The sequence below is a fragment of the Lontra canadensis genome, unplaced genomic scaffold, assembly GCF_010015895.1.
Source record: "Lontra canadensis isolate GAN:19392208 unplaced genomic scaffold, GSC_riverotter_1.0 scaffold125, whole genome shotgun sequence".
Classification (NCBI taxonomy): Eukaryota; Metazoa; Chordata; class Mammalia; order Carnivora; family Mustelidae; genus Lontra; species Lontra canadensis.
The window spans coordinates 1,717,770-1,785,831 of NW_022631119.1; the positions used below are offsets into that span (position 1 = coordinate 1,717,770).

General features: G+C 52.7%; 5 protein-coding genes across 8 annotated transcripts; 4 read left to right on the forward strand and 1 right to left on the reverse strand.

The window, feature by feature from the left end:
- The first annotated feature begins 4,348 nt into the window (after nt 1-4,348).
- On the forward strand, nt 4,349-10,210 carry FXYD3 (FXYD domain containing ion transport regulator 3). Its single transcript, XM_032841864.1, is given in 8 exon segments — nt 4,349-4,479; nt 7,335-7,391; nt 8,499-8,531; nt 8,634-8,657; nt 9,411-9,516; nt 9,518-9,607; nt 9,908-9,945; nt 10,086-10,210. Coding segments are annotated over 7 exon segments (354 nt in total). The 5' UTR covers nt 4,349-4,479; nt 7,335-7,348; the 3' UTR covers nt 10,106-10,210.
- A 978-nt stretch (nt 10,211-11,188) lies between these two features.
- On the reverse strand, nt 11,189-18,711 carry LGI4 (leucine rich repeat LGI family member 4). Its single transcript, XM_032841863.1, has 9 exons — nt 18,237-18,711; nt 17,724-17,795; nt 17,419-17,490; nt 16,472-16,543; nt 16,272-16,343; nt 15,879-16,048; nt 13,680-13,844; nt 13,069-13,574; nt 11,189-12,238 (listed from the first exon to the last, which is right to left on the reverse strand). The coding sequence occupies exons 1-9, from the start codon at nt 18,404-18,406 to the stop codon at nt 11,924-11,926; spliced, it is 1,614 nt and encodes a 537-aa protein (XP_032697754.1). The 5' UTR covers nt 18,407-18,711; the 3' UTR covers nt 11,189-11,923.
- Nucleotides 18,712-22,750: 4,039 nt separating this feature from the next.
- On the forward strand, nt 22,751-26,344 carry FXYD1 (FXYD domain containing ion transport regulator 1). Its single transcript, XM_032841696.1, has 8 exons — nt 22,751-22,977; nt 23,384-23,448; nt 23,920-23,952; nt 24,508-24,582; nt 24,870-24,906; nt 25,810-25,859; nt 26,050-26,101; nt 26,210-26,344. The coding sequence occupies exons 1-7, from the start codon at nt 22,766-22,768 to the stop codon at nt 26,070-26,072; spliced, it is 495 nt and encodes a 164-aa protein (XP_032697587.1). The 5' UTR covers nt 22,751-22,765; the 3' UTR covers nt 26,073-26,101; nt 26,210-26,344.
- A 147-nt stretch (nt 26,345-26,491) lies between these two features.
- Nucleotides 26,492-35,796, forward strand: FXYD7 (FXYD domain containing ion transport regulator 7). Of its 2 annotated transcripts, none has more exons than XM_032841701.1 (6): nt 26,492-26,662; nt 30,970-30,999; nt 33,106-33,180; nt 33,319-33,352; nt 33,521-33,561; nt 35,391-35,796. In XM_032841701.1, exons 1-6 carry the CDS (start codon nt 26,632-26,634, stop codon nt 35,411-35,413), a joined length of 234 nt encoding a protein of 77 aa, XP_032697592.1. In that variant the 5' UTR covers nt 26,492-26,631; the 3' UTR covers nt 35,414-35,796. The 2 variants fall into 2 exon arrangements, with proteins under 2 accessions (XP_032697592.1, XP_032697591.1); XM_032841700.1 differs by having other exon boundaries at nt 26,493-26,662; nt 33,319-33,361.
- A 303-nt stretch (nt 35,797-36,099) lies between these two features.
- FXYD5 (FXYD domain containing ion transport regulator 5) lies at nt 36,100-47,151 on the forward strand. 3 transcript variants are annotated; one of them, XM_032841697.1, is made up of 8 exons: nt 36,112-36,348; nt 37,077-37,137; nt 38,975-39,055; nt 41,163-41,288; nt 43,343-43,438; nt 44,469-44,498; nt 44,576-44,650; nt 46,816-47,151. In XM_032841697.1, the coding sequence occupies exons 1-8, from the start codon at nt 36,226-36,228 to the stop codon at nt 46,863-46,865; spliced, it is 642 nt and encodes a 213-aa protein (XP_032697588.1). In that variant the 5' UTR covers nt 36,112-36,225; the 3' UTR covers nt 46,866-47,151. The 3 variants fall into 3 exon arrangements, with proteins under 3 accessions (XP_032697589.1, XP_032697588.1, XP_032697590.1); XM_032841699.1 differs by lacking the exon at nt 36,112-36,348 and adding an exon at nt 36,524-36,762; XM_032841698.1 differs by lacking the exon at nt 43,343-43,438 and having other exon boundaries at nt 36,100-36,348.
- The last annotated feature ends 20,911 nt before the right edge of the window (nt 47,152-68,062 follow it).

Consider the following 68,062-nt stretch of genomic DNA (forward strand, 5'->3'; position numbering starts at 1 on the left):
CCGCCTTCTTAGACACCAGGGTGCAGGGGGAAGGAGAATGGGACTGCTGAAATGTCAGGGGCCCCACTGCCAGCAAGCTGCTGGGTCAGTGCCTCCCCGGAGCCACCGGCGCCAGCCAAGCTCTTAGAACTGCAGATTCATCTCCTTATGTCCAAAGCCAGGTGGGAGCCTGCCAGCCCCGGAGCCAGCCTCAGAGCCCCCGGGCCCCTCCGCAGGCGGGGCTGGGCTGCCAGGAGCCGGTGAGGCCCACACAGCTGGGGAGGGCCAGAGCCGGGCACCCAGGGGTCCAAGACGATGCAGGCCACCCAAGCAAAGGAAGAGGAAGACACCAGGGGAGGATGAATAAAGAGCACAGCTTTTATCCATGAAGAAAGAAATTCATAGAACAATTTATCTCCCAGGTGCCATATACATAAATCCATAATTTCCTAAGTCCCATTAGATTCTGTTTACTTAACACTTTATCCAATTCCGATTTACCTTTTCTTCCATTCTTTTGCCATTTTTTTTTTTAAATCTTGCAAGGGATTAGTTTGTGTTGACTTGAATTGGAGATTTTTTATTCCTTTTCTGCAACTTTGAGTTTGAATTTTTTTTTTTAAGATTTTTTATTTATTTATTTGACAGAGAGAGAGATCACAAAGCAGGCAGAGAGGCAGGCAGAGAGAGAGGAGGAAGCAGGCTCCCTGCTGAGCAGAGAGCCCAATGCGGGGCTCGATCCCAGGACCCTGAGATCATGACCCGAGCCGAAGGCAGCGGCTTAACCCACTGAGCCACCCAGGCGCCCCTTGAGTTTGAATTTTTGTCGCGACAGGAGATTTACCTGAGGATACGAGGAACCCAAGTACCCTTCACGGAGATGCCCTGATTCTGACTATTTTGCTTTGTCTACTTTCGCTCCATATATCTATACCCTAGTTATTATTTTTTTCTGAGTGTCTGGCCTCACAGGCATCTTCTCCTGCCCATCTTTGAGCAGGGGGGCACTGCAGAAGACTGGCTCTTCTCCACTGGTACTTGCCCATCAAAGCTTTTTTGGGACAGAGTCACAACACACGACTAAGCCTTTCCTTAGTTGTGTCTTTTCTGCAGTCAAGGGGAGACTAAGGCTGACGGTCCTGGGGTCTTTCCTGCATAAGCCACACCCGATCCATCCTGGGCCAGAAGGCCCAAAGGCGGAAGCAGATTTGAGACAGGAGGTGGGTCTCCCTGTCCCATATTCTCTCCCATGAAGCTTCAAACCAGGGGGAGATGGTCTTGCCCCTTCAGCCGCTGCTGTCGAGTGGGAATGTTCACACAGTTAGGCTATGTCTTCCTAATCAACCAGAAATGCAGGTTAGCTATTGGAAACATCCTGATGCTTAAACATTGGTGACTATTAATTTTTGCAACACTTAAACCAAAGGAAACGCGTACAATAGTTGGGCTTTGGTCTTTCTGAACATCAGAAGCATAATGGCAAAATCAAAATTAATTAGGTCTGAGTTGGTGACTATGTAACGCCCTATGGCTTTGATTTCGTGCTTCAGTTCGGCATTCCTGAAAACTGGGGTGTTCAGAAGCTATCTGTAGGTTTGGTTTTTCTCATCTTGCAAGAATTCCTAGGATACTGAGAATTCACAGCTAATCACAACTTCAGCGGATTCTTTAGGACCAAATGATGTCAAAAACAAAATGAACGGCAAGTATTTCAAATGACTTTATTATTAATATAGTATAACATACAACAAATATTTACATATAAAAGATTATATATACAGACATATATATATATAGAGAGAGAGGGGAGACTTCAGATATGACTGAAGTCAAGTTGACCTACAACACGCCCCAAAAGAGATCCCGACTCCCTGCAAACCTTCCCCACGTGTCAGTGGACTCACCTTCACCTGTCCACACAGGGTTCTGAAGTCCTTCCTCCCTGGGCCTGAAGCCCCAGCCCCAGGCCAGCACAGTTGTGGATGACACCTTCTAGTCCAGCCCCAGGGGGACGTTATCGTTGGCCTGGGTTGGGTTAAAGCCCCATAAATGAAAAGCCACCGTCATTAAAAGTTCAGGAAATGAAGTTGGCAGAAGTTGCTTCCCCAAGCTGAAACCAGCCCTTAGATGTATTCGTTGGACTTGCATACCTTTTAAAACCTGCATATTTTTTTTAATCTAGCCAACTTTTTAAAAAAGTAAACTCTGCACCCAATGTGGGGCTCAAACCTATGACCCTGAGGTCAGCAGTCACCTGCCACAATGACTGAGGCAGCCCGGAGCCCCTGAACCAACTTTTAATATTGGGAATTCCGTATGAAGATTCAGGTTTCTGACATCAATTGAAAATGTAGCAGCAGTTGGCTAGGATTGTGTAGGGATGACCTTTCAATTCTCTTAATTACACTTTTTTTCAAAGTAGGACATTTTCAGAATATGTAATTCAAAAGGCACAAGAGGGAGTCTCCCTCCACCCCATCCCCCAGCCTCTCACTCCTCCTCTCCAGAAGCAGAATATCCAAAGATACCTCATTCATGAACAAGTGTATGCATACACATTCTTTTCCACCTCAAAGATGTACTTCTATACATCTTGCTCCCCCCGCCACCCGGCCCCCGTACGTAGCAAGACGTCTGGGAGCTGCTTCTGTCTCTGTCTGCATGAGCTAGCTACAGTTGCTTTGGGGGCTGCCTTTTAAACAGGACAATTTTCCCGTTTGCCCAGTTGCCAGCCCTCCCTAGGGTCTCATGCCTGTCCTGTTTCACTCATTCACAATTCTTACCTGGCCCCTTTGGCATCTCAGTTTGCAGAATCTGGCACAGGTGAAGGACAGCCTAGCCACGGAGCTCTGGCCCCCTCGCTCTCTGAAGCCTGCAGTTCTTGAACTTTCCAGCAGAGGGAGACACTACTCATCCCCAAGAGCACCAAAGGGGTCTTCCCAGGGACATTGTAATAGGGAAATGTCTGGGTGAGGGATACATGCTCTCTTCCCAGAGACAAAGAACCCCTTAGCTGGACTGGGATCCTCCCCTCCAGGCCTCCCTTAACTCTTGTTTCTGTCTCTCCCCGAACCTCCCACTTTGACTGAGCCCCACCCCCGAGCATCCCCTCCACTCCTTGTAGGGACTGGCCCCTTCCTAATGGGAGGAGGGTGGTGGTAGTTGGGGGGTGGAGAGGCCTTGTCCTAGTCTAGGGCCTGGGATTGAAAAATTGCCTGAGGGAGCCACATAAAGAAAGCATGTAATTGGGCGTGCCTTCCTTGCTTCCCCATCCCTTTCTGCTAGGAAGTGGGGGTTCCTTTCTCTCTGTCCCCAGCAGACAACCCCCAGCAGAGTCTTGACCTCGGAAACCCCCTTTCCCCATCCTGCACTCCACCCTCTCCCTGGCCTGGCTCCTGCAGCCCTCGGTCCCACCCCCGAGATGGTGTTGGGGGTCGCCTGGAGTCCAGCTGGTGGCCAGGGCACAGCCACCCCTTTCCTGGCCCTGCCCCTCCCCATGACCCCAATCCTCCGCCAGCCACTCAAAGGCGCCTTGTTCTCCATCCAGCCCCCAGACAAAAGTCCCTCTGTCTGAAAAGGCAGAATTGGGGGGAGGGGGCACCCCAGCGAGGACCGTGTGGGGGCCCACGCAGACCCTAGCCAGAAGGAATGTCATGAGGAGGAGGGGCAGGAGCAGGGAGGGAGGTGAAGGGAGCCTTGCACAGTGCAATGGCCTTATCCAGAGTGGGAGGCAGCCTCCACCCTAACGCCCACTGCATAGACCCGGGCATCTGGCTCCCAGCACCCTTGGGAAGAGCCTGAGCTGGGAAGGTCTGCTTGATGCTCAGAAACCAGTCTCCAGCCTCTCCAGGGCATCATGGGCATGTGGGAGAGAGGTCATGGTCTAAAGCCCGACAGCCCCCCCAACCCCTTGTGCACCCCCACTCCCACTCCCACCTCATGATCTTGGTCATATCAGCTTCTGCTGACCCTTAAACTGTCAAAAGCAGCAAGTGGTCTGGAAGGGGACCTTGGATGACCCACAATTGCCACCAAGCCCTCCTCCAAGCGTAACCTGCCATGTAAGTGAAGGAAATGAGACAATTACGCCAATGCATTGCTTTTCTCCACCATTCTTCGAGGCAGAAGCTTTGCTGCTAAAGACCCCGCATTTCTTCCTTCCAGGTCCTTTTCACAGGGACAAGAGATTGAAGAAAGCCCCCTCCCTGGATGCGAGGAGTGGACTTCCGCCCTGTCCTATGCTCCTTCTGCCTACCTGAGGCTGTTGTGACCTTGGGGACCTCGGGGAGCTCCCTGCTGGGAAGAAAGGGTGGTAGCTGTCTCTTTAAGAATAGGAATGGGGTGAGAGAACCCCCGAGCTTTAGGGAGTCTGACTTGTTCTCTACCTGCCCAGGTTTGCCTAGGGCGTGGCAGCTGTGGATAAAGGCAGGACTCAGGTTTAGCAGCCGCATTCTCCCCTTCTCTCCCGGAACTTTCCAAGCAGCTTGGGGAGCCACACAGGTGAGAGGCTGGGGTTCCCTGCTTCCAACACCCTCTCGGCTCTGCCCCCAACCTCTCCCTGCCCCTCTCTAGAACTTCCTCTCTTCAAGGATCTTTTCTGGGGGGCAGGGGACAGGAGGTTAGGGAAAGCACCTTCGACTAATGTGATCATCCCCCCATCATTCTCCCTTCGGGAGGCTGGGTGAGCTAGCTGGGATGAGCCCACCAGTGGGATTGGGGTGACTGGGTAGATCAGGGGTGTCTGAGTTGACCAGAAACATCTGGATCGGGGGTATCTGGGTGGATAGGGTTGGAGCGGGCTGCTTGGGTGGGTGGGGGGTATCTAGGTTGATCAAGGCTGGACTGAGGGTATCAGAGTTCATGGGTGGGTGACTGGGTGGACTTGGGGTGTTTAGGGATTGAGGATGTGTGGATCCCGGAGATCTCTTGGAAAAGGGGACAACGGCTTCCTGAGGAAGCTGTAAAGCGGGGAGTTGGGTAGGAAATTTCAGGGATATGGGCGAGTCATTCTGCACAAGCTTGATGGGCCTGGCCACCATCACGAAGGAACAAAGGAGATAGCAGAGGGCAGACCGTGGGAACGTCCATCACCCGGGTGTTGGGACCGGCAGGGCGGGGAAGGAGCCCAGAGCGGTGGGCACAGCTTCCCTCTGCCGGCTGTCTTCCTCTCCGAGGCTTCACGCCAAACTACAGTCAGTCCGGAAGCAGCTCAGGGCCCCTTCCAGCAACAGCCTGGGAGGGGAAGGTGAGGGCAGATGCCAGACACCAGCTCCCAGTGGCCTGCCCTGTAGAAGAGCCAGGTTAGGAATGTGGCCCCAGGGCTGGGGTGCAGCCAAGATTACTCCCACGTCTCCCCTAGGCCAGGGATGCTGGGAGAGATGCCCTGGGGATGGGGAGTAGCAGAGCCCGGCAGCCAGGGGGACTAGGTGAACTCCAGGGAAAGAGACTTCAGAGCTGGGGCTGTGGGTCCCTGGTGACAGCTGCAGCATTCAGCTGCGTTAGCGGGGGTTATGGGGCTCCGACAGCACCGTGGGGTAACCACAGTGCCACCCCATCACGCTGCGGAGTTATATGAATAAGCATGAAGCGCTGAGACCAGGGCCCCGTGTACGGTAAACGCTCACAGGGCACTAGCTCCTATTACTGGGGTATCATCTCGGGGCTTTAGACAACAGCTGGTCCTTCTCCAGACCTGTGCCTGGAACCACCAGGCTGTCCTGCCCACACACCTGCTCCAGCTCTCCTCCCCAAATCGGCGGGGTCCTGAATGACTTAGCAATGCTCCCCAAAGCTATAGGCCCCCTGCCTGCAAGAAATGGATGCCTTTGAGTCCACCATATGGGATTCAGGGCTGAGAGGATGCCCAGGACCTGAGTGTGCCCAGGGAGAGGGAGGAGCCTGTGAGAATGTGCAAGAAACAGAAGGGAACGTGAGGTGGGGGTGACACGGAGGGTGCGGAGACAGATGGGGTCACTGTCTTCAGCGGTGGAGAGGAGTCTGGGGACAGAGCAGGGAGTGTCAAATGGCTTAGTGAGGGCCCGTGCCATCGGTGAAATGAGGGCTGGAACAGATCATCTCCGGGGTTACCGGGTGGGGGGAGGGGAATGGGCGAAGACACAGCAAGGTCATTGGTGGGGGCCCAGCACAGGGTGGGGCAGAGGACGTGCTGGCTTTCGCTAGCAACACTTTGGCAGTGTCTGCTGGTGGCAGTGGGGGTACTGGGAGAGGACTAGGAGACACACAGAGACGGGGGCTTAGCTCAGGCACCCGGAATGGGGCGAGGGTGGGCTGAGACCAGACCAGGAGGGGATCGGAGGGGTTCTTCTTGCTGGACAGGCCTGTCTGGAGAAAGAGGAAGTAATGGCTGCCAGGAGGAGCTTGGCAGGAGCAGGGGTAGGCGCGGGGGCAGGGCCTGGGGCAGGGCCAGGGGTAGGAGCTGGGGCTGGGGCAGGGGTTGAGGCAGGGGCTGGGGCAGGGGTAGAGGCAGGATCAGGGACAGGAACAGGGACAGAGGCCAGGGCAGGGGCAGGGGCTGTGGCAGAGGTAGGGGCTGGGGCAGGGGTAAGGGCTGGGGCTGGGGCTGGGGCAGGGATAGAGTCAGGGGCTGTGGCAGGGGCAGAGGCAGGACAGAAATGAGGAGTCATGGGGGCAGAAGATGGGGCTAGAGCTGCAGCCATGTGCCTCCTCTCTGCTCTGGCCCTCGCCCCTGCCCCAAGCCTCTAGCTCTCTCCTCCCCACACCCTGCTCTGAGCAGCCTGAGGAGCCAGCTCGAGATTTGTGGAGTCTGGCCAGGGCAGGCAGGCTCTGAGCTGCCTCTGAGAGACACACCCGGCAACCCGGGCCTCCTGCCACCTGGCTCCCTACATCCCATTTCCCAAAACACCCCGAGGCCCCCATAGTCCCCAGCGACAAACAGTCGCTGCAGAGCTGGGCTGCTCAAAATCCTGCTCCCTGCCAAGGTGACCCTATGCACCCATTTTTAGTTTTCAGAGCCTCAGTTTCCCCATCTGTAAGCTGGGGTGAACAGCAGGCAGCGCCTCCCTCATTTGGTCACCAGGGCCATGTCCCTAGAGCCCCAGGTCTGTGCCGAGCCAGTGATGCCTGCAACTCCTCTCCAGGTTCGCGTTGCCGCCACCACCCCTCCCCCCGCTACTCCCCACCCCTCAATCCCCTTTGATGGCTCCTCCTCACCTCCCAGACAGGGCGGTTGGTTAATAACAGCCTCTCTGCCCCGGGGCGAGTTGTGTACCCTGGAGAGCAGAGTACAAGAGGACTGGAAACCAGAGGCACCGCTCTGGCACCTTGGTTGGGGGGCCCCCATAGAGCTGGACTCTCCCCCACCCCTCCCCCTCCAGGCCAGCTGGCGGACATGCGGGAGGTGACAACACTGAGCGTGCTCCTCCTCCTGGCAGGTGAGTGCCTGGGCCCCTCCCTGCCTTTCCCAAACCCTGCCACAGAGTGTGGGTCAAGCCCCATGTCTGTGCATCTGTGGGTGTGTCTGCCTCTCTCGCGCTTTCTGCCTCCGCTGTGGGGCGGCGACTCCCCGGTCAGCATCTCCTTGAGGGTCGCAGTGTCGCACTGATGGTTTCAAGGTGCACACAAAGATAGGCCCCCCTTACGGCAGCGGCTCACACAGCTAGTCACCCCCTTGAGGTCTCTCCGATGAGAAGACTCAGCCCTGGGCGCTGGGTCTTCAGCACCTCCCTCGCCCTTTATTATGAGAGGGAGCTGGGAGCTTCACGGATGCAGCCGTTACGGAAATCCTTTGTGTCTCAGTTTCCCCAGCTCTACTAGTAAGCACTTAGTAGCCACTGTGGGGATTACACAAGTTGGTATTTGAAAAGCGGTTAGAACAGGGCCTGGGACAGAGTAAGCTCTAGGTGTTCGGGCATTAAATATAATTAGAACTTATTAATCACCCTTGAACACACAAAGATCAGAGTTTAGGCCCAGAGCTCAGGTAGCCCACGGCTTCCAGCCAGAATGTAATCCTAGTCCTTTGCTTTTATTGTATTTTTTTATCCCTTACTTCGGGCCAGGCTGGCATTCCGTTCAGGGTAGGGAGAGAGGGCTGCATTTTTAAAGAAAGTGTATTAAGTTTATCATTAGTAATTTGCTCTACAAGGAAGCGGTGAGGAAATGCCAGAACAGGTGGGGTATGGACGAGGCTCCGAGAATGACTGGGAGCTGGGACCATCTGTCATCTTGACGAGAATGTTGCTCGGTTTCTGCTGGAGGGAGGATTAGCCAGGCGTCTGGAAACATCAGGCCAAAGAGTGGTCCCAAGCCACCTAGGCTAAAACCTATTTTGGGGGTCAAAATGTGGGTAGACCTGGCGGGCTCACAGGTATGGGGCGGCGGGGGAAGGAAGCCCACACCTCCAGGTTTGGGGCCGGGACCCCTGTGCCCTCTGGAGGCGAGGACTTGTCCATCAGGGGCCCCTGAGGCTCTGTGGCCCTGCCTCCCAGCTTTGTTGAGGTCCGCAGGCCATCCCCTCTCCTTCCCGCTTCTCCCAGCAGGCCTGCCTATCTTGGATGCCAACGACCCAGAAGGTGAGTCAGAATCCACCACCAGGCTCACCCCCAAATTCTAGCCTCCACCCTTGCCTCCTGGCTGTTGTCCTGGATTCATGATCTTTTTCTCTTTCTTTGCAGATAAAAACAGTCCTTTCTACTATGGTGAGAGCTTGTGCCCCTCTCTTGGCCCCCTCCCACCCACTCCCCCTCCTAACATTTTGTGTCTGTGGACCCACAGGGCTTGGGTGGGGGTCCAATGTGGGCGAAACAGGAGGCGAGGATAGGAAGGGGTAAGGATGGGGAGAGAGAGAGGTCAATACAGTGGAATAAAGGAAGGAGCCACGTGGGTCTGGTCCCAGGGAAGGCTCTCTTCCGGCAGGAGAGCAGCGCAAAGGAAGATGGGAAGGTTCACCAGAAGCCGTTGTTATGGTTCAAATCAAATGCTAGGAGGAGGCTGGCTTTGCAAAAACTGCCCGGAGGAGGGGAGTTATTGGGCGGCCTTTCTGCGGTTGCTCACACACACAGCAGACACTCTCCAAACCCCCGGACCTTTGTACTTTCCGATCTCCCTGCCAGGGCCCCCCCTGCCTCATCTCCCCAGGGCTCTGCTCAGAGAGGCCTTCCCTGACCAGTCTCCCTAAAAGAGCTGCCCTCTGACTTTTTGTTCCCTGGCTCTGCTTATTTGCCTTCAGAATGCTTATCTCCACTTGACCTTCCATTAAATCTCTTATCGGTTGTTTGTGTGTAAGGGAGAATGTGAGCACTGGAGGGCTGCGGGGCTCTTTGTTCTCTCCCCTCTGTATCCACAACTCCCTGCCGGTGGTCAGGCTCCCCATACCCACCTGTCGGATAGATGGAGGTTTGGACGGGGAGGACACAGGTGGGCACTAATGGCCTCCTCTGGGTTTCTCCTAGACTGGCACAGACTTCGGGTCGGTGGGCTCATCTGCGCCGCGGTTCTGTGCACCATCGGCATCATCGTCCTCATGAGTGAGTGGGGACCCTGGAGGCCGAGCTGGCAGGGCAGGGCGGGGCTGTGGGTCCTCTCCCTCAACCATCCCTTCTCCCCTGACAGGTGGGAAATGCAAATGCAAGTTCAGCCAGAAGCCCAGGTAAGACGGGCTCCCCATGTGCCTACTTCAGACTGAACAGACACCCTTTCCCTGGTCAAAGAACTGAATCTCGCAGAAAAAGGCCTCCAGGCCTTGCCCTGGAGAATTCCTGCCACTGAGATGTCCCAGGTTTATTCTTCAGAGCTGATCATCTTCAGAGGGCCCGAAAGCCTGAAAAGCTTTGGTCCCATTCCAGGAAAAATAGCCAGGAAGCTCTGTCAGGGCAAGCTGAGAATCCTCTAGCCTTAAGAGAGAGGACAAGGGGGATGGAAACATATCTCACCACTTTTCTTTCCCCAGCCACCATCCAGGGGAAGCCCCACCTCTCATCACTCCAGGTAAGCCGGGAACAGAATGGGGATGCAGAGAACACGGGTCGTGAGGGCTGGACGTGTGCGAGTGTGCGTGCCTGTGTGTGCATGTGTCTTGGGGAGAAAACTCCATCTGCTCTCACAAGCTGACCCATCATGTCTCCCAGGCTCTGCCCAGAACTGTTGAGGATGGATCCGTTGAAAGGACACAGAGATCCCTTCCCGACTCTTCCTCCAAGTCCTGGTTCTGCACAGGAGCCCAGACTCCAGGATGGAATTCTCCCTCTTCTCCTCAGAGAAGGGCCTCACCTTACCTCTCACTGGAGGGGTCTTTTTGTTCAATTTTTATTCTAAAAATGGCTCTTGCCTCCTTATCCTTTATTTTAAAAATTGATTAGCCCAAGTGTCCTCAAGACTCCCTATGTGTACGTCACAGTGGGCTTTTGAGGACTAGCAGAAGGTGGATACACCCTGGCAGCTGGGACAGAAGCTGGCAGCTAAATCTCTTTGCTGGGAAAAGTTCAAGGCCTGCTGGATGGCATGAGGCCCGCCCTCTACCCCCAAGGCTAGGGGAACCACAAGGGCAATTTAAAATTTTCTCGTAGCCAAACGGCGGATGCTTTGGGGAATGAAAGAGGGCTCTAGCCAGATGGAATGCTGGGATATTCCAGTGGACACTGAGACCATACCGGGAAAACAAGGATGTGGCTCTTACTACCACAGTATGAATAGTCAGATACATTATGATTTTAATGGTAAGACCCCCATGACCCTCCCACTCACCCCCGAGACCCCACTCTATCATAGAAAACCCTTCCTAATACCCAAGTGTCCCTCTGAGACCTTTAAATAGTTCCTCACGACACTCTTAATAATATATAGCGGTGTGAGAACTTCCAAGGAGCCTCAAGCTCCCTTGAGACTCCCCAGTACCCAGTAAGATCTCCAAAATGCACCGAAGGGCCACTCTATAAAATGCCTAAAACCCTCTAAAACACCCAAAACTATCTCCTACGATGCACTGGGTCATGACCTGAAGAAGAAACCCACAATAAACCAGAGACTTGTCCCCTACTAATGCCCTTATATCTCTCAAACATCCCATAAGCCTCTCCCCCACAACCCATGAGCCCACACTCATCGGGCAAGCGAGAGCGCACCAGGGCAGCCAAAATGCACCCCTGGGGCAACCCCCACCCCATTACTGCTCCTGGGACACCATTCCTCCCTCTTGTTATTCTCTCCCAAAGATCCCACAACAACGAGCGGGGCAGCTGCACAGCGCGTTTATTGAGCTCATACACTTTCTCTCCTCTCCCCTGTCCCTCATCGGATACGTGCACCCGGGCTCCCCACAACAGCTCCTGCTTTCCTACCTATTTCCCACTTTCCCACCTATTTCCCGCGCATGCGCAAGAGGGCCAACATGCTGGGCTTCCGCCTGGGCAGCAGGCATGCGCACAAGCAGCAGAGGAAGTTAGCAAGCCCGGCTGGGAAACGGGCCCAGCGACTGATGACGTCACGGAGGCGGGCACCAAAGCGATTGGCTGGATTGAGTTTAGAGGGAACGGAAAGCTGTCTCTTCCTCAGTACTTTCTCAGGGAGCAGGAACGGTGGGAGTGGGTTGAGGGGGAGCACTTCCAGATCGCACGGAGTTCTGCACGTTATCCCCACCATGACTTTTGTATCCTGGCTCCGTGCAGCGCCCCAGCCTGAGCTCCCAAGTCATCTCTAGTGGGGGCATGTGCCTCCAGCTGAGATGTTGCTTAAAGACTGAAAGAACAGCTCTTGCCTTGAATTTGGCCTCTGGTCAGGACCTCACAGGTAGCATCAGCCCAAGTAGGGCCAGGAGGCCAGTGTCTTGGGGAGAAACTCCATCCGCTCTCACAAGCTGACCCATCATCTCTCCCAGGCTCCTGGTCAAGTGGGTATCCAGAGGCCTGGGACTCCCTGTGCCAGTCAGCGCCCCCTTCTCTCCCAGCCATGGCCAAGGTCCCGTGGGGTCTCAGGCACTGAGGTCTAACTCGTGATGCTGGTAGATCTGTGTGGGGCCTTTGAAGCAAGCAGCAAAGAGGAAGCGTCTGCCGGCTATGGTGATGTGAGCAAAGGCACGAGGGGCCACCAAGGCTGGGGGCCCCAGCTCCTGTAGAGGTTCCAGGAGCCCCTTGTCAGGCTCAAGGCGAAAGACCTGGCTGAAAGCGAAGTCGCTGCCCAGGATGGCCAGCTGGTCCCTGGCGATGAGCAGTGGCTGGAAGACGTGGGCACCACGTGAGGGAAGTTGCTGCAGGAGGCGGAACATGGAGCCATCCCAGCGCATGACCTGTGAAGTGTGGTGACCAGTTAGGGCTGGGGGTCCAAGAGTGCCAGGCCTGCCAGTAGCACCCTGGGTTTCAGAGCAACCAGAATAGCTTGGAGTCAGGCCCATAGGTCCTCAAACTCCCACAGCTTTCCTACCTTCATACCTGTCACCACCCCGTTGCCCAGGCCACAGACTTGAAGTCATTCTTGGCCACTCTCTCTCCCTCACACTGATTCACAAAGAATCAGTCTGTTTTACCTATGATGGTATCTATTTCTCCCATCTCCTCTGGCCGCACTCTGCCCAGCCACAGTCACCTCTCTCCATGACGGCAGGCTCTGCCCTAGGCTCCCCACTCTCATCCCTGCACCCACAGTCTGCTCCCCACACACATATCCCGTGAACGCCTGAGTCAGACCATTGCCTTCTAGGCCCAGAGCGCCTGCTTGGCTGTTCCTCAACCCAGAAAGAGAATGCTGGAGGGGGTGGGCCGTCAGCCTCGGGGGTCCAGAATGTGGTGGCTGTGCTCAAATGTAAGGCTCGGAGTGTGGCGGGGGGGACAGTGTCAGTGTTGGGGGATATGAAGTGGCTTATGGTTGTTCAGCCTTGAGGAGTCACCGTGGTCTTAGAGTTGATGTGGGGGGGTGTGGGGAGGGGGTGGCCAGAGTTCAAAGATCAGTACATCAGGTGGGGTCAGAGTTCACAGGTGAGGCTGTGAGGTCAGGTCAGAGTTTAGAAGCTCCTGTGCAAGGTGGGAGTCAGCAATGCAAAGCCAGCCCCGAGGCGGGAGGCCACTGCAGGTCAGATCTGGCTTGTGGCCGCCTGCTCCACCTGACTGGGCCCAGCCTCACCATGGAGTCTCCGATGTAGCGTGTCAGGCACAGGAACACATCACCCCCGGCCTGGAAATGGCGTGTGGCATAGACGTCCTCGGCCTCGGGGATGTCCGTGCGCCTCTCAAAGCGGCCACTGAGCCACTGGAAGAGCACGGGCCGCTGGGAGGCGGAGGCCAGCAGCAGATGGGGCCGGCCGTCCAGCTCCAGGGCCTCAGCGTCTGTGTCCCGGTGCCAGGCGTGCAGGCTCTGGCGGGGGTAGAAGCCAGGCCCATCCTGGCATAGCAGCGTGGTGCTGCCCGCCTTGGAGGCGTCGGCCACCACGAAGCAGGGCTGCCCGTCCAGCCACAGGAGCTCGGCGTCGTTGGGTCGCAGCAGGCGCCGCGGGGCCAGGGCCTGCGTGGGGGCGAGGCGCAGGCCGGGGCTGGGCCGGGCCCACAGCTGCGAGCCCCCCCACAGGCGGGCGGCCAGCACGAAGAGGCGCAGGCCCAGCACCAGCGGCTTGCAGGACACCACCGAGGGCGCTGTGGGGGGGGCGGGGTGTGGGAGGGCAGGTTAGGCCTGCCTGGTAGGGCCCCCCCACCCCCGCAGGCAGAAGGTCGGAGAGCGGTGGGAGGGGGCAGGCTCACCAGACAGCTCTTCCTCAGGCCGGAAGCGCTGCAGGCTGTAGTCCCAGGTGAGGATCAGGCAGCGGCCCGCAAAGGGCTGCGCCAGGACAATGTGGGGCTCCCCCTGGTAGGAGAAAGACTCCACACCCAGCGCCGACTCCCCAACCGTCTGGAACCAGGACAGCTCTGGGGGTGGCAGGAGAGAGTCAGGCGGGCACCGGGACCTCGCGGGCCCTCATCGCTGAGCCTCGGTTTGCACATCTCTGAAATGAGGACCGTCGCGGTGTGCACCTCATAGGGACACAGAGTGAGGTCTTTACATCTATAGATGAATTAAGTCACAACAACAGGGGAATGCTTTGTTTTCTAAGCTGCAGGACACCATCAAATCATTGCTTAGAAACAACGTATTTCTCAATTCATTTAGGGACGTTCCATTCTACCCATTCTACAGATGAGGAAGCTAAGGCCGGCAGGCACAGTCCAGCCTTCCCATCTTCCATGAAAGAGGACTGGAGCACAGCCACATGACCCCAGCGCTCCCCCAATACCTCCCTCCTGAAATTAGGTGTGGCCCTATCTCGGCCAAGTTCCCTGTGGAGAAAGAGCAAAGTGCTGGCAGTAATCCTTGTCTCCCTTGTTTGCTAATGGCTCTTCCTGGACTTGGTCTCTTGCCCCTTCTCCCCGTGACCTGGCCGATAGATGGGCCACAACTCAGTTTCAACCATGGAAAGCAGGACAACACCCAGGGGCTAACCCATCCGCTGGGACTGCTCACCTCAAACCCTTCTGTCTTCTTTAATTCATGGGATTTTGGACCTCTTGGTTACAGCCACTTAGCTTTATGGTAACAGTACACCAAGGTTGCCCAGCGTGGAGGTGGGTTGTAGACTCCAGGTTATAATACTTCACTCTATATGCGGGGCCCTGTTTCCAGGCACCAGGGTTGAAGCAACAAACCGAGGCACCAAGGATGCCGGCCCAAAGGTGGATCTTTGAAAAATGGCCATCATATCATCACCCCCGGCTCAAAACCCTCCGAGGCTTCCCACAGCCCTCAGGGTAAGATCACTCTGCTCTCTGTGGCTTTCAAAGTAATACACGGTGAGAACCCTTCTGCCTTCAATCTCACCTGTGTCCTTCCCTTCACTCACTCCCCCAAGATGCTGCCTGCCTTTGATCTGCAAGCAGGACAGACTCTCTGCTGCCTCAGGACCCTTGTGCATGCTGTCCCCTCTCTCCAGAGTACTCTTTCCTCTGTATTTCACTGAGCTACATCTGGATGTAAAGCCACCTCTTCAGAGAAGCCTTCTATGATGCCCCACAGAAGGTAGGACCACCCCATTGCCTTAATCTCCCTCATTACTCCCTGTGTTTATCACAATGTGTAGCACAAAGTTTGTTTCTGTAGTGTTTTATTTAATGTTTATGTCCTCACCCGCCAGGGCTCTGAGGCCAGGGCCCACGGCTGTCTGGGTTACCACAGTATGCCCACTGTCTCTCATAGGAGAGGACACAGAGTGGTCCTCAGTGACTGTTTGTGGAACAACTGAATAAAGAGGGACTCTTAAGTTAAATTCTCCAGTTCTATGAGTCCCACAAACGCAGAACACGACTTACACTTAGATGCTGGTAAAAATTGATTATTACATTAGTAGCCTTACCCACTCCTTCAGGAAGCCCTCTGTGGCCCTCCCGCTGTGCCTGGTCCTTGCTCTGGCTCGGGGCACCCAAAGCCCAGCCCTGACCACTCTGGGCTCTCACCCTCTACCTTCCCCTGTGCTGTGGGCTCTGGGAGGGCAAGAGCCAGGGCCGTCCTCATCACCGCTGCTGTGCCTTCTGCACTGCCAAGGACCCATAAAGTTACCAAAACGTATTTATGGAAAAGCAATGTGATCATAGCAAGTCTTTTTAAATGGCTGTTTTTATATTAATAACAGCCACCAGCATGCACACTTAGGAGGGCCTCGCATCCAAGGCTCTGCCCCAAATGCAGGTGTGGACGCGTCACCGAATTCTTGCTGTAATCCTATGGCTCCATTTTACAGATGAGGAAACTGAGGCTCAGAGAGCTAATGCTCATGCTCAGGGGCTCACAAGCCGGGGAACAGCTGAACGGGGAGCGAGGTGAGCCCTTCAGCCCTGGGAACCATGCCCCTGCTCTCCCACCTTCTTCTGGAACCCCGGCTGCCCCTCCCACCCTGCGGGGAAAGCCCCCACCTATGGCTCTGCACTTGAACATCTTGGGGTCGAGGTGGCGCAGCTGCATGTGGGCCAGAGCAGGGGGGCCGGCGCAGGCCCCCGTCCCCACGCTGGCATTCACGGTGGGCGTCCACTGCAGCAGCCAGAGGACACGGCAGTCACACTGGAACGGGTTCCCGCGGAGGTCCCTGGGGCAAGAGGCCGGGAAGGGGCTGCGACCTGGCTTCCAAGCCACCCTGGCAGCCCTGTGCCCCGTCCCCTCCCCAGGCAAGGGTTCTAGATGGGGCTCCCCCAGGAGGTGTCGTGAAAAATAACAGAAGAACAGTGTCCACCAAAAGTGGGCCCAGAGCTCCCCTTCCCTCTCAAACACTCCCCAACTCTCCGGGCCCAGCCAGCCCCCTTGAGCCTCACACGTGAGTTAGGGTCTCCAGGCCTCGGAAGAGGAATCTGGGGAGGGTCTCGAGGTTATTATTGGCCAGGCTCCTGGTGGAAGGAGAGGAGGAGGAGAAGCTGTCACCCAGATCAGTGACCCAGATCCCCAGTGTCCCTGGGTGATGGGGTTTGGGGCGGTGAGGCGGAAGGGAGGGGTGAGGCCTTGGGGGGGCACGCACAGGTGTGTGAGCGAGCGGAGTCCTCTGAGAGCGTTCTTAGAGATGGAGCCAATCTCATTGTCCTCAATGAAGCTGTGGAGGGAAGGTGGGTTGAGGGGGAGGCCCTCGGTTCCCTGCTGTGGCCCCAGGGCGCTTGGGGGGACTCGCCCCGTTGAAGCCATAGGCCGCTGGAATGTGCTGAAGCCTCCCCAGAAACCTGTCCTCCCCAAGGCTCCAGACGGTCATCCCAGGAGTCACGAACCCAACCCCATGCTCGCTGCCAAGCTAACATTGAACCCTGCCTGCACCGGCTCATGGCCGCCCACACTACCTCCAGTGTCACCACTGCCACCGTCACCAACGTCCATCAAGACTGACACCCGGGCATCCATCACCATCCCCAGCCCCAGTGCCAACAACATGGCCGCAACTTTTGTTAACGCCAGACGGTGCCACCACCACCGCTGCCGACCCTGCCACTCACTCCCGTCATCCACACCCACGCCATCATCACCAAGCCTCACCCAGCAATACTGAGAAGCATCAACAACACAGCCTTCGTGACACCAACAGGACAGCCACCATGGTCACCAACCCCGACACTAGCACCTCCATCACCCCCATCACCTCCTCAGAGTTGTCTCCCGTTCATATGAAATATTTTCTTGTCTCTGGCCTCCCTGTCCTCTCCCTGGGCTCTGCTATGTCAGGGAGGGCCTGAAAGAGTCCTGGGTTACCCAGGACCTTTGTGGATCTTGAGGCACAGAGAGGGGACGTGAGCAGGCTGAGGTCACACAGCTGAGCAGGAGCCCTGACCCCACCCCCCTCCAGGAAGGACCTTTGTTCAGACTCCCTCACCTCCCCACATGCCAATAAGCCTCTACCTTCCTCTGCTCCTGGAGCCACAGATGGGTCCCTGCTCCTCTCCCAAGCCCCCATCCCCACTGCCACTCCCTGGCCTCACTCACAGGTACTGCAGGTGGGACAGGCCCGCAAATGCGTCGTCCTCAATCACAGAGAAGGAGTTGGATGTGAAGAGGCTGGCAAGGGAGCAAGAAAGATTTTTCCAGAGTTGCTGCTGCCCCCTCTCTGACATGTTAACATTGACCCCCACCCTCCACCCTCATGGGCGTGGTCACACACACACACACAGGTACATGTGATTCCTTCGCAGACATGCGCATACACACGTGTGCACACGCCCCCCACGCACCTGTGCAAACACCCACCCACTCCCTCGAGCTAGTTGTCGGCTTAGCTGGGCCCCACTCACAGCAGGTGCAGCGTGGGCACCCTCAGGAAGCTGCCGGCCTTCAGTTGGGTGACTCCAGTCCTAACGAATGAGCTGGGGACGTGGGCAATGGTGGGTGAGGAGACAATCACCCCCAGTGCTCTGGTCCCGCCCCAGAGCCATCTCTTGTTTGGGGGACACTGGTGTGCTGCCCCAACCCCGGATGTCTTTCCTTTCCATCCTAGGGAAACAGGCATTTGCCCTCCTCACTTGGCAAGGATCCTGGCAACATTCAGCTTCCCCCCACCACCCACGACCGTCCTTCCCCCCTCCCCTCTTGGGCCCCAAATGCTGCCTTGGGCTTTGCAGTCTCCCTTCGGCTCCTGTCCAAATGCCAGCAGCCCCCTTTGAGGCATCCCAACATCCTTTGCTGCCCACCTCCCAAGATCCTGAAGGGTCCCTGCTTCGTCAGGGACCCCGGCACCCTGACTCCAGCCCCTAGGGTCCCAGGACTCCCATCCTTGCCCTCAGGCCCCCGGAGGGCCTGACACTCACAGTGACAGCAGGGTCGGGGAGAAGTTCTCGGGCAGATCCGGAGAGCCCTCACACAGGGCACTATCCTTGGAGCAGGAGCAGCTCAGAGGACACTTTCCCTTTGGTGGTCTCCAGGCCACCCCCACGCCGGCTCCAGCCAGCAGCAGCAGCAGCACGCCCGCCCCTCCCATGCCCCCTCACCCCCGCTGAGGCTCCGGCTTCTCTCTGCCCACCCGGCTCAGCGGGCTGGGGCCACTACCTCTGGTGTGCCAGGCGACCCTCCATTCCGCCAGCTGGCACACTCTGTCCCGCCTTGTCTCTCCTTTCTCAGTCTCTCTCTCAGCCTGTCGTTCTTCCTGTATCGCTTTGGTGTCTAATTTTCTGTCTATTTCTCTTTCCTTTTCTGTCTCTCTCTCTTTGTATTTCTCACTCAGTGAGTTAGTCTGTTTCCCACTCTCTGTCCGTCTTTATTTCTTTCTGTCTCTTGGTCTCTGTTTCTCTCTGTCTCTGTTTCAGGCTCTCAGTCTCTGTCTGTTGGCCTCTGTGTGTGTGTGTGTGTGTGTGTATCCCTCTGTCTGGTGTCTTTATTTCTCACCACCCTTTCCAGTTCCCTGTTCTTCTCCTCCTCCCACGCCTCTTCTCCTTGGAGGTTTGGGAAAGGGACTCACTGGGCACTGGGTGCGCCCGGCAGTGCAGCCTAAGAAGGAGGGGGTCAGAGGCCATAGGAAGAGCAGCCCTAAGGAAGGGACTGGATGGCCCCATGGGAGGGGAGGGGCCACAAAGGGCTGGAGCTGCCCTGACCACTCTCGGCCAGCCCCCTCCCCAGATTCCCCACTCCACCCGACTGACTTCGAGTGTGAGGAGGATGTCACCAGGGTGGGGACCGGATGGCTGGCAGGCGGAGGGGGTGGGAGGAGAGACCCCTGGGGGGCTGGAGACATCCTGGCCACGCCCAGCCAGCCCCCTCCTCTGGATCCCAGGAGGGTGTACTGTGCCCCTTCACCAAGGCTCAGAGGGGGGTCCAGCTGCTCCCTCTGGTGGCCACACTCGGCAGGGCAGCTGTCAGACCTCAAACTCAAAGCCTCCCTCCCAGGCCTGAAATTAACCCCTTGAGTGCCCACCAGCTACTGGGATAAGGAGCCAACTCCTGGGAAAAATGAAAGTGAGGATGCCACCCCCTTCCTCAGCATTGGCTCTGCACTAGGCCCTGTCCTAAAACTTTGTCTTTCAGCTCATGCTGACCTCATCACACCCCTCTGACATTGATCCTATCATAGGGCTATTTTACAGATGGAAACACTGAGGAGAGAGGTCAAGTCAATTTGAGATTTGGGTTACCAGGCTGGAGCAAAGCCAGCACTTAAGCCCAGGCAGCTGGCTCCAGGGCCCCTCCGTGTGATTTTGTCTTCTTTCTTGGGAGATCCAAACTCATGGATATTGGTCATTTTCTTTCTTTTTTCTTTTTTTTTTTTTCAGATTTTATTTATTTATTTGACAGAGAGAGATCGCAGGTAGGCAGAGAGAGGAGGAAGTAGGCTCCCCAAGGAGCAGAGAGCCAGATGCGGGGCTCGATCCCAGGACCCTGGGATCATGACCTGAGCTGAAGGCAGAGGCTTTAACCCACTGAGCCACCCAGGCTCCCCGGATATTGGTCATTTTCATTTGGACTAAGCTTTTAGCAATTTGGATAGATTCTGCCCATTAAATAAGAAAGAATAAAGAAATGACATTTGTTATCCAACCTGAAATAGCAATAATAATAATCATCGAGCACTTCCTGCATGCCTGATTTTACATGAATTTATTCGGTTAATTTATGACCCCATAAGTTGGGTCATACTATTGACGTGTCCTTTGCGCATGGGAAAACTGAGGCCAGAGGAGGTTAAATGATTCCCTTCATGGCCCTGGACAAATCTAAATCGAACCCCTCTCCTCCCACCCCTGAAGAACACACCCAGCCTCTCTGGCCAGGGCTGCACACTCAGGAGACTTAACAGCCCTAGCCGTTTCACATAATCACCCCAATTTCCCTCTGAGGGGACTATGAGTTTATACCCATTTTTACAGAAGGAGAAACTGAGCCTCATAGTGGTTACGTCAGGTGCCGGACATCACCCAGTTAGAAAGTGGCGGAGCTGCTCTACTCTGGTGCAGTGGGCCTTGGGAGGGGGAGAAGCCAAGGACGGGCTGGAGCTGGCCAGGTGCCCCCAGCCCTGCTTGCCTTCCCTGCCGCTCTGTCAGCCCTCCCCAGGGCTGCATAAACATCAGGGTTATCATTAACCAGAGACTGCCACCACCGTTGGCCCTGGGGTGCAGGGCCATGAGGGGCCGTGGCTTGGACGCACAGGGATGAGAGGGCATTTCAAAGCCCTGTGGGTCCTCGGAGGTGGGTCCTCTGTGTATGCATGTGCGTGTACACGCGCGCGCGTGTGTGTATGTGTGTCAGGGCTCTCTACCCTTGTGCCTTGGTCTGAACACGCCCACCTGCTCCCGACTGTGTCCTCCACAGTCTGAGCCCATGATCTGACCCTTTCAGGGTGGGGCCGGTTTCTGTCCTCAGCCACCAGGAGTCTCAGGAGAATTAGCTCCATCTTGCTAAAACCTCAGTTTGCTCATCCCGAAAATGGAATTAATAATAAGGCTGTGTGGGGTTCAGAGACCTCTAAGGCTGGTCCCGTGCGATACATATGATCTCAGTGATTTCTCCGTTTTATGGGACAGAAAACTGAGGCATGTCGGAGAGGTCACATGGGCTGCTGAAGGTCACACAACCAGGTTGGCAGAGCTCCCACCGGAAGCCAGGTTTCTCTGTCACCAGAGTCTGTGAGTCCGGCCCGCGGGTGAGGACACTGTGTGCGTCGTCCTCCACAGAGTCCCACAGGCCATGTGAGATCGGGAAAGGGGAGGTTTGGGATTAAACACATCAACGCACGTTTGGAGGTGCCTCACACATGTGTAGGCCTGTCTCCCCGTGACCCAGTGGCCGCTATGCTCTGGTGGCCCGCATGTGAGGGTACGAACACAGTTTGTGTGCGTCAGTTTTCGGGGTTGTGTGTAAGAGTGGCGGGTCGCAGGGCGGTGTCCTGGACAGAATTTCTGCTTCTCTTTGTGCCCACGGCACTGTGTGCCGTCCCCTGTGTCCATATGTACACGGCGTATGGGCCTTCCCGTCCCTGAAACCGCGGACGAGGGCCGGCTGTGTCTGAGTCCATTTACATGTGGTGTGTGTATCGGTGTGTTTCTGTCCCCCGGTTTGCATGTCTTCACAAGAGTGTGACCGTTTGTAAGGGTGGACACATGTGTGGCTAGGTCATTGTGTCTGTCTATGGCATCTATCTGAATGTGTGCGTGCGTGTGTGCGTGCGTGTGTGTGTGTGTGGTGTGCTCATGGGGGAACTCACAGTCAGCAGCAAACAACATACACACACATAAATGTCCCAAGAGCCCTGTGGGGCAGCCCAGGTCCCCGCAGAACACTGGGGTTAGGGGTCAGTGGGCTCCTGAGCACTCAGACGGGGGTGACCTTAGGAGCCGAATGGGCCCAATCCCCAGGGATCCTCACAGAAAACCCCTGACCCCCACCCTTGCACCGCAGGGCACGAGCGTGGGTGCATGCCTGTGTGGGTACATGTGTGCGGGCACGTGAGTGGGTCCGTGGTCTTGTCCTCCCTCCCGACTCGTCCCTTCTCCAGAGACGCCGGCCGCCTGCTGCTCCTCCATCTGAGCGGAGAGAGTTAACCTAGCGGGCCAGGGCGGTCTGGGCTGGGGGCCGCCCCCTGGCCCCCCTCCAGCCCCGGCTCCAGTTACAGCTGCTGGTTGGGGAGGGGAAAGCTGGGGTGGGGCTGGGAGGGGAGACCGCTGAGGGCGGCCGCAGTCCAGCTCTGGGCTAGGGGGTCCAAAGTGCTCACCCCCGGCACAGCCGGACCTTTGGGGGCCTTCTTTCAGCAGGGGACAGCCTGATTGGGGTGAGCGTCCCCTGCCCTCCCCTCCAGGCCTCACCCCCTCGCCTGGCTGGGCCACCTATTTTGGGAGCAGGAGTGGCCAGCCTGTGGCTTCCCAGGCGGGCCAGACCAGAGAGGGAGGGAGTGTGGTTGGGACGGTGGGGTTCCCCAGGAGTGGGCGTGGGGGTCCAATGCCTCCTTCCCCTACTGCTGCATGTGGCCCTGCTGGGGTGGCTTTCGGACACTCCTGTGTGTAGGTCGGATTGCATCATGGTTTAGGGGCACTGGAAGCTCAGATGAAGAGAATCGTTTTAGTAACTGTCTCCACCCCATGTCTTGCTCCAACCAGGAGTTTGGGGAATGGGTGTTGTCTCCTTTCCAGCCCCATTGCCTGTGCTTGAGTGTGTGTGTGTGTGTGTCCCTGCCCCTGGCATCTGTCTTCTGTCTCTCAGCCCCACTAATCTGGGCCTCATGCCACAGGCCTGGTGGCGTCTGCCTGTGGAAGATGTCACCCAGAGGCCGGCGGAGGGGATGTTTTTCCCCCCATTCTCATCATTTCCAGAAGACGTGGAGGGGTGGCCTTTCCCACAGGGGCAGCCAGGAGCAATGTGGCAGCCGGGCCTCACCCCGGCGGGGTTGTGCGTGACCCCCGAGTGGGAGAAGGAAGGCTGTTGCCATGGTGGCCTGTGTGAGGCAAATTCCTCCAGGGTGAAGTGGGAGATATTTATACCCAGGGTCAGGCTGAGAGCTGGCCAGCGGCTGAGGGCAGGAGAGCTGGGATATTACACGGACACAGCGAGGCCGTGGTGTGCGGGCAGGTGGGCCCTCAGGTCCTGGCTGGACCATCCCTCATCCTTCACCCTCACCGTGTGTGTCTGTGTGTCTCTCTCGCTAGCTGGCTGGGGCGAGCCATCCTGCTCTTCCCCTAGGGTAGGTGTGGCATCTGGGGCCTGCTGTGGGGAGTTCCAGGCCTGTGGAGGCCCCTGTGGACCGTGTGTATCTTACCCCTTGCCCTTTCCGTGTGTCGTACGACCCCCACTGTGACTTGTTTTGGTGACACTGTGTCTGATGAGGTAGGGGGTGCCCCTGCTTCTCCCAGTGGTCAAGCTGGATGATAGACACGTTTGAAATCAAACCCCCGGACCCTGATTTAATCCCTTGGGTTCAAGCCCCAATGGTGGGGGGAATGAGGGAACACATTTCTTGACCCTTGGTGTCCCCCAGGACAATGGCGCCTCTCTACCACATCTTGGTTCTCTGTGTGGGTTTTTTCACCACGGCCAGCGCAGGTGAGTCTGGGGTATGTAGCCCACCACCCACCTCGGCCCCAAGGGAGGCGGGGGTGGGGTGATGGGAAGCCCTTCAAGAGAACCAAGTTGGAGACTCCAAGCTAAATGAGTCAGTGGGGTACCAGGAAATTGGGGGTTTCACATGGGTCCAGTCAGAAGCTAGTATTTGGGGTGGGGGTTGATGCTAGGTCAGGCAAAGGTGGACCATGGGATGGAGGCCCACTTCCCTCAGATGACAGAATCATTGACAACATGGGATAAGACAAGATTTGGGGGCAGTTAGGTGCCCCCTGCCCCACCAGGACAGTGCAGATGAGGCAGCTAAGACCTAGAGAAGTTGGGTAGACTGCTCAGCGTCCAACGGTCCCCAGACTCTCAGCCCAGGAGAGTAAAGCCCCCACAAGGTCCCTTTTCGCCCGTCCCTGTCCAGAGTCCCAGGAAGCATCCAACCCCTGACTTTTCTCTTTCCAGAAGCTCCACAGGAACATGACCCTTTCACCTATGGTAAGGGAGGGATGGGTGTCTATCCCTGGGAGTTGGGAGGACATAAGGCCTGGGTTTGTCCGTCCTGTCCTAGTTACTCCTCTTCTCTTTCTCCATCTCTGTCTCCCTGACTCAGTGTTTGTATCTCTGTCACTCTCCTTCTCTCGTCTCTCAGATCTCTGACTCCTTGTTTTGATCTCCCCTTGTCTGTCTCTGTCTCTGTGTGTCCGTCTGTTTGATCCCTCTCTGTCTCTCTGAGTCTCTTTCTCCTTTAACCTCTCAGTATCTTATGGCTCATCCTCTCCTGCTCCTCCCTTTCTCCCCTCTCTGTTCCCCTCATCCTCTCCACCAACCTCCTCTACTTCCTTGTTTCCTCCCTCCTCCGTGCCCTGCCTACCTCCTCCCTTTCCTTCCCACCCTCTCCTCCCCCTGATCCCTCTCTTCCTTCCTCCCTTATCTTCTTCCTTCTCCCTCCTCTCCTCTCCCCATCCTCCTTGCCCCCTCCTTCCCATTCTGCCCCTCTGCTATCCTTCCTCCTCCCCTCCCTGCCCTCACTCTCCTCCCTGCCGCCCACAGACTACCGGACCCTGCGGATAGGAGGCCTCATCATCGCCGGGATCCTTTTCATCCTGGGTATCCTCATCGTCCTGAGTGAGTACCCACACCCCGCTACCTCCAGCCCCCTCAAGAGCGGGTTTTCGTCCCCGCCCCGCCCCCGTCCCCGCCCTCAGCCCCGCCCTCCTCTCCGCCCCATCTCCGCCCCTGTCCCGCCCATCTGCTCCAGCCCTCCCTGTTGATGCCCCTGCCCTACCCCGCCCCCGCCCCGCCCCTGTCCCCACGGCCCCGCCCCTCGCGAGCCTGAGCCGGCGCAAGAGCGCCGCTCAGTGCACGCCAGGAGCCGAATCTCAGCCTCGTCCTCCTCCTACCCCCACCCACAGGCAGAAGGTGCCGGTGCAAATTCAACCAGCAGCAGAGGTAAGAGGCCCCTCCAGGCTCTCACTCATCTACTTTCACTCTAGAGGGGCGCTGGGGGTGAGGCGAGGAGTCCATCGGACCCGCAGCGAGAGACCCTTCAGCAATTATGTATTAAGCACCTACTATGTGCCAAGCCCCAAGCCAGGCCCCGGGGACCAAATGGTGAATAAGTAAACTGCCCTCCCTGCCTGGCTGAGCTCCCAGCCCAGTGGGGGCGGCGGCCGTGGGTTCCAGCAGCCCCACAAATATAAAATCACAAAGCGTGGTAAGCGGCGAGAGAAAGAGCCACGGCGAAATGAGATCACCGCGCTCGGCGGCCCAGTTTAGCTCAGCGTCCTGTTCCTAGCCCTTTGATTCATCTTTAAATAAAAATTTAAAGCAATGTATGAATACCTTCTCCATGTTAAAACAATTATAGATGTGATTTTAAATAATAGCTAATATTTAGTCCCAAGTGCCAGATACCGTTTTATTGTGAATTATCTTATTTACTCCTCACACCCCTTGTATGTGTGGTAGGTGCTGTTATTAGCCTCATTTTACTGATGAGGAAACAGAGGCACATGGAGGTGAAGTCACTTGCCCGAAGTCACTCCACTAAGAGATGAGGGTTCTGGGTTTCTAGCCTAGGCTGTCTCTAGGCTGTCTGCCCTCCAGTCCTTCCGCCACCCCATCCTCCACCAACTTCCAGGCTCTTCCCCAGCACTCGGGGAGGCACTTGTCTCACCCCCCCGCCACCCGCTTAAACCGCAACTGGGTGCGCCGGGTTTTCTGGTGGACCCCGAGCCTGCTCCTTGCCCATCTCTGGCCCTCAGTACGGGGAACTGTGAAATGAGGGCTGCACTGGGGGATTCATGGGGGTGGCTGCCTCTCTCCTTTTTCATTCCCAATTCCTTCTGCCAGAACTGGGGAACCTGATGAAGAGGAGGGAACTTTTCGCAGCTCCATCCGCCGTGAGTCTGGGGAGACTCGGGTGTTTGGGGGTGAGGGCGGGTTCCAAGAACCCCCTTCCTGGTCGGGACAGGCACGTGGAGGGAGGGGCTTGATCTGAAACCAGAGGTCCGGGAGTTGCCCTGCTGCTCCCTGTTCTGCAGGAGCTAGGGTGCCCCTCCTGACACCCGAACTCTCCGTGTTCCCCCTCAGGTCTGTCCACACGCAGGCGGTAGAGACACCTGGCGCGATGGAACCCAGCCAGGTCCTGCAGCTCGGGCTGGGCTGGGGGGTGGGGGGAGGAGAAGGGGGTGAAGGGTGGGATGGGGTGGCTGGGGGGCTCTCTTGCCTCTCACGTTTTTCACCCCCACAGGATTCCCCTGGCTCCTGATGCCTCCCACCCACCACCTGTGCGCCCACCGCCCCCTGGACTGCCCTCTTCCCCTGCCCTGCTCCCACAGACTCCTCTCTGCCGCACAGACTTCAATAAAACGTGCTTTTCTCTCTTAACAGCGTTTGGTGGATCTGTCCCTCTGCGCGGAAGCTCGGGCGCCCCCTTGGCCCCGGCAGGGGGCGCCCCCACCCTTGGGGAAGGGGCGGGGACGTCGGGAGTGGGCGGGGGCGGGGGCGGGGGTGGCCGGGACGGGGGCGGGCTCTCCGGGCCCCCATTGGCTACGGCCCCCCCAACACGAGGGCTCCCCCCATCTCCCCCCGACATCAGTCCGTCCAGCTTCCAGCTGCTGCAGCAGCGCCTTCACCGTCTCGGCATCCAGCCGCCCCCTGCTCCGGCCCGGCATGGCGACCCCGACCCAGGCCCCCACAAAGGGTGAGCGCCGCCTGGGGAGAGGGCGAGCGGGTTGGGGGGTGGTCCTGGATCTTAAAGCTTAGGGGAGAGGATCTAGGGAGATTCCAGTACTGAAAAGGGAAGGGAATGGGGAAGGGGATGTCTGTTCCTTCCATGGGCGGAGGCCCCTGCAGTGCACCCCTTGGCGCCCCTCCAGGCCTCGTGGACACCCCCTCCCGGTGGTGTCGTTCCTGTGCGGGACCCGCGGTTGGAGAGCGGCAGTCCCGGGAGAAAGGATGCGCGGACCGGTAGCTATGGCAACCGGGCGGCTGGTCCTGCACAGCGGCGGTAGTGGACGCGAAGAGACGGGCTTCGAGGGTGGGAACGGATGGGTCTGCGACCACAGGGGCTCTCGCAAATTTCGGGGTCTCCAAGATGGGCAAGGGGGGGAGGCATATGCCTCTCTTTTCCAGCGCGGGCTCTTATGGTGGGTGTCTCCAGAAATCCCTGACAGGCAGATTCCGCGGGAAGGAGGGAGAAGGACGGAAAGACAGGGGGTAGAGAGCTGGAGGAAGTGAGAGAGAGATGGAAAGAGACGGAAGAGAGAGGGAGATGGAAAGGAATGTGAAAAATTGAAAGCCTGAAAGAGAGAGAGAGCGAGACAGGGGACCCAGAGTCAGAGACACAGAGGGAGACCTGGGGGAAGGCAGATAAGATGCCGAAAGAGATTGAGAGTGAAGGGGAAGGCGGAGAGCAACAGAAAAGGATGCAGAGAGAAAATCAGAGACAAAAAGAGAGGCATAGAGAAAGACACAGAGGAGGAGGAGAGATGGACCCACAGCGCGGGAGAGAGATAGCAGGAGGAGCAGTATGGGGTGGGGCCGAGCCACTGCGGTGAGCCCCCCTTGGGCAGCAATGGATGGCGGGACCCTCCTTTCCAGCCAGCATGCAGGGGTGTTTTCTGGTCCAGGAGGTGCACTCAGGTGTGCACACAGATGTCCCTTCTTTACCCCCATCCAGCCGCGGCGATTTACATCTCACGCCCCTTAACCCAGTTATGCGCCCACTTAAACACTCGCTGTCCCCTAACAGCCCCCTTTCTTGAGGTTGTCTCTGCAGAGGAACCAGGGGAAGAATGCTCTAATGGGGGTGGGGGTGGGGTTTCCAGCACTGAGAGCAGGGCCAGAGGGGATGGGCCAGTGGTGCTGAGGAGCCCCTGGTGGTGAAGGGAACCCCAGTTCCACTCTGATCTCGCCTTCCCTGCCCCCTTTCCCGGCAGGCAGGGGCTGCTGCACCGAGCCATATCTGCAGAATTTGAAGCAGGGGGGGGGGGGGGGGGGGGCTGCAGAGGCTGGAAGCCACCCTAGGGAGAGGGGGCAGGGCTGAGCCAGCGGGCCTGGCGGGAGCCCAGGGCTTCTTTTCGCAGAGATGGTGGTTAACAGGATCGATGGCAGCAGACGGGCCGAGGTGGGAGGACAGACGCCTCAGCCCCACCCCCTCCTTTTCCCCAGTCACAGCAGAAGAGGGGACCACAGGTCTTGGGAAACCCCGGGAGAGGGGGGAAGAAGAGCATGTTGTGTGTTGCACCACTTAAACTGATTAATGGATCACTTGTGGGGGGGAAGTATGGGGGAGGGAAATGAGGCCTCTCCCACTCTGTCAGAAAGCAAGAGGGAGAGATGGGGGCAAACAGAAAAGGGATGCAGGAGCACAACCTGTGGGCCTGGGTCCCTATCCTTGAGAAGGACCCTCGGCTTGGCCAGAAGCCAACCCTGCAGGGCAACACTGAGAGATACAAAGGGAGCAGACAGAGCCAAGATTGGCCCCAGAATTAGACACCTAACCCCCAGGACCCCACCCAGCCTAGGGTGCCAGGACCCATCACCTCTCTTCACCTCTGAAGATGCCCCAGTTGCCATAGCAACCACCTCCTTCCTGATGTCTCCCTGGCAACTGGCCAGGAGTGGTGCACATTTCTTCTCTTGCCTCCTGGCTCCACCCTTAGCCCAGTCTCCCCGTGAGGAACCAGATTCCTGGGGGGCAGGGACCAGAAGAGGGACTTCTGCATAGAGCCTGGGGCACCCGGCATGAAATAAAGAGGATTCTGGACCAGGTGCTCCCCCCCACCATGGGCTCCTGATGGTTTGGGAAGGCGGGCTATTTGGCAATCCAGGAGACAAAGTAGTCTAATCCAACGCTCCACCTCTGATGGGGCTTCCTGCAGCCTAGTGGGGGCTTTCATTCATTCATTCATTAATTCACCCACTCACCCACTCGTGTGTGCATTGTTTCTTTCATTCATTCCAGAAAAGTTCTTAGAAAGACTTTTATAAATGTCAGGATTAATGGCAGAGGAGTCAAGCAAACTTCCTCCCCATCTGGTGGGGGAGCGAAGACAGCACATGCGACTCTAAAATAATGTTTCCCCGTCTTGACGCTCTCGAGGACGATTTTTGCCCTATCCAGATGTTCTCCACACTCACATTTACTATTTTCCCTTTAAAGGATTCGTTTTTGACAAAGCTTAATTAATTAGCTTCATTTTATATCACCATCACAAATGGAAAATCAGGACTTTTCTTTTTCCTTTTTTTTTTTTTTTTGCCTTAAAGGCAAGTAAAAACATGATTTTTAACAAGTGACTCCATGTTTCTGGGCCTCAGTGTCCTTCTGTGTGGAGTAAGGGTGAAGACAGCACCCATATCAGGGAGGAGTTGTGTAGATGGAAGTGTGTTAACACCTGTGAAGTGCTTAGAACAGAACCCAGCATGCAGTCAGTGCTATCAAATGCTGGTTAGATAGGTAAATAAAGGAGAAAACCAGATAATGTCACAAAATTCTATAAAGTTATCACTGCCTGCTGAAGGCTGGGAGCCCAAAGACGGTGTCCTCATGGGAAAAGAGGGAGCTTAGCAAGGCAGAAGGTGTTAAAGACACCTCCACACCTACCTAAGACTTCCTCCTTGAAGACCGGACAGGGCACTAAGAAGGAGAAACTGACACATCATGAGAAATGGTGCTATTGCGAGTCTTGCCTGGGTGCCATCTGTATGCGTCAGTTTAGGCTAGAGAGTGCCATAGTAAAGATTGTATCAAAAATCCCAGGGGCTTCTGACAATCAAGGTTGAAGTCTCACTTACAGAATACGTCCATTGCAGGTCGACCCAGGGGGGTGTCTCTGTTCAGGAGAGAAAACTTCGCAACACAGGGGCAACAGGCAAAAGGGAGCTCTTGTAAGAACATTTAAATGCTCCAGCCTGGAAGTCACTTGATGCTTCCACTCACAGTTCATTGGCCAGAATTAGTCACATGGTCTCCCCACCCCACCCCACCCCTAGCCTCAAGGAAGCTGCCATCCTTCCCCAAGCCTGGAAGAGAAAACTGATGACTGTACCTAGCATTGGCCTCACGTTCCTGGTTCCCCTCAGCTAGTGATGCATGCTCTGCAGAATTCAGCTCTAGACAAGACAGAATGTCCTGAGAGCTGTCAGGAATGAGGGAGCCATCAAGATGGGCTTTTTGAATGGGAAGTGTGGTCTGAGCTCTCCCGAAGGTGAATATGGTTTGGGACAGGGAGGTGGGGGATGGGGAAAAGTAAATACACACACACATTTTATTCACACATTAACATTTCTGAAATTGGGATGAGTCTTCTAATGGTTGGGTATGTTTCGTATGGTAGAGTTCCATACATATTCACACATACACACACACACTGAGAAAGCTATTATGAAATCAATTTTGAATCTTAAAATTGATGTCTTAGAAATAAGTCATAAAATATATATTATATGTAATATAATATAGGGTATTTTATAGGACAATTCCTCTGCATTGGATTCAGTGGCAGGAGCGAGTGGATGAGAATAGTAGCCACAGTGCCTAATTTTTTGGGAGCTGTCAAATAACTGAGAAGTTTTAGGGAGTATTCAGGGGAAGCTGATACACTCAACAGTTTATCAGTGGGATTGAAGTCTGTTAATTCCAGCATCATATGCAAATGATAGGTGTATGTGTTTTTCAGGAAGTGAGTCCGTAGCTTGCCTCAGAGTTCCACAGGAGGCTAGTGCTAGGACTGCCATGTACAGTTTGGTGGGTTGTGCACTGAACAAGGGAAGGTACTGACTAATGGTGTGAGTGGGGACTGGAATCCAGCCTATGCTCCACGCTTCAAGCCTTGTGTCTTGCCATGCATGAGGCTGTATCATTCAGATCAAAGGACATCTTTATCTGATTTCTACCCAGAAAACACTGGGCCAGTGGCCCCATCTGGAGTCTCAAAAATGTTAAGAAACCCAGTGTTGAAATGTGTTTTCCCTCTCTCTCTTTTCCTGTCTTCCTTGCCACAGTTCCTCAGGAACCTGATCCATTTTACTATGGTGAGTGGTAGATGTGATGAGGGTACCCTGGGGCTGGAAAGAGGGGTGGTTGCTGGTCCCCACAGGTTATTGCTGAAGTGGCTTCAGCCCTGGCAACATGATACCTGCTGGGCCACTTGCTGTGTGACCATGCGGTTTCAGTTTACATTGGCTGGGTTCTTGGAGGGCATAATTGGATTTGGTGGGATGTGTGGGGGGGTACCCACTTTGGACCCCATCCAGGCTTCATCATGTCTCTGGGCTGGTACATTGTGGTCACCAGAGAAGCATACAACTCTGAGGCCAGGCTGCCTGGATTTGAATCCTAGCTTATCCACTCACTAGCTGTGTGGCCTTGAGCAAGTAACTCATCCTCTCTGGGCTCTTCTGCAAAGAAGGGATAGTATTAGCTTCTAGCTATGAGGCTTGTGGAAAGCTTTACTTGGGTGATGCCATTATATCATCCCCATGACACTGAAGCTTAAAGAAGTTACCCCCAAGTTGAGCAGACATGGCCCAGGTTCCCTTTCTAAACACCCCTCTGCCCTCTCCCTTTGCTCACTTGTACTGTTTCTCCAATATGCCAAATTCTTTCCCACCCCAGGGCCTTTGCACGTGCTGTTCCCTCTGCCAGGAATACTCCTTGTCTAGCTCTCCACACAGCTTACTCAGCTCCTTTTCCTTCTTCAGGGCTCAGATCAAATACTGACTGCTCTGCTGGGAGAGGCCCTTCCTGACTCTCTGCCAACAGGAGCCACAGACACATCTAGTCATAGTCACGTGGCCCAGATGTTTCATTTTATCTTGTTCCGTGCTTTGTCACAATATGAAAGCCAATTCCCTGAGGCAGAGGCCTGGACACTGCTGGTACAGAGTGGGTGCTCTATAAATCTATATTTCAATAAATACAATTGGCCCCTGAACAATGTGGGGATTAGGAGTGCCGAGCCCCCCATGTAGTTGAAAATCCACATATAACTTTTGACCCCCCCAAAACTTAACTACTAATAGCCTGCTGTTGACTGGAAGCTTTACCAATGACATACATATTGATTAACATATATTTTGTATATTATGTGTATTATGTACTGCATTCTGGCAATGAAGAAAACTAGAGGAAAAAATGTTGTTAAGGAAATCACAAGGAAGAAGGGTGCCTGGCTGGCTCAGACAGTAGAGCATGCAACTCTTGTTTCAGGGTCATGAGTTTGAGCCCCTAGTTGGGTGTAGAGCTTACAAAAAAAAAACAAAAAACCCATGAAGAAGAGAAAATATATTTACAGTGCTATACTATATTTATTGAAGAAACATCACATCTAAGAGGACCTGCATGTTGTTCAAGGATCAATCATATTTACTGTGGCATTTTGGACAAGAATGCTTCTTATGAAGGAAAATACAGGAAAGAATGAGATTATAAAGTGCTAAGGAGAGAATGGGAAATTCAAAATAGACAAGGTTTCAGAGAAGCTTTCACTGACATTTGAATAAAGCCCAGAAATTGGTAAGACGGGAATATTGGCGGGGAGAGAGCTTTCAGGCAGAGGGCACAGCAAATTCAAAGGCCCTGAGGTAGGACCATACCTGATCTGCTCCAGGAATGGCAGAGAGACAGGATGCCTGGGGGAGGGGACTGAGGCAGAAAGTGGAGTGGGGTGAGGTCTGAGAAGGAACTGCAGCTTTTCCTCAGAATGCACTGGAAGCCAGGGTGGGGTGGGGACTCCAAGCTGGGGGACCCTGATCTGACTCAGATACTAGCAGGATCCCTGTAACTGGGGTGCGGGGAGACCACAGAGCAGGTTGCTTGCTGAGATAGTTCAGACAGGTGACAATGGTGGACAGGACCAGGTGGGAGGCAGTAAAAGGAGGGGAGGTACATGTGTCTATGCTGTAGAGGATGGTTTTTTGTATACACGAAGCATCTAGGGAAGAGTCAGGGTAAAGAGGTCAAGGGAGCTCCTGAGCTCCTGCTCTCCATCCTCACACTAGCCCATTGGGGGAGCCCCCAGCACAGCCCGCAGCATCCCTGGCCCCTGGGCCCCTGGCCAGGCAGCCTTGAAGCCAGGTCGAGGCTCCAGGGAGGGCTGAGGTGCTACCCATGTTGATGTCCCCCATTTTCTCCCCCAGACTATGACACTGTGCAGACAGTGGGCATGACTCTGGCCACCATATTGTTCCTGCTGGGCATCCTCATCATTATCAGTAAGTGTGACCCTTTCCTGGGCTTCAGAGTGTCGCCAAGGGGGCTGCCTTGGGGTCCCTGGGCACCTACAGTTTCCCTGCTGGCTTTCATCCAGACCCTTACATCCTGCCTCGTTGTGTCTATCTGTCTCCTCACAGGCAAGAAGGTCAAGTGCAGGAAGGCGGACTCCAGGTCTGAGAGGTCTGGCAGCAGCGGGGAGAGAGAGGAGAGGGGCGGGAGCAGCCTGGGGCGCAGGGGTATTTTCCTAACAGAAGGGCCCCAGGGTCTCCCCATCTTTCCCAGAAAGCCTGGGGCTATTGGATTTCTTGATGCTTTTCTCTCTGGTCTTTGCTTCCGCAGCCCAACGTGCAAATCCTGTAAGTCGGAGCTGCCCTCCTCAGGTGAGGGGGAGGAAGGGAAATGGGGGCAGTTGGGGAAGGGGGGTGGCACTGGATGTTCCCCGAGAATGATGCCACCCATGAATGGGTGGGCCAACTGCAGTGGGAGCTGAGGCCCTGCGGATGGAAGAGGGTAACCTATGGAGTCAGTGGGGTGTGGGGAACGTCCTAGAGTCCACTGAAGCTTCCCAGAAACAAGCAGACAAGCTCTGGGAAAGCAAGGATGAACTAATTCTCCAGGGGAGAAAGCCACAAGTCTGTGAAGAGAGGTGGGGCCACAGCATTCGGATTAGGGACAGAGCTGAGCACTACAGGAGGGGGGAAGACGGGATATTTTCCAGACCTTATTGTTCAGCTGGGAAGATCAAGGATGAAATGATCAAGAAAAAGGAAGGAGATGGGCACCTGGCTGGCTCTGTCGGTTGGGAGCTTGTGACTCTTGATCTCAGGGTTATGAGTTTGAGCCCCACATTGGGGGTAAAGATTACTTAAAAAAAAGGAAAAAGAAAGAAAAAGGAAGGAGGGAAGGGAGGAGGGGGGGAGGAGGAGGGAGGAAAGGAGGGAAGGGTTTTTGGATAATTGTATCAAAATAACCAAAGGAGAGACACATAGAATACAGATTTTAAAAACTGATTTTGGAAAAGAGAATATGGGGATGGAAGGAGTATGAGATGGAAAGTACAGGAAGGGAATAAAGTGTGAGAAGGATGGAGGGGGTGTATGTGGGGGGTGGAGAGTGGAGGGGGAGTACAGGAGATGAAGGGGATGGAAGAGTTGGGGGGTGGGGGGCCACAGAAGGGGTGGCAGGTGTGGAGGGGTGAAGAGTGTGGAGGGAGTGAAGGGTGGGGAAAAGGGGTGGGGGCCATGGAGGGGGTGGGGGCGTGGAGAGGTAAGGAGTATGAGGGGGTGGGGGGGGGGGGGGGGGAGGGGGGGGGGGAAAGAGGCGATGCAGGTGGGTGGAAGGTGGACAGAGATTAGGATGTAGGAGGGAATAAGCTGCAGATGAGAGATTGGGACTCCTTGGGGGTGTTAATTCGAATTATGTAAAAATATCCTGACCTGTTTTTAGTGGAACTGTGTCCTTTCCAGAGACTTATAAAAATCAGAAATGGGAATCTCTCTGCCTCTCACAGAAAGGCTTAGAACTAAAAAGTGGGTCTTGGGGTACTCTGTGCCTGGGGGGATTTGGTGTGGAATTTGATGTGTTTTGTTTTGTGTTCTTTTCATGACATTTAAAAACCCTAAGGGGGGGTTTGTGGATGACTTCTTTGTGGATGATGGCGGCTGGGGGGTGGGTGGCGCTAGTACCTGGGGCAAGGTCTCAGAATATGCCCAGGACTGTGACCCACTCCAGTTGACTGATGGTCCCCAGTGGGTGGGACACAGAGGAATTCCAACTGTGTCCAAACGTTGGGGAAATAGGGTGTGTGTCTAGGATGGGGGTGTAGGAGGAGGCTGGGGACCCAGGAGGGGCATGGAGATTCCCTTCTAGCAGGGGGGATATCCCAGAAGTCCCAAGATGGGCCAGGGGTCTCCAGCCTCATCACAAGTAAGCTCCCCTCCATGACAGTGTCCTGTGGGGCAGGACAAAAGCCACACAGGTGTCCCTAAAGGAATCATTGTGTGGGGAGGCAAAACATTCCCAGTGTTAGCTAGAGGGTGAGAGTTCCTGGGGGTCTGGCTTCCATGGGAGGATGGGGGGAAGGGCCACTGGTTTGTGGGAGGGGGCTGCTTGCACAGGTGCCCCGTGTGGGTGACCACAGCTCTCTGACGCTGTCTCTGTGTCTCTCTTTGTCTCCACCCACCCCCCACCCCCCACGCCCGGTCCCCAGCCCCTGGAGGTGGTGGTGTGTAAAACCAGCCCTGGGCACCTCCACTGCTGTCCCTGCCTGAGTGCAGAAGCCTGAGGACCGGGTGGAGGCGGTGGGGACCCCAGCCTTGCGCCGGGGAGCGCTCCCCCGAATGAGCCGCCCCACCCACCCGAGGCTGGTGCGGCTGCACCCCGCTGTCCCTCCCCAGGTCTTGGCAATGACGACCCTCCAAAGAGCCCGTCTGCATCCCGGACCCAGGGACTCAGGCCTCCAGCTCCTGGGGTCCGGGAGTCCAGCCCCAGCCCCCCAGAATGCCCACGTATTGCTCCCTTGCACCTCCCTGTCTCCCCTCCGAAGATCGGTTTCCTTGCACCCTTGGAGTCTCTTGTCTTGAGCTTAATAAATGTGCACTTGGTTTTTTCCCCTGTTCTGTCTGTGAGTTCTCATCTGTGGGGACAAAATGGGGGAGAGGGCAAAACTGAACCTTGGGGGAACTCTCTCCCGTCCCCAGGCTTGCCACCTCCTTCTTCCTCCCCTCCCCCAGCGCCCCAGTGGCCTCCCCAGTCTCAGAGACCCGGGAGTTTCCCCTCCCGTGCTCCGCGCCTCCTCCCCAGTCGCCCCTTCCTGTCGCTTCCCCGCCGCCCCCCGCCACCCCAGAGTAGACACCCCGCCCACGCTCCCCTGCCTCCCCAAAGGTTTCCCACCCACCAAGACCTGCCGGTGCTCTCCCGCCCTCCTCCCCCCAGCGGGTGGGTGGAGGCCACTAACAGGCCTCTCACCCCTGCCCCCCATCGCCCTCAGCGTCTCCCCCTCCTGCTCCCACCGCGGGCTCTGAAGCCAGGAAACCCGAGAGGAAATGACTGAGCCCGTCTCGGTCCCCGCCCGCCAGCTCTCCCCTGGCCACACCCTCCGCCGGGACGCAGCCACCGCCGCTGCCCTCTGTCCACGAGGCTGCCGGCTTGGGACCCCCGGCTCTGACGTAAGTCTCTCCTCCGATCCGCCTGCGCCCGCCTCCCCTCTGCTCAGGGGCTGGGCTCAGGTGCCTGGAGCACTGCTCTTTTCGTGCCTCTCTGCCCCCTACTCATGCTCCAGTCTCCGCGCCTGCTCTTCGGGCACTACGGTGGGCTGCGGGCTCCCTGGGGGCCTCAGTCTCCCCAGCTTTCCGCCATCCCTCTCCGGCGGGGTCTCCAAGAGGTGCCCAGCATCCTGCTCTATTGTCCCTGAGGCGGTGAGGCCCCTAACACCAGCTCACTTTTTCCTTTGAGATCGGGAGCACATTACTCATTCTTCCTCTTTCCCCTCCTTGCTGACTCCTAGCCTCTGGGGACAGCCCCGGAGGGAGGCACGGGGTCCCCGACCTACTCCTGTGCCTTGTAGGCTCAGCCTTGGTGGGGTAAGTTCTTCTTTGCCCCAGGGGTGTCCCTGTGCGGTGGCTGTTCCTGGAAGCCCCTTTTGGTCTGATGCCTCTTGTTTTCTTTGGGGGCCTGCAGATGGAAGAAGGGGGTGGTTGCTGGGGGCCTCCCTCCACTTCTAGAACCCTCCTTCTCCTTGAAGCCCTGGCAGGGTGGGGGTCCTTGAAGCCAGAGGTGCTTCCTCTGGGTAAAGAAGGGGCTGCAGGATCCCCACGGGACCGGCATGTGTGTGTGTGTGTGGGGGGGGTCTGCCTAGTGACATCATGGCTGACTCCAGCTCCCGCTCACCCCATAGATGTCGCCCTCTGGTCGCCTGTGCCTCCTCACCATCATTGGCCTGATTCTCCCCACCAGAGGTAAGGCTGAGCCCTTGTCCCCACTCTGTCCCAGAGTGCCCCACCTTGAGTACACTGGTGGGGGGTGGGCGGGTGCCCGGTGGATTTCGATGGCCTGCCCTGTGTCTCCACCCTCCTACCGAGGCAGCACCAGGAAGTGGGGGCTTGGTGGAGGGGACCGGGGTTACACCCTCTTTGGACACTTCGCACCTGGGTGGCCGCTTCCAATGAGTCTGGCCAGAGCCTGTCCCGCTGAGCATCTTCATTTCACCTCCAAGAAGAACTCACTGAGTTTGGTTTGGCTGGGAGACTGGTGTCAGTTTTCTACTGAGCAGCCAGGAACCCTAGGCTCCCAGCAAAGCCGCTCCTTGGACAGCCGGGTGATACACGATTAGGCAAAGGGGGTGAGCTGGGGTCAGTCCAAGAGTTAGAACTGTCTCAGTCCTCCCTGAGGAGGGTTTCTAGAAGACAGTTCTCATGGTGGGCACTTGCAAGTGCTTTCTACATGGCATGTGCTGCCTAGGGCAACTCATTTCAACTTAAGCCCTACCCCGTTATGCATACGGTCATGCCCATTTTATGGATGAGGAGACCGAGGCTCAGGAAAGGCAAGTGTTGTGTGCCAGAGGCTAGTGAGCAGTGAGGCTGGGATACAACCATCTTTCTTGCTCCCAGAATCTGGGTCATAAGCTGCCCCATTTGTCTTTGTTAAAATGGTTTTCATGTATTCTTTCAGTCATTCGCCAGTGTTCACTGAGCAGCTACTGTGTGCCAGCCTTTAATCTATGCATGGGGGAAGCAGCATCACATAAAACAGGAGCTCACATTCTAGCTGGGAAAGACAGGCAATAAACAATCCATCAGCAAACTATATGGCATGCTAGAAGGTGGTAAGTGCTATGGAGAAAAGAGGAGCAGAGTAATGAGGACTGTTTAGATGGGGTGGCCCCAGAAGACCTCGCTAGAAGGTGATATTTGGGCAGACACTCAAAGGACATGAGGGAATGAGCCAAGCAGGATCTGGGGGATGAGTGTTGTCCAGTGAGTGCAAGGAACAGCGGGCAGGCCAAGTGGCTGGGCTGGGGTGAGCAAGGGCAGGGTGGGAAGAGGAGAGGTGAGAGGGATGACAGGGGACCAGATGGAGGGGAGAGGGGGAGGGCCCAGGCCCCACAAGTCCTTTGGCTTGTATTAGGAGCAAGGAGAGGGCTCTGCACAAGCAAGACCTTGACCTGCGCCAGGGGTTGACGGGCCCCTCTGGTTGCCAGTGGGAGCAGACTGCAGCGGGCAGGGATGAAGGCAGGGAGCCCAGGGGGGCGGTTATCCAGGCCAGAGAGTGTGAGGCTGGGCCAGGGCGGGAGCAGTGGCTGTATCCAGTTCTGGCTGCATATCAGGGAGTAGGGGAGACCCTTTCCTCTGCCGTGTCCTTTCACCCTGTCTGTAGCCCTGAGAAGCAGATTCAGGTAGTATGCCATCTTTGCAGATGAGACAGCTGAGGTTCAGAGAGAGGACTTCACCCTCTCCAGGTCACATAGGAAGGAAGTCGCTGGAAACAGAATTTGAGACCACAGCCCTGGCTAACTTTAGGACCTGGGCCTACGAGGCTAAATCACCTCTCCTTTCCCACAAGGATGGGCAAGGGAGAGGGGCTGGAGAAGGAGTGCTGGGCATCAGCATTTCTTAAAACACTTCCAGGACCATGGATGGATACCACTATTCAAATGTCCGTTTGTCTGTCTGCTGCTCTACCAGTATGTCCTGAGCTACTGCCCACAGCTTCAGAGGGGAGGGCAAGGTGGAATTTTGGTGAGAGAAGCGGGGCCAGAGGCTCCTCTCTGACTCCTTGCCCTTGGTTTCCCAGGACAGATATCGAAGGAGGCCACATTTTTTTCTCCAGCAGACAGAAACAGATCAAACGCTCGTGCTCTGACACCAGCCCCAGGTGAGGAAAGAGAGATAGATCTGTCAAGATCCTGTCACTGCAAATAACAACAGCTACAAAAATCTCAAGCTCTGACTGCTCAGGAATTTTGGCTTTGTGCAATCGGAAGGTCTGGTGATAGGCCTTCAGGCATGGCTGGGTCTAGGTGCTCAAATGATGCTATCAGGAACCTGTCTCGATCTCTCGGTTCTATCTTTTCTGATTTGGTTGGACGATCCTTTTATGGGGTCAAGACGGCCCCTAGAGACCTGAGGCTTCCATCCGTCCTGTTAGGAAGCCGGAGGAAAACGGGTTTCCCCTTCCCCAATCCAGCAAAATTCCCACAACTGAGCATCCCTGACCAGGTTCAGGTGACAAGTCCAGCCATGATGATCATTGTGGCCACAGGCCAAAGCTGATTGGCCAGACCCCAGTCTCATGTTCCAACCCCAATAAGATTGTTGCCGGCCTCACTGAATGAAGTGGACCCAGACTCAGCGAATGGTGGTTCATAAGGAAAGTTCCAGGGGCTCTTTCCAGAGGTGGATGGGTTCTGAGTAGGGGCATGTGAATCTGTGGGAGGGGAAGGCTGAGGCAGGGCAGGAGAGGGCGAGGCCGCTGGAGCGTTAGCAAATGGTTCGGTTAATTTAGTCATTTCAATTTTATCAAAATTGAGCAGCTACAGAAATCCCCCTGTTCCTCTACCCATGGACCTTCTCCACATCTTCTCTCTCTTCTTTCCCTGTTTCTGGACTCCAGATGCTCAGCCCACCCCTCAGATAACCCCGCAGACTGGTGGTGAGTGGAGGAGGGGGCGGGACCGTGGGCCTGGGATGGACGCCTCTCCTTCTTACTCATTTTGGTCCCCCAGCTCTGAACCCTCTGTCTTACTTTGTGGTGGGACAACCAGTCACCCACCTCTGCTTCTTTAGAAACAAATCCTTTGAAATCGTGAAAAAGAATATGCATACTGAAAAATACAAAACCCATAAACATAGAACTAAAGCAGATTACTCTAAATCGATCCCCTGCATAACTGGCACCCAGCTCAAGGATCAGAGCTTTGCAAACACCCTGGCAACTCCCCGGGGGCCAAAGCCATTCCTTCCTTCCTTTAATCTCTGTATCTTTTGCTTTTTTTGAGTTTTCAAGAGAGTTTTGAATTGTTTCTGGGAGTATCATTCAAAAAGTTCTCCCTGATTTTCTCCATGAATATTTGATGATACCATAGTACATGCTTGGAAGTAGATACAGATATTATAGGCGGGATGAAATCCCATGGTCCATCCCCCATTCTGTTCTCTCCCCGCCATCTCCAAGAGGCCCCCACTGCTGGCGCTGGTTGGGGAGTAGCCCCCCAGAGATGTTGGACCACAGGGGGATTGCCTGCAGAAAATATCTTGACTGGGGAGCGTGTTCCTGTGAGCTGGTTGTTTGCAAAATGATCGTTGTTCTGCAACTTGCTATTTCCCCCCATGCAACGGTATGTTTAGAAGCTCTCCCCACATTCCTGTATAAACTACTGGTCTTGTTCTTTTGCACTGCTGTCTGGTACTCCGCTTGGATGTCTGCGCATGGTTAAGGAAAACTTGCACGTCTTGTGAACATCTCAGTCTTCTCTCCTACGCCCAGCAACGCGATAGGCAACCTCGTTCCCTCCTCCTTAAGCAAACCCCATCAGCGCTTATGATATATTGGTCATGGTTCTATCTGATCTGTGTTCACTCACTCAATCCTCACCCAAACCTTCTGAGATAGAACAGCCTTCCTTTACAGGCAAGGAAACAAAGGCTCAGAATAACTCACTCAAGGTGTCACAACAAGTCAGGGACTGAGGTGGGACTGGGGGTCCCGGATCTCGGCGTTTACCCACAACGCTATGGGACAAAGAACACAAACACCGACATGTGTTTTCAAAGCCTCTTGGGAAGTGGCTGTGTAGATTTGCCCTCCTGCCAGCCACAGGCCAGTGTCCCCCTTTCCCGCCCGCACCGTGACACCTGCAACATGACCGTCCCTGATTTTTGCCAACCAGAGGAGGGGGAGAGGGCCCTCTGATGTTTTATGGATCTGCAAGCCCCTGTTTCACTCGTTGTTCACCCTTCCCTCACTCATCTGACCTGAGTAGGAACAACACGAGAGCAGGAGGTGGAGATCCAGACCCCGAAAGTGGAGGAGACCCAATCCCAGCAACCGATGGGAGTGCACCCGCCCCTAACCACAGATCCGAGGACAGGCAAGACCGGCCCAGAAGGTACGGCCTGGGACTAGAAAGGCAACATACAAATTTTGTTTAATTCTCTATCTGGGTCAACAGTTCCCCAAGTACATTTCTCAGAGCACCTGTTTGGGGAATTATTCATACATTTTCAAAAAACTCTGTTTTGATTTGCGGTCAAAGGTATTTGGGAAACTCTGAGTTAAACACATTTCTTTTTGGCGGGACTTCTTGGAGTCCTATTAAGACTCATTTGCAGCAAGCATCCCCTACAGGAGCTGTTGTACACGGCGTTTTCCAAACATGATGGACTTTTTTTTTTCAGGTTCCTTTATAGGGCTGGCACCTGGAAATGTGGATGTAGATGTTTCCTTTGTGTACCTCTTCATGTTAGAGCAGCAGTTTTTCACTTGTAAAATACTGCAAATGCAACTAAAAGTAAAATAGATTTATTGGCTATATGTGTTCTGTAAAGTCCCAATATAGGATTTCAGGAACAGCTGGATCTAGGTGCTCAAGGACTGTCATCATAACTGACTTGCTATCTCTTTCTCAGCTCTGTTGTCTATGTTCTTAAGTTCTCAAGTTTCTCTTCCCCTCTTGGTGGCAAATATAGTCCTATAGTTCTATTTAGGTCATAAACCCAGCAGATAGAGCACATCTCTTTCTCATCTGTAGCCCAAGGCATAGAATTGACACTCCCTGGCCCAGCTGGGGTCACACGCCCACGTATGGCCAAAGGGAGCCAGGGAAATGGATTGCTCTGACTGCTTAGGCCGGAGACTTGTGCCCACTCTGGGGCTGGAGAGCAGGGTCACCCCTGTTTGCACTGCATAGACCAGAGTCAGGGAAGAAGTAGTTCCCCTCAGGAGCAGTGAGTCAGTTAACAGGCATAGGAAAGGACGCTGAGCTGAGGGGAAGCCAGCAGGTGGTCTCCCATTCCTGTGTGACCCATATTTGAAGAGCAGCCCCATCTGGAAGGTACTGTAGCTTGGACCACTCCCAGGCTGACATGCATGCACAGTTGTGCAGACTGGGCACTGCACAAGAGCATCACCTCCAAGGCCATGTCATTCCCCTTGTGGATTTTTATAATCATTGTAGTTTTCCAGGGATGGCAGTGAAGCATCTGATTCTGACAGAGCCTATTTATTAAAGCAGTTTTACCACGGATGGAAATAAAATGTCTTAGAGAAGAGAACCATTCTATTTTCCACCAAAATGGAGGTGCAGGGATGTGTAGTGACTGTGTCCACTCTTCCCAATGGAGAAAAACATTCTCACATCTCTAGATTCACTTGCTGTGAGTCCGTGTTGACCCGAGTTACTCTGTGTTATGATATCATGTTCCTGAATATGCGTGAGAGAAAGTCAGCTGGGCTGAGGGAGTCATGAAATCAAGTGGTAAAATGCACCTTAGAGCCTTGGCTCACTAGAGCCCTCCTCCCAGGGAAGAAGGAGCTTGGGTCACATGCTCCCCCTTGTGGCCTGTGTTACAATAGAACCAGATGGACTGGGGAAAGCGGGAGCAGGCCCTCCCACCCCAAAGAAAGGGGAAGCTGCTCCTAGCAGGAGAGCCAGCTCTAGGGTGACAGCAACAGCGGAGTTTGCTCTGTGCCAGGCACTGTGCTAAGCTTTCCCATGTTCACTCATTCAGTGCTCATGGCCGGCCACCCTGCGTGGTAGGAACTGTCAAAACCTCATTTTACAGGTAGACAGCTGGGGCTTAGAGAGGTTACTCTGCTAGCCCCGTGCCACACAGCCCAAAGCTGCAGAACCAGAATGTGAGCCCAGGCTCTCTAGGACCAGTGTGCCTGAGCCCCGCACAGCACACAGTCCTTTACGTTCTCTGTGGTTTCCGTGTGTCTGTCCTTGCTGCCGGTCTGGCTTGAGCCTTCCCTTGGCCAAGGCTTTCCCGAACATCTTGTGATCCTTTCCTGTCGGTTCATACTTAAGAAATGAGGTGGTGGGGCACCTGGCGGGCTCAGTCTGTTAAGCGGCTGCCTTGGGCTCAGGTCATGAACCCAGGAAGGGAAGTCATCGTGCCTTGTCTCCTCCACAACTCACTTCTGCCCTCTGCCACCTTTTAGCCACACCCTCGGCTGAACCCAGTAAAGGAACAACGCTCTCCAAGAGGCAGTCTCCAGGCAAAGGCGGCAGGCCAGACCCTATCCTCGGGCCGACTGGTCAGTAACTCCCTTCCCAGACTGGAAACAGGAAATTTCCTATTCCCTGTGTATTTCTAGCACCTGGAACCATGCCCAGCATGAAATAGTCCTCTGTAAACATGAGTTCAAGGCTGGAAGGGGGAGTTATAAGGTAGGTGTCCAATAAATGTCTGGATAGACAAACGAATCCATGAATGATTGCCCAGTGCAAACCACCATGACGTTCAGTGGCTTAAAATAACAACCATTTATGTAGCTCCCAAGGTTGCAGTTTGGAAATTTCATCTGGGCTCAGTTGAGGGGCTCTTCTGGTCTCAGCTGGACTTACTCATGCTTCTGATATCAATTTAGGGGTCAGGAAGGGAGCTCTGTTTCAGGGATACCTTGATCCATCCCTTTGTGGTCTTATCTTCCACTTCCTGCCCAGCCAGCCCCACTGAAGGGGTAGAAATGATTGGTCACATAAAGAGTTCATTCATTCATTCATTCAAAACACATTGACAAGCACCTGCTGTGTTCTAGGTATCAGAGAGACAGCAGTGAACAAAGCCGACAAAAATCTCTTCCCTCGGGAAATCTCTTCCCCATTTTTGTGGGGGATAGAGACAATAAATAAGAGTTATAAGAATTATGTATCAGGTGGTTTAAAGCTGCTATCAAGAGAAATAAAGTAGCATTACGGGCAGAGGTGACTGGAGTATTTTCCATAAAGGGCTGGGGAAACCTCCCTGAGAAGGAGCTGAGGGGGAGTCATGTGGATGTCTGGGCAGGGGTGTTGCAGGTAGAGGCAGCAGCCAGTGCAAAGGCCCTGAGGTGAGAGGGGACTTGTCCAGCCGCCAGTGGGGTGGCCATCGAGGTGAGCGCTGGAATGAGGAGCTGAGGTAGAGAGGGGGTGGGAGCCATGTGGTGCGTTGTATGAGGCTTTGGTTCTAAGTATCCCAAGGCTGAGACCCGGGTCCTCCTCCCTCCCTCCCTACCGTCTCCGTCATTCACTGCTTCACTCCACAATTTTTGTTGAACACTGACTTGCTCCCTGTCTGTCTCCCAGGTTCCAGTGAGGACAACCCCTTCTCCTATGGTAAGTTACCCATGGGAGGAGTGGGAAGAGGCAGGGAGGGAGGCCCCTCTTGTCCTACTCCACTTTTCTCTCTGCAGATGAATACACTCTCCGGAAGCGGGGGCTGCTGGTCGCAGCTGTGCTATTCATCACGGGCATTGTCATCCTCACGAGTAAGACTCAGAGCTGGGGGAGGCCCCAAGCCTGGGAGGGAGGAGGCTTCAGCTTGGACTTTGACTCAGGGGATCAGTTCTTGAAGCCCCTCCTCCCTGGGGCAGAGTTGTTTTAAACAGGACATATTAGCTACATGTCTGGAGAAACCACACTGGAAGAAGTCAATGGCTTAAAATGATCACCATTGACTTAGCCCAAACATGCCCTTTGGAGATGTAGGCTGAGCTCAGCTGGGTGGTTCTTCTGGTGGCAGCAGGATGGCACAGCAACGGGGAGGGGCAACCGTGTCCCCACAGCCTGGAGAGGTGACAGGAGGGAGTGGTGGCGCCAGGGACTAGTGGGAGACAGAACTGTAGACGGAGCCACTGGCTTGGGTCGTGGCTCCATGGCTCCAGGGAGAGGTTTCCAGCCCCTGCATGCCCCTGCCCTCCAGCCCACCAGGAGGGAGCAGAGGGGGAAGGGATCTGAAACCCAAACCTCTCTCTCTGGCCACAGCCTCCCAGCCAGGGCTGTTAGGAGACGAGGAGACAAGGGGATGCAGTCTCTTGGGGGTTGGGGACAGCGTTGCATGGAGCCCAGCATTGTATAGGGAATGGGGGCAGAGAGAGAACAATGAGCAGAAAAATTAATTTTTAAAATGCTGCAGATGAACTAAAACACACAGGCCACCCGTTCGCAAGCTCTGCGTGAAGCCATATAGCTTACATCAAGTGTTATTGCCTCTCTTGCCCAACTTCCCCATCAGGAAAACGCACACAGCCACATCCTTTTCTGTCTGAGGTGGGAGGCAGAACACTAGCAGTGGTGAGAAGAGATGGCGGGTGCCTCCTGCCCCCCACCGAGTCCAGGGCTCGAGAAACAACTGTCTCTGCCATTTGTTGATCCTGACCTTGTGCTGGAGCCTGTCCTCACCCCTCCCCTCCCGCCATCTCCCACCCAGACAACCGTGGGAAGAGTGAAGCTCAGAGAACTAGGGGTGTGCCCAAGGTCATGAAGCACCTGAAAATCAGGGAAGGACTGGACCCAGGTCTGTGTGAGGGCGGAGCCTGAAAGTTAGCTCTGGGGCCGGCAGTGGTTCCAGTGACAGTCATCTGTGGGTACCTACTCTGTGCCTATGCTGTGCCCGGTCCCCGCCCTTGGGGAGCCCACATCCAGTGAGGGGATGACAGTAAACAGGTGAGTGCATTAGTGAGCAGAGTGGACATTGCCAGAAGGAAAAAAAAGCAGAATAACAAGCCAGGAGGGATGGGAAGAGACACTCTCTCTAAAGAGATAAAGTCAGAACTGATTCTTGATGATGAGAAAGACGATTTAAAAAACAAGTAAAGGGAGCAGCAAGTTCAAAGCAGGAGTTAGCTGAGCATGTTGCAGTAACCACAGGAAGAGGCCGGGGTGGCTGGGGCTGTGTGAGCCTAGCGGGGAGTAGAAAGAGGTGAGGAGGCAAAGGTGGCAGCTGGAGACTTGTCTTCTGGAATCCGCCCCCTCATTCACTTGGGTCTGGCCCCCCGACCTCCACTGTTGTCCACTAAGCCCACCTGTCTCCTTCTACCTCAGGGCCTTTGCACTGGCTATTCCCTCTACCTGGAACACCCTTCCTCTAGATGTCCACGTGGCTCTCCCCCCACCTCTTTCAATGTGCTCAAATGTTACCTGCTCAGTGAGGCCCCTCCAGTCAACGCCATGAGGATGGCCCCGGCCCCTGGGCCTCCCTGCCTCCCTCCTGGCTTTAGTTTTCTTCTGAGCCCACGTCACCATCTGATATCACTGTCCGTACACTTGACTTAGTCATTTTGCTCATTGTCGGTCTCCCCAACTAGAAAGTTAGCTCTCCCGGGGCAGGGATTTTATTCATTCCTATCCCCAGCTGTGCTCCCGGTGCCAAGATCAGAGCCTGGCACATAGTAGGTGCGCAGTAAATATTTGCTGAACGAACGAATCACACACAAGCTCAGAGGGGTTTTCAAGCTCCTCTGTGTGTGTGGGAGGCTGCTTGCTTGGGGCCCTCGCACTCACTCTTTTCCTGTGTGCTCCTCATCTCTGGCTCAGGGTTGCCCTGGAGCTTCCTGAGGGACAGGGTCAGCAGGCCTTGACCCCTAGCACCCAGAGCACACGCGATAATCACCGTTGTTCCAACACATGACTGGACCCTTTTCTTCACCCGCAGGTGGCAAGTGTAGGCGGTTACCCCAATTATGCCGGAATCGTAACAGGTGAGACCATTGGAAGTAGGGGCCGGCAACTGAATTGATGGGCACCCCAAGATTGAGTCCCCACCGGCTCACCGTGCCCAGCCACCTCCCTTCCCTCGCGAAGCCTACAGAATAGTCAACAAAGCCCAGCCTGAGAGGGAAGACCCGGATGGAGCCAGAGCCGGGGCTGATGGCCCAAGGCCCCTCCCCTCCCCACCCTGCCCACCCAGAGGGCTGCCTGGCTCCCTGGGCACTGCTCCCCAAGTTACCTGTTGTGTTCAGATGAAAAGTAAAGCACTGTGGTCCTTGCCCATGGCCTCTGATCATTCATGACTGGGGAGCGGAAGAAAGCAGCTGGGACTGGGGATGGGTCCCCCGAGGAGTGAAGGAAGGGGGTCACAGACTCAAAAGCCAAGGCAGGGAACCCAGAGAACACAGCCTGACTGGTGTGAGGCAGCAGGGACGGGAGGGTAGGCCATGGGGACTCTGGCTGGTGGGAGCATCAGCACTGGATTGGGCCCACAGCAGTTCAAGACCCCAGCCTGGCGTCTGGATGTGAGCTCACCCCTCACCTTGGTAGGAAACTGGCCAAGTGCAAATGGAGGTCCCAGGCCCACAGGGGCCTACTTTTCTTTACACTCCAGATCCCTCGTCACTGTGAAGGGCCTCGCACACCAGTGTGGACTCCCCAGCCTGCCCATCCGAACTCTATCCACACCCCCCACTACAAATGACTGCTTCTGGGCCACCTCTTGGTGGAGAGGGAGGTCCATCAAGAAGGCCACACAGGCCCTGGAGGGGGAGGGCTCAAAGCCATTTGGGCAGGGAATTCCAGGGTCCTGGGGACCCCGAGAAGGGTCAAGAAAGGCGCAGGCTCTGGTGGGCACATCCTGAAGGCCCTGGAGAGGGGCTCCACCGATTAAGGCTGGAGCAGGCCCTCTGCAGCGTGGGGCCCAGGACAAAGGCCACTCCCCCGGTGTACAGGCCATCACGACAAAGTACAGAGACCAGGTCCTGTCCTCGGGGGCTTGCATAACAAGAGTTCACAGACCTCAGGTCACAACCTCTTCATGGATTATGAAACCAGTTTCATGGGCTGTGAATAGCATAAAAAAGTAATAAAATAGAAAAGTAACAAAATAGAAAAAAAAAGAAACTAAAGTAGAAAAAATAGATAAAATAGAAAACATAGAAAAGTAATAAAATAGAAAAGAGAAACATCAGAGTACACTCCAAATAATCTGACTCTTTATATACTCTTCTCTTGGTTTCGGCTTGGGTCGTGATCTCAAGGTCCTGGGATCAAGCCCTGTGTCAGGCTCTGCGCCCAGCTTGGAGCCTGCTTGAGGTTCTTTCCTCCTCCCTCTCCCTCCCCCTCTGCTCCTCCCCTGGCTTGCGCTCACTCTCCTGTCTCTGTCTCTCAAATAAAAAATAAATGGGATAAATCCCTTGAAAATAACATGTATTATATGTGATATATATCATATGGACATGTGTGATATATACTATGTATATGCATAGCCATATTACATGGGATATAAGTATATTATATTTGTGATGTATGTAGTATGATATATACGTATGGGGGGGGTTCTAAAAATATTTTTGATTGACATCCACCAGCTGCTAATCAGAGGCCTAACCCATCGGCCAGGGGGAGGTCATTCATGTGTATATTACACACACACACACACACACACACACACACACGAATGGATACAAACTGTGGTGTATGCTGAGAAGGAATATGGCTCACCACGAAACACAGCAGCAACAAGGAGGACTCGCAGAAGCATTAGCCTGAGCGAAAGGAGCCGGGTACCAAAGCTCGCGGGTACTTTCACTCCTAATACTACCACTTATATGAAGTTCTGGAATAAGCAATAATGATAATAATAAATTGGTAAACAGAAGTGTTTCCCTGAGTTCTATGAGCTGTTCCAGCAAATAATCAAATCCAAGGTGAGGGAACCATGGAAACCCCCAATTTGTAGTCACATTTGACAGAAGCTGTGGGTAACCTGGGACCTACGATCCATGGGCGTCAGAAGGGGTGGGGGAGGGGCAGTCTCATGGGACCCATCCATTCCCTTCTGGGCTCTGCATTCACTCTGGTGCATGTCAGAATTGAACTGAATTGTAGGACGACCAGCTGGGGTCATGGGGAATTGCTTGGTGTGGTGATCTTGTGAGTGTCAACAAGCAGCACATGAGTGGAGGCAAATTTTTCTCCAGAGTCAGGTTCTGGAAATCATCTGCAAAGTCTTAGCCTAGAGCCCACTCCACCAGGCTTTCCAAAAAGCTTGTGAGCTCCTCATTCCCTATATCAGGCCGAAAAGTGACGGGAATAATTTCAAAATCTCAGTGGCTTACAATGGCAAGGGTGTGTTCGTAGTCATACCTTGTGCTTATCAAAGGTCGCCTGGGAGCGATGATGTGACCTAAGCTGATGGAGAAGCCACCATTGGAAACATCTCTGGTTACCAGTGACACAAAGAAGAGAGAAGAAGGTGACACCGCTGGCTCTTGTAGTCTTTGCCTGAAGGGACATGTGTGCATGTCCTGCTCACATTTCATTGGCCAGAGCAAGTCACACAGCCAAGTTTGCGTTCAAGAAGGTAGGAAACTACAATATTCTTATAGTGAGGGAACTGGGTAATGCCACAAAGGAAAGTTATTATCTCACACACCAAGAATTCTGGAAACAGAAACTATATTCAATGTCAAGAGCCATAAGTCAGTAACAACGGTAGTTTCAACAAGGTGATTTATTTCTCCCTCACAAAACAGAACTATGAAGTGTGTAGTCCGAGACTGGAGAAGGGGTTCATTGGTGTCATAAGGGACAAGGCTCCTATTGACCTACCACTCTGCCATCCTTAGCATGTGGCTCTAAACCTCATGATCACAAAATGGCTGCAGGAGCCTTAACCTGTCATGTTCCAGAGGAAAAAAAGCAAGAAGAAAAGAAAAAGGTGTGGAGGGGATGGCACCACTAGGTGAGCTTCGTCCTTTTAAAAGGGGATCCCAGGATCCCCTCCCAAAGACTTCTGCTTACTTCCGATTGGCCACTTCTATCTGCTAAAAGAAATTGGGAAATGTAGTCTTTTAGCTGAGTCTATGACACTCTGACTACCATCATGGAAAACAATAGCCCCAAGGAATGCGTGGATATGGTGGGGAGGATGCTGAGCTTCTCCCAAGTTAAGGATGGGGACTCAAGCTTTTTTATTCAAATTTGAAAGGAAAAGGTAATTCCTAAGACTGGAGTCTGTGGAGACCTCCAGGGGACAGAACACTGACTCTCAGACTCGAAAAAGACATCCAGAAATCTCTCCAGCAAGGCCCCCAGTGCTCTCCAAAGGCTGTCCATCTGCTGCCCCAACCCCTTCTGGCACAAGACCCCTTTTTCTGTTGTGGTGTCTAAACTGCAGCTCCTCCCCCACTCTTACATCAGGGGAGAGATGGCTTGCCAAGACCTAATGGAATGGCTCTCGGAATGCAGCCAGACTCCAGAGTACAATACTGACAAGATTCTTGTTCTAGAAGAATTAAGGCCACATCGCACTCACTGGAAGGAATTTGCTTTCTTCACATGGAACTACCTCGTGCCTTTTTGGGGCTGTTGGGAGGGACTTTCAAGGCTTGCTTCAGTGAGGTGTTGCTTTTAGGGAGGTGGGTGAGTGTGTGAGCTCCTGCCTGTGGGGAGATTAAACAGCCTTGGAAACACTCCATGAGGTGACTCTGGGATGTGTCCACTTGGCTAGGTGAAATGACATTTCCCAGCATTCCCCTCCCTGTACGCTTCTGGTTAAGGTGGGATGCAAGAGACGTTCTCATGGGGGATGGTGGGGTTGAGGTTGGAGCCGTGGCCATCTTGTGGCTTCCACTAGCCACCCTTTATCTGCGACGACTCACCTCGCTGGTAGAAGGCAAGAGCCGGGCCTGCCTCTGTTCCCACCTCCCCCCTCTTTTAGTTCCTCCAACCCCCGCACCAGCTGCGTGCCTAGCCCTGCGATGGGGGGCCCTGGCTTCTGCGGGACACGTACCACCACGGTCACAGGCAACTGGTTCTCTGATCTAATCAGATTTAAAGGCATTAATGACCCTGTTTCCCGTGGCAAAGGAGACACTGATAGCCCATGGCACAAAGTGGCGAAGCAGTTACTCAGATCAGTACCGATAACTGTCTGTATCAGTAGCGAGGCTCCAGGGACCAAGTGTTTGCTTCCATAGGATGTTTTAGTAAAAATAAGGTGGTTAATGAGTTGGCTGGTTGCCTCTAAGAGTGCTGGAAAACGTGAGGAAAGAAAATGGGGAGCTCAGAGCTTTATATCCCCAGCCTAAGAGCTGTCTGAGGGACTCGAACGTTTCTGTGGCTGTGGGGAGAGAAACTTACTTCCTGCAGAGAGAGGGCCCAGAGTTCTGAAAACACGCTCAAAGTGAAATCCTGTGAGCAGCCGACATTTACAATTCCCATCCAACTTCCAACCTTACACGGTCCTTTGGTTAATGCTAGGGCACTGAATAGGAAGGAACAGGAGCCCAAAAAGTGGGTTTGGGTTATATGGGCAGATTCTAACAAGGCTGTCACGTCTCCTTTGCCCATCGAGTGAGTCTGCACCTGTCTGGGGAGGATGGTCTCCTCTTGCTTGAAGGAACTGGAATGGCCTTTCCTCAAGCAGCGCCCTTTGTAGGAGCTGGTGATCCTCCTAAGAACTTTTCTTGCCTCTAAGACCTGTAGCCAGACTCAAGTCTCAACAGAACCCAAAGGGCGAGGAGCAAAATAGGAACTGTGAGGAGATCCCCAGAACAATTGCCAATTTCCATCCACAGAAAACTGCAGAACGTGCGTAGAAATGGGTCTTTGGTGTGCTGAGCCAAGGTAGGGGCAGAATATAAAATTGGGTCAGGCCAAATGTATTGATTTGGTTCATGAAAGCAGAGATTCTAGCTTCGATGCTCGAACATAAGGGTCCAAGAATACCTCTGATGGTTTGCTTGGTTGTTTGATGGACCTGTGTACCCAAAGGTGGCCTGTCCTAGGTTAAAATGTCAAAGGTTCCTTGGTGGACCCGCAGAGTCCGAGTCAGCAAGCCTTGTCTGTAAAAGGCCAGATAGGAAACATTTTAGGGTTTTTAGGCCAGTGCCGGCTGCGGCTCCGGCTTTAGAGTGGAAAAGCAGCCAAAGACAATTGGTAAAAGAATGAGCATGGCTGTGTCCCCATAAAAGTTTATTTATGGACACTGAAATGTGGATTTCATATCATTTGCATGTGTCACACAATATTATTCTTCTTTTGATTTTATTTCAATTAAAAATGTGAAAACTGGGACGCCTGGGTGGGTTAAGCCTCTGCCTTTGTCTCGTCAGGCTCCGCACTGAGTCCACTTGTCCCTTTCCCTCTCTCCCTCTGTTCCTTCCCCACCTCATGCACTCACTCTCTCTCTCTCTCTCTCAAATAAATTTAAAAAATTGTGAGAGCCATTTTTAGCCTGCAGGCCATACAAAACAGCCTGTCCAGTAGATTTGGTCCCTGGGCTGTAGTTTGCTGAGTCCTGCTCTGAAGGAAAGTATCCAAAAGTCTTGGGACCCGGAGGACATGATGCTAAGTAGAATAAGCCAGACACAAGAGAAATAAATACTGCATGATATCACTTGTAAATGGAATCCATAAAAATCAAATTCATAAAAGCAGAGAGTGGAGTGGTGCTTGCCAGAGGCTGGGGGTTGGGTGGAATGGGGAGATGCTGGTCAAAGGGCACAAGGCTCCAATTATACAAGATGAGTAAATTCCAGAGATCTAATATACAGTACAGTGACCATAGTTAATAATATTGTGTTTATTACAGTAACACTGAATCTGGCCAAGAGAATAGATCTCAATAGATCTTGTTCTCACCACACACACACACACACACACACACAGGTGATGAAAATGTTAATTAGCTTGATTGTGGTAATCATTTCATGATATATACTTATATCAAAACAACACACTGTATACCGTAAATATATAGAATTTTTTTTAAAGATTTTATTTATTTATTTGACAGAGAGAGATCACAAGTAGGCAGAGAGGCAGGCAGAGAGAGAGGAGGAAGCAGGCTCCCCGCCGAGCAGAGAGCCCGATGCGGGGCTCGATCCCAGGACCCTGGGATCATGACCTGAGCCGAAGGCAGAGGCTTTAACCCACTGAGCCACCCAGGCGCCCCAAATATATAGAATTTTTATTTAATTGATGATATCTCAGTTAAGCTGGAAAGAAACCCACATAGGCTTAGAAAGACTGGAATACTGAGTGGCTTTGTCATTTAAGACTAGCTATACCATGGGGGGGGTGGTGTTAAAGAGCCACAGTGAGGTCACTATCATCAGCTGTCATGTGGCCGTCAGAAATAAAGTCATAGGAAGGACTCCTAGCGTCCTTGAAGAGCTTCATGGTGGCTCTTCTTTGAAGGTCAGAAATCCTAGGGGAAACGGCTGCCCTTGAACTGGGAACTCTAAATTCTATAGGCACGACAGACCAGAGGTGGCAGGGATCCTGCGGGCACTGACACACCAAAGATCAGATGGCGTGGTTTCCACTGGAGAGTGAAGCCTAACCCGGAGTGAGAACAAGCTGACTTGCAGAGCTCATTGGCATTTCCTAGTTTGAAATGAAAGAGGCGGGCAGCCTACTAAAGTCTTGCTTGATCTGAATTAGCGGATGAGCTCTGGGACTAGTGAATGAGTTCAGAGCTGGATGACCAACACAGAGTCATTGCACCTCGATCACGTCCTACACTTGAGCCTTCGATGAAAGGAGGGGCTGGGATCCTTGGAGGTAGGACCCTGTTATGCTGCCCAAAATGTATGCTGGGAATCTTTCTCCTAGACTTCTCCGAGGAGACCTGTGGTCATTTACCAGGCAGCTGTACACCAGGGGAAAGGAGAGAATCAGATTTTCCAAGCATGAGTGGACACTGGGGGGGGGGATCTGACTCGAGTTCCTGGAACCTCGGGAGCTAGTGGTTTGTTAGTCAGAGTGGGGCTATGGGAGTCAGGTGATCAACAGAGTTTCAGGGAAGTTCTGTCCCACAGAAAGCCTAACTGGTCACTGAATCCATCCTGTGGATATTTGCTCAATGCTGAAATGCATAATTGGAATAGATACATTGAGCAATTATAAAAATTCCAACATTGGTTCCCTGAACCACGGAGTTGATGGATATCACAGTAGCAAGAGCCAGGTGGAAGTCACTAGAACTCTCTCTGCCTATACAAATAGCAAACCAAAAGCAATACCACATTCCTGGAGGGATTGCGGAGATTGGTGCCACCAACAAGACTTGAAAGATGCCAGAGGAGTGAGTCTCACCACAACCCCATCAACTTGCTTATCTGGACTGTGCCGAAGACAGAGGGATCTGGGAGGTGGACAGTGGATCATTGTAGACGTAAGCAGGGGAGGTGGTTCCAATGGCTGCTGTTGTTCCAAATGGGGTTTCATTGTTGGAGGAATCAACAGATCTTCTGGGACCTGTTATACAGTTACTGATCTGAAAAACGTGATTTTTAAAAAATTTAAAAAAATTTTTTCTATACCTGATAGTAAAGACCATCAGAAGTTTGTTTTCAGCTGGCAAAGCCAGAAACATCTCTACTGTCCCAGCCAAGAGGTATACCAGCACTCCAGCCCTATGTCATAAGATGATCTGGACCGAGCTTAGGCACCTGCCTTATTCCCTGGACATCACGCTGGCCCATTAGATGGAGGATGTTATGATGATGGGATCTGATGAGCAAGAAATAGCCACCACTTTATACATATTGGAAGGACAATTGCATGCCAGAGATTGGGAAATAAATCCCACCCACAAAAACTTGCAGTCTATCACCTCAGTGAGCATTCTTGGGGTCCAGGGATTGGAAGGATGTAGAGATATTCCTTCCTGGGTGCAGGCAAAGTTGCTGCTCATGGCCCTCCTGACCCTGAAAGAGAGGCCCAATGCTGGGGGAACTTCTTCAGACCTTCGAATCTGCATATACCTCACTTAGAAATACTGCTGTCACTCATTTACTGAGTGATCTGGATAGCTGTGAGTTATGAGTGGGGTCCAGAATGAGGGAGAGCCCTGCGATAGATCCGGGCCGAGACAATGGTGCTTGAGGCGTCTTGGTAGACGGGGTGCTCTTTGGGGACTCTCAGCTCCCTATTGGTGAATCATGGTGTAGACCTCTAGGATTTTGGAGCAAAGTCAGGTCATTCTCTGAAAATAATTATTCTATCTTTGAAAAAACAGTTCTTGGCTTTCTACTGGGCTTTAGTAGAGGCTAAATATTTGACCCCAGGCCACTAAGATACTATGCCAATGGAGCGACATTTCATCACCTGTTGCACGACCCAAGAAGTCACAAAGTTAGGCATGCACAGCAGTGATCTGTGGAAGTGGTTTAGACAAGACGGTTCTAGCAGGTGGTGAAGGCATGAGTACTTTGCCTGAGGAAGTTACCCTGATGTCCAGGTCCCTGATTCCTGCTTCAATGCCTTCTCGATCTCAAACCTCACCTATGGCCCGTGTGGAGCTCTCTATGACTAATTGACTGAGAAGAAAAAAAAATCAGATTTTGCAGATAGTAAAACTCTAGAGACAGAAAACTCTGGTTTACATATAATTCCGTAGGACATGGAGGCACCACCCAAAAGTGGACAGCTGTATCATGATAGTGCCATCCTGGGACACCCCTGAAGGATGGGGGTCAAGGGAAACTTTGCCCATGGGCAGAAATTTGAACAGAGTACCCGGTTGTCCATTTTGACCGCAGCAAGAGATGCCCAGAAATACAGATCTATATCAATTCATCAGTTGCGACTAATGGTTTGGCTGGATGGTCAGAGACTGCTACAAAGAGGTCTGGGGAAGAGATAAGTAGAACTCTCCAGAGGAGGAAGAGAATTGTGTCCTACACGGGCTGGCCAGAGTGAACTCAGAAAATAAGATTTTAGGAAGATAGGATAAGCCATCTTGTGGACACCAGTCAGTCACTTTGCCCAGCCACTGCCATCATCACCAACCCAGCTCATTAACCATGGGGGGTGAGGGGCGGCCAGGAGAGCTGCGCGTGGGATCTGCAATCAGAACTTCCGCTCGGAAAGGCTGATCTGGCTACTGCCACTGGTAAGTGCTCAGTCTGCCAGCAGAAAAGACCAGCACTAAATCCCCTGATCCAGCAGCAGTCTCCAGGCAGATTGGTCTGCTTGGTGATGGCAGGCTGATTACATGGCTTCCTTCATGGAAAGAGCAGCACTTTTTCTTTCTTTCTTTTAAATACCGCTTTCTTTTAATGTAATGCACATACCATACAATCCATGTCTTTAAAGTGTAGCAGCTAATAGTTTTTAGTCTATTCACAGATATGCACAACCTTCACTACAATCCATATTAGAACATTGTCATCACCTGACAAAGAACCCCTGGAGGATTCTGCGAAGATGGCAGAGCAGGAAGAGCAAGGAAGCTGTCTCCCCACCCGGACAGTAATTGCACCGGAGACTCATTTTGGAACTATGGAGACAACTGAAGCCTGAAAACTTCCAGAGGAAGGCTTGGATGGTGCACTGTGGTAATTTCCTTCAATTTCAGCTCTTAGCAGAGTAGCAGCTTCCCAGCCCTCGGCCCCAGCCCCGTGGCAGGTGCCTGTGCACATGTTCCTCCACCAGCTTGCATTACCCCCCGCAGGACCCAAATGGCCAAAAATCACCTTGTCCTCCAAATATAGAGGATCAGTTGTCTGATCACTGACTGCTGCTGCTTTTTCTCCACCCCCCCCTTTTTTTTTTACTAGCTTCAGAGGTAGAATTTAGTGGTTCATCAGTTGCCTGTAATACCCAGTGCTCATTTTTTTAAAAAGATTTTATTTATATTTATTTAGTATTTATAAATACTGTTAAATAAAAGTATCTATTTGACAGAGAGATAGAGAGAGCACAAGTAGGCAGAGAGGCAGGCAGAGGGAGAGGGAGAAGCAGGCTCTCTACTGAGCAGGGAGCCCAATGTGGGGCTCGATCCCAGGACCCTGAGATCACGACCTGAGCTGAAGGCAGAGGCTTAGCTCACTGAGCCACCCAGTCATCCCAAAACATTCTCATATTTAAAAAGGAAGCCGAGGGAACTTGTTCCACCCCAAGAGATGCTTAGGGTGGTCTTGTGGGGTGATGTGAAAAGCTGCTTGACAGCACTTGGAAAACACCTAAGGAAATGAAGATCTAAATAAAATTAAAATGTGGTGAGATTCTGTACCGAATTCTGACACGTAATGCCTTTTCCCCCCACGCCAAGCAATTCTCCAATAGCAGCTGGGTGTCCTACAATTTCACAATTTTGACACTACCTACTCTGAGATAGCATCAGATTCCACTGGTTAAGGGCTCTGTCCTATAAGCCTGGATCCCCTTCAGAAGCCAGAGGGAGGTCCTTGCTGTCTCCCGTGCTTCTGAATGACTAGCTATAAATCAGAGGTTCCCATGACCTCCTCCTTGGGTTAAATGAGTGAGCTAGAGTGGCTCACAGAACTCAGGGAAACATTGCACTTACCAGAATGCTGGTTTATTACTGGTTGTAAAAGGAGGTAACTCAGGAACAGCCAGATATAAGGGAGGCAGACAGCAAGATGTTGGGCGGGGTGGGGGTGGCGTGGAGCTTCCGTGCTCTCTCTCCCCAGATAGCCATGTCTTCACCCACCTGGAAGCTCTAGGAAGCCCACCTTTTTGGGTTTTTATGGAGGCTTCATTACGTGGGCAAGACTGGCCAGTGGCAATTCAACTCAGCCTCAAGGCCCTTCCCTTCCCAGGAGGTAGGGTTATAAGATGAAAAGTTCCAAATCTCTAGTCATATGATTGTCCATGGACAATCATATCTCTTCCTTAGGGATGGTCCAAGGATCGCCTCATTAACATAACAAAAGATATCTTTCTCTCTCTGTCTGAGGGTTTGAGAAGCTCTGCGTCAGGAATGGAGAATGGAGACCACACGTGTATTTTGTATTATAAATCACAATATCATACATGGGCAATTAAGAAGCTAATATTATTTTAATAATGATTTATAAATGCACTTTTTGTTTGCTCTATTATCTGAGAGACATTTTAAAAAATTATTAGTCAAAAGGCTAGTATTATTATGACGTTGGTTTCTTTTTTTTTGTTTGTTTAAAGATTTTATTTATTTATTTGACAGACAGAGATCACAAGTAAGCAGAGAGGCAGGCAGAGAAAGAGGAAGGGAAGCGGGCTCCCTGCCGAGCAGAGAGCCTGATATGGAACTCGATCCCAGGACCCTGAGATCATGACCTGAGCTGAAGGCAGAGGCTTTAACTCACTGAGCCACCCAGGTGCCCATGACGTTGGTTTCTAACACCAATTTTGTTTTCTACATGATGTGAGACTAACCCATTCAAAAGAATTCTTTTTTATTTTTTTTTATTTATTTATTTGACAAACAGAGATCACAAGTAGGCAGAGAGTCAGGCAAGGAGAGAGAGGGGGAAGCAGGCTCCCTGCTGAGCAGAGAGCCTGATTCAGGGCTTGATCCCAGGACCCTGAGATCATGACCTGAGTGGAAGGCAGAGACTTAACCCACTGAGCCACCCAGGCACCCCGAGAAAGAAATTCCAATACTTCATTATAAGAAAGTTACCTAAACATCAAAGAAGTTAGCAATGTAGCATATGGGGGACTAAAAAGCTGTAAAACATATGGAAATTAAATAAGAAAGTGGCAGAAGTTAATTCCCACCTTATCAATAATTACTATAAATGGGAATGAATGAAACTCTCCAATGAAAAGACAGAGACTGGCAGGAGGGACAAAAACATATGTTGTTTACAAGAGACTCATTTTAGACCCAAAGAGATTGGATCTAAAATCAGATTGAAAATGAAATAGGTAGAATGGATTAAAATCATCTGAATTCACAAATACATTGAAATACATTGAAAATAGATTGGAAGCAAAAGGATGGAAACAGATACTCCATTCAAAAAGTAACCAAAAGAGCACAAGGTGTCTCTACTAATTTCAGAGCAAACAGACTTTAAATAAAAATGTTACAAGAGACAAAGTACATTCTGTATTAAGAAAAAGTTCAATTCAACAAGAAGATAGAATTATAAACCATTAGGGGCGCTTGCAGGGCTCAGTCAGTTAAACATTTGACTTTTGATTTCAGCTCAGGTCATGATCTCAGCGTCATGGGTTTGAGCCCTGTGTTGGACTCTGAGCTCAGTGTGGAGGCTGGTTATTCCTCTCCCTCTGCTCTTCCCGCCCCCACTCTTTCTCTCTCTTTTTCTCTAAAATGAGTAGATAAAATCTTTTTAAAAATGAATTATTAACCTTTACATATCTAACAGACCACGAACATATATAATGCAAAAAACTGACGGAACAGAAGGTAGAGATAGACCAGACAAGATGGCCTCTGAGGACAGAGTGAATACAAGATGGCCTCTTAGTCCATTCAGCTGCTATAACAAAACACCACAAGCAGGGGTAGCTTATAAACAATGGAAATTCACTTCTCAAACTTCTGAAGGTTAGAAGTCCAAGATCAGGGAATCAGCATGGTCGGGTAAGGGCCTTCTTCTGGGTCCAGACTTCTTCCTATATCCTCACATGGTGGAAGGGGCTAGGGAGCTCTCTGGGGTCTCTTTTGTGAGAGTCCCATTCATAAGGGCTCCATCTCCATGACCTTATCACCTCCCAAAGGCCCCACCTCCTGGTATCATCATATTGGTCATTCAACATATGAATGGGAGGGACCCTAAACATGGAGACCATAGCAAATGGATAATGGGAAAGGGAGTTATAAATATAATTATAAATGCCAGCCGTGAGCAGGTACAGAAGTAAGAATTGTAGTAGCTATACTTCTAGAAAGAAATGCTTACTTCTTCCCTTTTTTTAAAAATGAATACGATATGTGTGTGTGTGTATATACATACCACATATTTTTATTTTTTTCCCTCTTTCCCCTTGTTCGCTAACATAGGATGTGTTCATAGCAGTTAGCTTTATTGCTCAATATGTAAATGACAAGCTATCAAAGGTGGAGAATCAGCTATGAGAAGAATGAGCATCAACCAATAATTAAAAAAAAAAAGGTGCTCTATCTTCTCCTTAGAAAAAGGCTAGCAAATTCTGAGTTTTAGCTGGCACATGTGTATTTTAGTTAAAGCACGACTCTGTTATTCTTTTTATTTGGAGATTAAGTATGGTTTAAGGAGATGCGTAATGCTGGGTGAAAAGGGGTAGACTGTGTGTGGTGGTTTCCTAATGTAGCAACTTGCTTGCGTTGAGCTACATTTCCCAGAATCCCCTTCTCTGTGTGTTTCCATAAAGTTGAGCCCATAGGAGGGATTCTTATGGAAGATTTGGGGCAGCCGGAAGTAGCAGGCTTCTAGAAGCTCATGCATCCTGGCCTTTATCTGCTGGCTCACTCCACTGATCCTGCAACTGCTCCACCTTCCCCTGGATCCTCCTTTAGCTGCCTAACTCCTGGGCCAGGTGTGCATTTAGCGCTCTGATGAAGGGCTCCAACTCCAGAAGGACACACACACCACCAAGCTGTCAGAGGCAACAGGAACTGACATAGGCTCAGTCCATCCTCACAGACTCCAGCCTGGGGGGCGTGCTCCTGCTAATTCTTGCTCTCCCTGACCTGACATCCATCTTCCCTTCCTGCCTGCCTGCACTTTGGACTTCAAGTTCATGTATCAGACTCAAATACAACCCCCTGACAGAGACTGCTTCACTTGCTCCCCAGATTGCATAAGATCAGATCCAGGAACAAGTGCCTTCATAGCTATTTATAGGTATAGCTTAGTGGTTCTGCTTCTCCGGTTGAATCCTGACTGATACACCCACCAAATTCTTGTGATTTCAGGACCAGAGCCCAAAACGTGGGCATGGCCCCTTGGGTGTAGGAGATTTGGCCAGAAGAGAGTTTCTATTAGCATCTGACTGAAGCTTCCCCCAACTCCCCCACTGCAAGAGATGGGAAGATGGAATTTCACAGGGAAGAAGGGAGGAATGCCAGATTCAAAGGCTGGAAAGCAGAGCTACAGAGGGAAGGTTGAGAACAGAACAAGAGACAACAGGAGAAAAGATTTCACTGTAGACATTTCCCTTCCAAGAAACAAGCCCCAGTGGCTCATTTCCCTTAGTGGTTCAAGGAGGCAAGAAAGCTGGATAAAGTCACATTCCCAAGCCATCTAAGCAGAGATTTGTGTGACTGTGGAGGACATCTCTGGTTTCCCTCTGACCAGCAACCACTCTCTCTTCTTTGAGTAACAGCCTTCATATTCTCCTTTGGGCAATTCTTGTCCCTGTGTTCAGCCCCTATAATTTGGACTAGGACATCCTTTCCTAGCTCCAGGAATGAGCACAGGCCCTAGACCTGGCCAATTGTACCCTGGCCACTGCCATTGGTTCTGGGATGGGTACACGGTTAGGCTCAGCCAGTGATACTCAATTCTGGGAATTCTGCTGATATTTTGTCTGGGTTACTCAGCCTTTTAATAGGATGTGAACCTCAAGTTGCCATTGTTTCTCCCAGGAAGGGGGAGTCAGCCTGAGAATGAGGCCACATAGAGGTACATTGAGCTGGTAGAAGAGACAGAGATACGCTCCTACTATTGTCGTCTTGAGCACCTGAATCCAACTATGCCTGAAGCTGAAAACATTTTAGTGTACCAATAAGTTTCATCTCCTTTGTTGTTGTTCTATTTAAGTCCACTTGAGATTGGGGTTCTGACACTTGCAGCAGAGTCAACACTAATTAACTGACCCTTCAGTAAAAGAACTTGTTTACACCTGCCTCACATCTCAGGTGTGTTTGATTTGGGAGGAACTTCTGGAGGCTGGAGACACTGTTAACAATGGCAGCTAAATTTACTGAACTCTTACTAGGTACCAGGTACCCTGGAAACACTACAGGTATCTCAACGTCCTCAGAAGTACCCCGCGAGGAGGCTACCACAATTGCCCCCATGTTTTAGGTGTGGCGCAGCTTAGACGGCCACTTACCAGTTACATAACAAACAAGAGGCATCAGTGGGAAAGGAACGGCAATTGTTCTGTGACAGCAGACAGAGAGGACTCCCCAAGAGTGGGAAACTGAAAGGTGCTATTCTGACCACACGGGGACAGGCTAGCTGCCCCCTTACAAGAACTCCTTTATGGGCGCCTGGGTGGCTCAGTACGTTAAGCATCTGGCTTCTGCTCAGGTCATGATCTCAGGGGCCTGGGATCCAGTTCTGCCTTGGGCTCTCTGCTCAGCAGGGAGCCTGCTTCCCCCCCCCCCCCCTCTGCCTGCCTCTCTGCCTACTTGTGATCTCTCTTTGTCAAATAAATAAACTCTTTTTTAAAAAAAGAACCCCTTTATGACTGCTGTAACAACGATGTATAAAGAAGCCCTCTCACTCTGCCCTCTATCCCCATATGCCAAGACCTGTGGTACTGAAGCAGCTGCCTGTGCCCTGTATCTTCTCTGTCACCAACTGTCGTTTCTTCCACTGCTGCCTGCAGGCTGTTCTGGCCACCCTCAAAATATATTCCATGTGTGGGGCGACAAGCTCCTCCCTTCATCGTTTTTAAGTAACATCAGGCCAACCCATCCTTCCTTGCACCAGTAAAATGCTGAGCTCTCCAGGTCTGTTTTCTCACATCGTGGACTCATCTGACCTGCCCGAGGTTGACTCTTAAAACCCCAGTCTGCATCATTAACCAGAGGCACTTGCAGAAGAGACGGAATTGTCGTCTCTGCCCCACAGCTGCGTACAATCTGTACTGTACATCTCGTTCCTAGAGTCTGATGGGAGAAATCGTGAAAGAAGGCATTTCCAGGAACATCCCGTCACACGCCGTGGGAGGAGCCCCGTGTGACTTGTGCTTAGGATCAAACCCAAACGCCTTGCCCTGCCACAGACCTTGCTTGGGCTGCCCCCACCTGCAGACACATCTCCCCGCCTCCCACCTTGCTTCCGCTTGCTCTCCCCTTGGCCCTTCTCTCTCTTGGCACAAGGCATTTGCACATGCTCTTCCTTCTGCCTGAAACACTCTTCCTTGCAATCTTGATCTAGTTAAATCCTCTCATCCTCCAAGTCTCTGCTCAGATTTCATGTCCTCTGAAAAGCCCTCTTGGAGCCCCTGGTATCATATGCTCTTGTGGATTCCTCTACTGTTACTTCACAGCATTTACATGTTTACACTTACTTTTGTGGTTATTTCCGTGAAATGTTCCCTCCCTTTTAGAACATAAACTCTGTCCACACGGCGGACTGACCAGCACTGCTCAGTAATGTGTAACAAGCAGCTGTGGGGTGTTAACCTTAAAAGTAAAAGTCAGTTACCTTACCAGCAAAAATGGGTTTATTTGGGAATAACAGAGATTGCAGTTTGGAATACGCAAACAACGGCAAACCTATAGGCAAGTCCGGAGAACAAAGGAGAGGAATACTGTTTCATGGAGGAGGAGGAAGTTGGGAGCGGTTGTTCTGAATGAAGGTCTGTTGGCGAAAACATGAGTCCAGGCTGCTGGCGGTTCCTCGTTGACTGAGTAGCTGAGTTGTCAATATCTTGCAGAAGATTCAATGACTTCTCCTCTTAGGGCTTACAGTTGATCATTTTTTTCCCTTGGGGGTTATCCCCTGGGGTCTGTAATTGACAGTTCTTCCTGTCATTGACAGGACTGGTTCAGTTTCCCTTTCCAACCTCCCACTGGACTTTCCTGGGGTTTCCTTATATTAATTTTCAAAGGGGTAAGGTATGGGGGGGGGACTCTGATTGATAGCTCTTCATGATTTGTGTGGCCCATCTCAAGCCATCAATGTGATTTCAACCAAAACTGCTGAACATTTTAACACCTGACTCTTGCCGGCCGGTATGAGCCAGTTCCAGAACCCCACTGCTGCTAACATCCCAGCAGCCAGCAACAGGTTTGTTGAATGAGTGAATGAATGAATGAATGAATGAGTGAAATTAATCCCACAGATATAGCTTCCCCTATTTGTGCTTCTTTGTATGCAGCGCACTCTCATCAGTCCGCTGCAGATTTAAAAAAAGAAAAACAAAACTATGATGCTTTAATCAAGCAAAATGTATTCACCCTAAAGGAATATTCTTTGGGTCCCACTTTTTCCTGGTGTTAAAGCATCCTTTCTTGCCTATAATTAAAACTTTGCAGACTGTAAGTAGTGACTCATTAGTAGTTCATGAGATCAATTTAGAAAGTCATGACAAGCATCTTTTAAATTGAGTAGAAGACAAGACAAATTTCAGAATACCAGGATTTGTCCTGGGCTGTCAGGAAGTATTGTTTTGGGAAATTTCTTTGGTGAGCATGTGTTCATTCTGACTTGTGATGTAAAGTGACTTTTTAGCGTCAAGAAAGTTTGAAAACCACTGAGATTAAAAACAATCCTTTAAAAAAATCAATAAATGTTATTTTTAAAGCAATTTTAAATGCAATTTTAAAGCAATTTTGCAGCAAAATTGGGTGAAAAGTACAGAGATTCCCCCATAAAATCCCTATCCCCACACAGACACAGCCTTCCTGTTATTAATATCTCCTGCCACAGTGGTCCATTTATTACAACAGAACCTGCAACAACACATTGTTATCACCCAAAGTACAGAGCTTACATTAGAGTTCACTCTTGGTAGTGTACATTCTGTGGGTTTGGATAAATGTATGACATATACCCATCAGTGTCATATCATACAGCGTAGTTTCACTGCCCTAAAATCCTGGGTGCTCTGCTTTTTATTACTGCCTAATATTCCATTGTCTGGTTGTACCATGGTTTACTTAACCAGTCACCTACTGAAAAACATCTTAGTTGTCTCCAAGTTTGGATAGTTATAAATAAAGCTGTCATAAACATCAGTGCTGGTTTTCATGTGGACACAGTTTTTCCCTCCTCTGGATAAACACCAAGGCCTGCTGTTGCCGGATTATGTGGTAAGAGTAGGTTTCGTTTTGTTGGAAACAAAAAACTGTCTTCCAAAGTGGCCGTATCATTTTGCATTCCTAGCAGCGATGAGTGAGAGTTCCTAGTGTTCCACGTCCTCGTCAGAATTTGGTGATGTCCGTGTTCTGGATTTTGCCCATTCTAATAGGTATGCAGCAGTACCTCAGATTTAGTTCCTTGATGACATATGGTGTTGAACATCTTTTTACAGGCTTATTTGTCATCTGTAAATTTTCTTTGCTGAGATGTCTGTTCAGGTCTTTTGTCCATTTTTTGATCAGATAACAATGCTTTTTCATTTAGTGGACTTGTTTTGTTTTCCATGTCCTTACTTGCAATTTTTTTCAAAAGCAAGAATACTATATCAGACTTCATGTTTTTGGTGCACTTATTACCAGTTTCTGGGAAAAAAGTATCGAGTTAAAAAAAACAACAATCCAGCTTTCCCAAGACCTCAGGGACCAGAAGGTCAAGTCCACTGAGCTCTGAGAGATGACAGATGGATAGATGATAATAGATAGATAGATAGATAGATAGATAGAGGGATAGGAAGGTGTCTGGCTTGGGGTAGGGAACTTCTATTCTGGTCTACCTCTCCCCCCACTCCCCCACAATGACCCTGGTTATAAGTATTCATCCCAAAGTCATGGGACCCTTTTTGATCTGGCTGCCCCCACCTAGGCACAGCACGAGCAAGGCAGGGAGCATGATGAGGCTGATGCTTGCTGTTCCAATCCTCTCTACATGCAGGGGACAGCCCCTAGCTGGCCCTTAGGAATGGAGGTAGGGGTTGGGGGAGGATTGGAGATAAAGCCAGACCCAGGCCATCGGTGGAGTCCCACGTCCTGCCATGAACCCTCTCTAGATTGTAGCTGGCTGAACAAATTACATTGTAAATCACTTTCCATTTGCTGCCTGGAGCCTTGCACTGGACACTTTTATCTACATGAGTTCATTATACCCACCCCACAGCTGTGTGTGCCCGCTTGGGTGCGCATCCATGATGGAGAGCAGAGAGCATGGTGGTGCGGCAGCAAAGCTCATTTTCCAGAGAGAAACAGCTCCAGAAGAGAGAGATCCCTTGGACAGGGTCACACAGACAGGAAGCCACAGTCATGGCTGGAATCTGAGCCCTGGAGAATCATATACAGGTGACCGCGGTGCCCAGCTCCCTCCCAAAGACTTCACGACGACCCTAGGGTGGTAAGAATGAGACCATAGCGGCTGACCCTTATGGGGCACCTATGTGAGCCGAGCTCCAGGGGCTCTGTATGACTTAGATGGTTGTCTTCAGAGGGCATGTCTGTTGTTATGCCCCCTTTACAGAGGAGGGAATCGAGGTACAGAGAAGGCACCACCACATTGGAAAGAGCAGACAGGGAGCATAGCTGAACCTTGAACCCTCTGAGCAGGTGCTCAGGGAGGGGAGAGCAAGCTTCTGTTGCTGGGGTTTGTGCTGGGCACTGGGGTGACAGCTGTGACCACTGCAGCCTCGCAAACATGAAAACCTCAAGGAAAGAAAGTAAAGCAGGGCGACGTGACTGGGAAGGGGTCATGGGGCAGGGGGCAGGGAATGCCGTTGGGGTGGTCAGGGAGGGCTGCTCAGAGAAGGGGACTTGGCTGAGACCTGAGGGCTATGAGGGAGCCAGGCTTGCAGAGTTCTTGGGGAAAGGTGTTTCAGGTGGAGGGAACAGCAAGTATAAAGGCCTCAAGATGGGAACAAGTTAGGTGTGTTTGAGGACCTAAGAAAAGGAAGTGAGAATGAGAAGGCGGTGGTGCGGGGAGAGGCTGTGGAGAAGGAGTGGAGAGCAAGCTTCGGAAGGGGAGGGGGTTTCTAGGCAGCCATAGGAGCCTTAAGGAGTGGAGGGAGGGATGTGGGGCAGGTCTCCAAGGCAGGGTTCAGTGCCATCTTCTCCTCCTGGCTCCCGAGTCCAAATACCTCTCCCCTCTCTCCACTCGGGCAGTCTGTGCTGTCTACTTCCCCTGCAAGAGCTACAGTCCAATCCCAGCTCCCCCATTACCGCAGGTCTCATGGTCTCCTTCTGAACTGGAACATAGCGCTCTTGCCTGCAGTCCCGCCTGCAGGCATCCATTCATTAATTCCTCTGTCCACTCGTCCATCAAATGTGGATTTGCTGCAAGTCTTTTGCTTTCGCAGGTTCCTCTGCCTGAAACAGTTTTTTATCCTGTAGGGCTCTGCTTCCAGTGGCGCCTCTTCTGAGATGCCTTCTCTGACCACCCCCAGCTAATTTAGCCCCTTATCACCCTGTGAGTGACTGTATTGCGCTTCATGGTGAATGAAGGGTAGGCTGGTGCTCCTGGGGCTCTCTCTCTCTATGCAAGAGATAAATATGCCTTCTCATTTTCTTTTGGGAACCATCCTTCCCTTCTCTTTGTCTGCATGATTTGTTTGTGTCAGCCATGTTCCCCCACTTCAGAAATGAGCACATCATCCAGGTAAAGCCAATGAGAAAGCTGCAGGACTTTTGCTGAAGCTCCTGAAAAGCTAAGCTTTGTTCCTATCCTGGTTGCTCACCTGGTGGGCAGCAAGTTTGGAGCTGCTGGGGGAAGAGACGACCTGCCTGAAAATGAAATTGATATTGAGGGCAGAAAAGGTGAAAGAAGGAGCAATGCACAGTCCTGAGTGAATTGTTTGAGCACCTGGATTCAGCCATACCTGCAATCCAACCCTCCCCCCCTCCCCCGACTTTTCCATTGTAAGAACCAGTACGTTCCCTTTGTGCTTAAGCTAGTTTGGGTTTCAGTAGCAGTAGACAGTCTAATTGGTAACAAAGTCTTGAAGATACGCAGGCAGCCAAGCTTAGGTACTTTCCCCCTGAGGGATGTGGGCAGGCACTTCCCTCATTCAGAAGCCACGCCCCCTCTAGAGGCTCCTTTTCTACAAAGCCTGAGTGGTTCGCTCAACCTGAGACAAAAAAAGCAGAATCCAAGCGTGAGCCCAAGACATGGGGTGACTTACAAAAGCAGCCACGTGACCAGCAGCAGGAACTGGGAATCTGCATTATTAATAAGCAAATCCATTTTCCTTCCCTCTTCTGGATGGGCTGAGCCCTGATTTTATTAGCTTGTTTTTACTAGCTCTGTCCATGTGTCCAGGGAAAGTATGTAAGCCAGTCATAGTTCTCTCGTCTCCTGGTCAGTGACTGGTTCTGGAAGAAGCTGTGACTAACCACTTCCCAGCAGACTTAAACT

Coding starts and splice junctions, on each gene's coding strand:
- LGI4 (XM_032841863.1), bottom strand. CDS start 18,406: ATGGGAGGGGCGGGCGTGCTGCTGCTGCTGCTGGCTGGAGCCGGCGTG. Junction 13,845..15,878: donor GTTCAAGTGCAGAGCCATAG/GTGGGGGCTTTC, acceptor TGCCACCCCCAG/AGCTGTCCTGGTTCCAGACG. Junction 12,239..13,068: donor GCTACATCGGAGACTCCATG/GTGAGGCTGGGC, acceptor CACACTTCACAG/GTCATGCGCTGGGATGGCTC.
- FXYD1 (XM_032841696.1), top strand. CDS start 22,766: ATGTGGCAGCCGGGCCTCACCCCGGCGGGGTTGTGCGTGACCCCCGAG. Junction 23,449..23,919: donor TTTCACCACGGCCAGCGCAG/GTGAGTCTGGGG, acceptor TTCTCTTTCCAG/AAGCTCCACAGGAACATGAC. Junction 23,953..24,507: donor ACATGACCCTTTCACCTATG/GTAAGGGAGGGA, acceptor TGCCGCCCACAG/ACTACCGGACCCTGCGGATA.
- FXYD7 (XM_032841700.1), top strand. CDS start 26,632: ATGGCGACCCCGACCCAGGCCCCCACAAAGG. Junction 31,000..33,105: donor ACCTGATCCATTTTACTATG/GTGAGTGGTAGA, acceptor TTTCTCCCCCAG/ACTATGACACTGTGCAGACA. Junction 33,562..35,390: donor GTCGGAGCTGCCCTCCTCAG/GTGAGGGGGAGG, acceptor CCCGGTCCCCAG/CCCCTGGAGGTGGTGGTGTG.
- FXYD5 (XM_032841697.1), top strand. CDS start 36,226: ATGACTGAGCCCGTCTCGGTCCCCGCCCGCCAGCTCTCCCCTGGCCAC. Junction 37,138..38,974: donor CCTGATTCTCCCCACCAGAG/GTAAGGCTGAGC, acceptor TTGGTTTCCCAG/GACAGATATCGAAGGAGGCC. Junction 39,056..41,162: donor TGCTCTGACACCAGCCCCAG/GTGAGGAAAGAG, acceptor TGACCTGAGTAG/GAACAACACGAGAGCAGGAG.